The sequence below is a fragment of the Anolis carolinensis genome, unplaced genomic scaffold, assembly GCF_035594765.1.
Source record: "Anolis carolinensis isolate JA03-04 unplaced genomic scaffold, rAnoCar3.1.pri scaffold_11, whole genome shotgun sequence".
NCBI lineage: Eukaryota > Metazoa > Chordata > Lepidosauria > Squamata > Dactyloidae > Anolis > Anolis carolinensis.
In genome coordinates this window covers 20,426,484-20,498,572 of record NW_026943822.1, presented here as the reverse complement: position 1 = coordinate 20,498,572, position 72,089 = coordinate 20,426,484, and the positions used below count along the sequence as shown (strand labels likewise).

General features: G+C 41.5%; 1 protein-coding gene across 2 annotated transcripts; it reads right to left on the bottom strand.

The window, feature by feature from the left end:
- Positions 1–29,504: 29,504 nt before the first annotated feature.
- On the bottom strand, positions 29,505–54,193 carry tbc1d21 (TBC1 domain family member 21). 2 transcript variants are annotated; one of them, XM_016997453.2, is made up of 11 exons: positions 53,911–54,193; positions 49,554–49,661; positions 42,223–42,326; positions 41,938–42,032; positions 37,914–38,024; positions 37,009–37,109; positions 36,491–36,587; positions 33,137–33,234; positions 30,758–30,874; positions 29,843–29,932; positions 29,505–29,581 (listed from the first exon to the last, which is right to left on the bottom strand). In XM_016997453.2, the coding sequence occupies exons 1-11, from the start codon at positions 54,001–54,003 to the stop codon at positions 29,537–29,539; spliced, it is 1,059 nt and encodes a 352-aa protein (XP_016852942.2). In that variant the 5' UTR covers positions 54,004–54,193; the 3' UTR covers positions 29,505–29,536. The 2 variants fall into 2 exon arrangements, with proteins under 2 accessions (XP_016852942.2, XP_062819378.1); XM_062963308.1 differs by lacking the exon at positions 49,554–49,661.
- Positions 54,194–72,089: the final 17,896 nt, after the last annotated feature.

The following is a 72,089-nucleotide window of genomic DNA, read 5'->3' as shown; positions in this document are numbered from 1 at the left end:
GCCCGAAAGACATACAACAACCCTGCGATCCCGGCCATGAAAGCCTTCGACAACACATCACGCAATTTTTCGGTGTGCAACATACAAAGAGTGTTTCTTTTCCGCAATGTGCGAAGTGGTCAAGATGCGCTCCTCTCCCAATTTGGAGCAACTCCGAAGTGCAGAGAAAGAAGCCTCTTTGAGGAACAACCGCCAAGATTTTGAGGTTGCCCAGAGCTGCGCACGGCACGGCGGACACGCAGCCAATTATCCTAATGCTGCCGCCTCGCTCTTGTAACAGAGAGTCATCGCTCACCCCAGAAGCTATTGAATTAGATAAGAGCAGAACAAACAAAACTATTCATTTTGCTCACTCTGTATTTAGATACCTCCCGCCCCTGTATAAACACCGAGCGCATCCTGGACATTATATATTCTGCAAGGGGGATCAAGACAAAAGCAACATTTATCAAGGCTGCAGGCACTGTAACTCTTCAGAGCGGCTTTTCAGCTTGCCTTTCCCATATCTCACCATCCGTACTGCATTGCCACAATTCCTCCTCAGCTTTCAGTGCATTCTTCCCATTGCTGATTTATTTCTGCACCCATAGGCATGCGGATTATACAGTGGGCTCTGAGGTATGGTTAAGGCCCTATGTATGCCAAAATCTCTACTCCCATTATTTACAACAAGCTGTTCCTACATAAAATAGCAAAATGTGCTTTTGGGAATTTTGGAAAAACCATGGATAGTGGAATCCATGGATCCAGAGGTCTGATGGCCATCTGTCGGGGGTGCTTTGAATGCGATTTCCTGCTTCTTAGCGGGGGGTTGGACTAGATGGCCCATGAGGTCTCTTCCAACTCTACTATTCTATGATTCTATGATTCTGTATTTTCCACTCTCTTTTTAGTAGAGTTATCTTTGTAGGCTGTGGTTCCACCTTGGCCAGTTCTGGGAGTAGGTTTTCCAAACTTGGCTTCTTAGTGCAAAATAAGAATTAAATATTCACCTGTATGGTGATCTGTTTCGGTGAGACTCACCAACTCCATCTTTACTTGACGTCGACCGATAGTTTGTATTGTTTGCTAAGCTAAAAATGCAATGCAGCCAGAATGTAGCCAAGACCAACAAAGAGAAGATACAGTAGAGTCTCACTTATCCAACATAAACGGGCCAGCAGAACGTTGGATAAGCAAATATGTTGGATAATAAGGAGGGATTAAGGAAAAGCCTATTAAACATCAAATTAGGTTATGATTTTACAAATTAAGCACCAAAACATCATGTTGTACAACAAATTTGACAGAAAAGGTAGTTCAATACGCAGTAATGCTATTACTGTATTTACAAAGTTAGGACCAAAATATCACAATGTATTAAAAACATTGACTACAAAAACATTAACTATTAAAAGGCAGACTGTGTTGGATAATCCAGAATGTTGGATAAGCGAATGTTGGATAAGTGAGACTCTACTGTATTTGTGCCAAGCTCCGAGAACATCTTCTCAAACAACAAACAAGCTCTGAATACATTTTGGTACTTTTCTGATTTCATTCTTCACTGCATGCAGTCATTTTTATCCGTTTTTATGTTTTTATTCAATCCATGTTTTATTGACCTATGTTGTTGATATGTTTTATTGATTTGTTTTATTTGATGTGTTGGGCTTGGCCCCATGTAAGCCGCCCTGAGTCCCTTCAGAGAGATGGTGGCGGGGTATAAAAATAAAGTTATTATTATTATATTATTCTGTGCTGGTCCCATAGACCTCACATAAGGTTTGTCACATATGTATTAAATAGATATTGCTCATATGCACTTTGATATCTACATAGTAATGATTTCCCCTTGACATTAAGTCTAGCCAAATCTGACTCTGGGGGTAGGTGCTTGTGACGGTGTGAGTGGCACCATCTATATGTGGAACTGTAAGTTGCAAGATTTGAATTGTATCATGCCTGATTTTGCCTTTACCCTGTAAATGTAGTTGGATTGATTGGTTATTCATAGCTGTCAATCAATGTTGTTTGCACTAGTTATATTGCTCACTCAGCTCAATTGTTTGACTCCACCCTTTCCTGGAGTGGATCAGTGTTTCCTTTTTCATTCCACCATCAAGCTTTTTACCAGATGGACATGAGAGAGAGACTTGGCTCTAAAAGCCCTTGTTTAAGTTACCTCTCAGCACCAATTCTGAGGTTCTTACCCTTGAGACTTATGCTTCATGTTCAGGGCCAACCTGGATGACGTTGAGGAGTCTCAAGCGCCTTCAAATCAGTTCTTTGGCACCAGAGGAAGACTCTGTGTCTTCAAACATAGGCCATTTGGACTGAGGCTGAGGATTGCTCCAGCATTCACAGCCATTGAGAAAGAGGGACCTGGAAAAGCTTCTCAGCTGCAGAGCTCCTTCGACTTAAGACAACCAGAGACTGTCATGTATATTTTCCTTTATTATTTATTTATTTATTTACAGCATTTATATTCCACCCTTCTCACCCCGAAGGGGACTCAGGGCGGATCACATTACACATATAGGCAAACATTCAATGCCTTTTAACATAGAACAAAGACAAGACAAACATAGGCTCCGAGCGGGCCTCGAACTCATGACCTCCTGGTCAGAGTGATTCATTGCAGTGATTCATTGCAGCTGCTCTCCAGCCTGCCCTTTGAAACTTCCAGCTTATTGCCTTAAAGAGATAACCTTTTGAAACAACACCAGTTTTGAGTTATCTATAGTGTTTTGATCCTTGGGAGTTCCAGCTTCCATAAAGGAAGGCAAGAAGCAATTCCCAGGGGAAAGATGTCACGTCCATGCCTCTTTTGCTAAGAGTTATAGCCCCAGACGCGACGACACAGTGCTCATCTCCAATTCTAAGCTGAAGAGCCAGTGTTGTCCGTAGACACTTCCTAGGTCATGTGGCCAGCATGACTGCATGGAGTGCTGTTACCTTCCCGCTCAGCGGATACCTATTGATCTACTCATACTTGCATGTTTTCGAACTGTTAGATTGGAAGAAGCTGGGGCTAACAGCAGCAGCTCACCCCATCCTGTGGATTTGAACTGCCAACATTCTGGTCAGCAAGTTCAACAGCTCAGCGGTTTAACCCATTATCCCATCAGGTGGCTACAGAAAGGATTGAAAGTTCATTCCTATCAAAGATCGTTTCTGTGCTTCAAAGATGTTGGCCAAGGTCAACTCTACCTTTGCATGTAGAGGTATTAATTAATGACACTAAGCCATGCTCAGGTTGAAAGGTAACCTTACAAAGAAGTTGTTTAGGGGAAGTAAGGCTTCTCTGGATTTGGAAATATTTTGATAGGGATCCTATTTCCCACTGCCACTGCGATGTTTGCCTTGTCAGACAACCTGTGTTGCCGTTGCGCCATACTCTCAAGAAACAACATCCGGCTTTTCTTCTTTGCTCGGTTGAGCCTGATTGACTGAGAAAAGCTCATTAAAAACACTGATCAAATAGAAGCGGCTGGTCAGCTCTGTACCAGGCTGTCAAAACTGAGCCTGATTTACCATTTGTTTATTAGCCAAGAAACTGGAGGTGGAAGATGGGGGCGGAGGAAGTCAAAAGTCGTTTGTGTTGGGTAGCTGCCAATCAAAGGGCATTATGCCATTATTTGGACCCTCTTGAAATCTCACTGGCCTTTCCTGAGACCTTGCTATGTGGGTGGGAATCAAGTGAGTCTCCAGATATGGTTGGGTTGTAACTCCTAGCATTCCTTTCCATCGGCTATACAGACTGAAGCTAATGGAAGTCATAGTCCAACATGCAGAGTGTTGCACAGTTGCTCTTCTCTACTGTGCAGGTTTAGCTCCGATGCATCAAAATCAAAATGTAAATCAAACTGAGATAATAACAATGAAAGATTATGAGGATGTGGCATGCACATATATGAGCAAATATTGGAAAAAGTGACATTTTGGGTGACATTTCCCAGTGACCACACTAAAGGAGTATCTTTTCCAGACTCTATGAATATGAGACCTATCATCCAATTGTCATGAAATAAATAATCAATGTCAAAGGCTTTCATGGCTGGAATCAATGGTTTGCTGTGAGTTTTCCAGGCTGTCTGGCCATGTTCCAGAAGCATTCTGTCCTGACGTTTTGCCCACATCTATGGCAGGCATCTTCAGAGGTCTGCTGGAAACTAGGCAAGTGGAGTAAACTTTATATATCTGTGGAATGATGTGCAGGGTGGGAGAAATAATTCTTGTCTGTTTGAGGCAAGTGGGAATGTTGCAATTGGTCTGTTTGATTAGCATTGAATAGGACAGTAAATAGTAAATAAAGAACAATACTCAGAAGACAGACAAGAAATAATCAGGGCCAACTAACACCTCCCAACAAAGGATTCCCCCCAGGCGGGAAGCAACCCGGCTTTAAAGTTGTAAGGCTATTCAGTGCTAATCTAGCTGGCCAGTGGCAACATTCACACTTGCTTCAAACAGACAAGAGTTCTTTCTCCCACCCTGGACATTATTTCACAGGTATATAAACCCCACTTGCCTAGTTTCCATTAAATTTTATTTTGACGGTTCAGGAAGGATATCAGAAACACTTTCCTCCCCCATTCGTACCTCTTGCCCTTGAGAAAAGTCAAGCAAAGAGGAGATGAGACGAAAGTGTGATCTCCAAAGAGCTGCTTCAGACATACAAAGCATCATTAAAACTTGTGGTCAAGGAGTTGCAAACCTCTGTTTGCAGACTTATTTTCAGAGGGGTCCTGAAAGCCATGAAAGTTCAGGGTTTGTGACTTGGCCAAATCTCTGGAGGAAAGCAAAGGCATTTGGCAGAAGACATTCGAGAACATACGGCCTGCTTCGATGTAACCTTGTTGCCTTTAGAGGGTAAAAAGTGAATTGCGCAGTAGGAAGGAAGGTTGTGATAAATAAATAAATTCCATTCCAAGCAAAACAGTGCATTTGGAGGTCACCAGGTTTCTTAAAAATTAAAAGCAAGCTTCCAGCTGAGATGGCGGAGAGGAATACTTCTAGTGAATGTGTTGTCCAAGGCTTTCATAGCCGGGATCACAGGGTTGTTGTATGTTTTCCGGGCTGTCTGGCCATGTTCTAGAAGTATTCTCTCCTGACGTTTCGCCCACATCTATGGCAGGCATCCTCAGAGGTTGGGAGCTGCTGAACTTGCAGACTGAAAGGTCCCAGGTTCAAATCCGGGGAGTGGAGTGAGTGCCTGCTGTTAGCTCCAGCTTCTGTCAACCTAGCAGTTCGAAAACATGCAAATGTGAGTAGATCAATAGGTACAGCTCCGGCGGCCACATGACCTCGGAGGTGTCTACGGACAACGCCAGCTCTTTTGCTTAGAAATGGAGATGAGCACCACCCCCAGAGCCAGACTCGACTAGACTTAATGTCAAGGGGAAACCTTTATATTAAGCTGCTCTGAGTCTCCTTGGGGAGATGGAGGCGGGATGCAAAAATAAAGTTATTATTATTATTATTATTATTATTATTGACACAACAATATTGTATGACACAGCAAACAAGATAGATATGTTGGATTTCGTATCACACAATCACAAGTCAAATACTTCACAAGTGTTTATTATTATTATTATTATTATTATTATTATTATTATTATTATTATTAACCTTTACCTAGATACCAAAACATAAAGTTTTAGAACATTCCAGTTGGGTTTTCCAAAACAAATGAACAAAGGAGAGACCAGGGTTCAAATCCCTGCTCATCCATGGAAACCTTGGGTAAGTCACACTCTCTCAACCTCAGAGGAAGGCAAAAACAATCTCCTCTTGAACAAATCTTGCCAAGACAATGCTGTGATAGGATCTTCTTAAAATCAGGGTTGGAAATGACTTGAAGGCACTCAACAAGTCTCTTCCTTTCTCTTTCTCTCTTAAACTTAGGAAGTTGTGGGGAATAATTTCCAACTTGAAAAGGAACCCGACTCGACTTCTCTCACATTTTCCCTCAAAACCTTGAAACATCCTTGGCGCAGCAGCGAGAACATTGGTGGCACTGAAGAGACAGGTACATTGGTGTGATAAACCACACTTTGTCAGAAAATCCATTTGCCAGGAGCGGGTTAAGGGTTAACCGCCGCATGACGGGAGAAACGAACAAGCAGCGTTGATGGATTTTGGAATAAACCCTTCGCCCCTTTCCTGTCGCGCAGCAGGAAGGGAACATTTCCAAGTAAGTGACTGATCAAAAGGAATTATGCGGCCGTTGAGTAATCTATATTAATACCACTTATTTTTATGGTTCAAAATGACAGAGGAAACCAAGAGAAAGAGAGAAGAAAAATGGCCTCAGCCTACTTCAAATCTTTTTAATTCCAAATGCTCAGGGCGAAACTCTGGTATTATCAGCATATGCTCTCCCTGCGAGCGTCCATCCTTTGTTTGTCATCGCAAATATGGGAAGGATAGAGAACCAGTGAACCAGATGAGACATAGCCAGATGGTTTGAGGATAATGAGAACAGAAGGAAAGCTGTGTTGGTTCAGAAGGATGGGTCATCTCTTTGAATATTCAGTGGCCAACAAGATGATTTTGGGAAGCCCAAGACCAGGGGTTGAGGGCCATGGCTTTCTCCAGCTTTGATGTGTCAACAAATGATATACAGAAGTCATCTCTCAATCTTCTCATTGGCTGAACAGAAAAGATTACTCTTGAGTTATGGTTGTCAGAATGAAAATTGGCGACGTTCTTAGGATTGTGTGTTGTACAAGATGGAATTTCAGTAGGCATTTGTTGTTGTCATGTGCCTTCAAGTCATTTCTGATCCATGGTGAAACTTCCTACAGGACCTTTTTTGGCCCGATTTGTTCAGAAGAGGATTGCTATTGCCTTCCTCTGAGGCTGAGAGAGCATGACTTGCCCAAATCACCCACAGACTATCGCCAATTATTATTATTATTTTATTATGACACAGCAAACAAGATAGATATGCTGGACTTCGTATCACAAAATCACAAGTCAAACACTTCCCAAGTGTCTAGGACTGTGTGATGTATTTTCGGATGATGCGCGCAGATCCCAGCAGGGTGGCCTTTTGCAGCTGGCAGATCGTAATTTTGTCAATGTCTATTGTTTCCAAATGCCGGCTGAGATCTTTTGGCACGGCACCCAATGTGCCCATCACCACTGGGACCACCTGCACTGGTTTCTGCCAGAGTCTTTGAAGTTCAATCTTGAGGTCCTGATAGCGGCTGAGTTTTTCCTGTTGTTTTTCATCAATGCGACTGTCACCTGGGATGGCGACATCAATGATGATGATGATGATGATGATTATTATTATTATTATTATTTTATTATGACACAGCAAACAAGATAGATATGCTGGATTTCATATCACAAAATCACAAGTTGAACACTTCCCAAGTGTCTAGGACTGTGTGATGTATTTTCGTATGATGCATGCAGATCCCAGTCGGGTGGCCTTTTGCAGTTGGTAGTTCGTAATTTTGTCAATGTCTATTGTTTCCAAATGCCGGCTGAGATCTTTTGGCACGGTACCCAGTGTGCCAATCACCACCAGGACCACCTGCACTGGTTTCTGCCAGAGTCTTTGAAGTTCAATCTTGAGGTCCTGATAATGGCTGAGTCATTATTATTATTATTATTATTATTATTATTATTATTATTATTATTATGTTTTCAATTTTCCAAGAAATTCTATGGCATGCTCCCGGTGGAAACTACCCTAGAATCTCACTGGAGAACATAGAAAATTCACAGAGGAGATATATTTCTAGGAAATTTTGAGGTCTTCCAATGAGTCTCTCTATAGTACCTTCTGGCAGAAGTCATTCATTTCCATAGGCTTCACTATTATCCATGGCTTCCTATTTCCACTGTAAGTTCAGGAACATATCCTTTTTAAGTTATAATGTACATAGCGGTTCTTGGTGATCTAATTTTGAGTCATTATATTGGGGGGCTCACCCTATCTGGATCAACTCCAAGCTCGCTGCTCCCTTGTTTGTTTGTCTATGCAAAACACAGATTGGAAAAAAAAAAACTTCAAGGGACATCTTCCTGCGAGTGGAGAAAATAGATTCTGCCGAAGACCTTCATTAATACTGGCATCATCTCCGAGGGCCTCTCTAATGATACGCAAGACACGGTGTCAGTAGTTATATGGCTGAGACATTTTACAAATGAAAGGAGTTTTGAAACAAAATGCTTCGGCTTCCTACTGTACAGCTGCCCCGTGGCCAAGTCATTAAAATGAGCTCCGGTGGCATAACAGTGACCTTTCATTAAAGACACAGCGCTGGATGACTCACCACCTGCATTTGCAAGATTAATGGGAGACAAAACTCTTCCCCTCTCTTATACCTGGTGATCTGCTGTTTTCTAATTAGGGAAGAGATAAAAATCATCATTGCTATTACTAATAAACTCCTTCCCGCTGGCAATGTTTGGTGGCGGAAGATTTTCCTTGCATCAGGAATGAGCAACATCTCCAACTTGGAGGGTTGTAACTACTGGTAGTTTGGAAGGATGAGTATGTATTTTGAGATGGGAAAAGGGATGTCTACGGGCCACATATAGCCCAGGGATTGTTTACACTACACTGTTATAAAGCTATATTGAACTGCTATAGAGTTGGCATAAGTTGGAAATGACATGAAGGCATCCAACAGCAACTGCTGCAAGTGACGTGGATCTGTTCTCATATCAATCAGGAAGCAGGAGATTGGTTTTCCCATTTTGAATTTTCTCTGATATGAAAAAGGGCTGAAACAGGGATTCTAGTTGTGGAAATTACACATGGAACGGGAAAGGAGATGTCAGTGTTCTTATCAACAGAAGAACAGAGTCCTATTGCTCACAACGGCTGCTGCCTCCAGATTAAGACTTAATGGCTAAGCATGGGGTTGAGCAATGGCACCCCTTCCCCAAACTAATCTGGACCTTCAGAGAGACTCCAAGCAAGATAGTTAAAGTAGTTGCAACTTTTACTGGGGATTTAGAGTTTCCCAGACACTGGGTTGCTGTGAGTCTTTCGGGCTGTATGACCATGTTCCGGAAGCTTTCTCTCCTGATGTTTCGCCCACATCTGTGGCAGGCATTCTCAGAGGTTGTGAGGCCTGTTGGAAACTAAAAAGTGGGGTTTACAGTGTTCCCTCACTACTTCGCGGTTCACTTTTCGTGGATTCGCTGTTTCGTGGTTTTTCAATAAACTCTAAAAGACTATTATAAATCATAAAAAATTACAGCCTAAGGAAGGAAGGAAGGTGAAGCCAAAGGGAGAGAAAAGGAGCCCAAGAGGCAACAAGAGGAGAAGGAGGTGATTTATCAACACACAATTGGTTGATAAAGACTTAAAATAGTGTATAACTACTAATATATATATAGTGTATAAATACTAAAATGTATAAATATTAAAATAAATAAATAAATAAAAATTAAAATAAATGTAATGTCCCTACTTCACGGATTTTCACTTATTGCAGATGGTTCTGGAACCTAACCCCAGCGATAAGTGAGGGAACACTGTATATATCTATGGAATATGGAATGTTCAGGGTGGGAGAACACCTCCCAACAAAGGATTCCCCCAGGCAGGAAGCAGCCAGGCTTTGAAGCTGCAAGGCTATTCAATTCCAATCAAGCTGGCCAACTGCAACATTCACATTTGCCTCAAACAGACAAGAGTTCTTTCTCCCAACGTGGACCTTCCATAGACATCTAAACCTGTGATGACTCATGGGCCTTGTAGTCCTGCTCATGACATTGTAATGCCTGATGAAGAAGAAAACTTGGGTTTTTTACCTTCCCAGTCAGAACTGGAATCTTCTCAGCCAGATCTTTCCCAGGCAGATCTGGGAACCTTGCACCTGCAAGAAAGTTGTGTCCCAGAAGTATGTCAAACAAACCCTGAGCCTACATCTCCCGTGTTCTCTCGCCATGAGTTTTGTAAACAACAGAGGGGTTTGGAAGCAGCTTCGCGCAGGAGTGCGAGGATAGCAGCTAAGAATGTACCCAATTAAGTCTGCTTTTCGTGAGAATCTTTAAGGAGTCAGACATCTGGTCTCAGAGTTTAGCTTTCGTTTCTGGTTCCCAGAGAACTGCTTCGGCGGGAAAGTTAGACTCTATATAGGTGTTTTACCCGCGTAGTAACTTCGCGGAGTCAATTCGTCAGCCTCCGGAGCGAGTTGTGTCTGGACAGCGCGCTCCGATTCAAGCCTCGTTCCTGCTCAAGCCTTGCCTTGTTTCCAGCCTCCGCTCCTGTTTCCCAGCCTTTGTTTACCTACGGATCTTGCCTTGTTTCCCAGGACTAACCCTTGCCTTGTTTCACGGATTTTACCAAGTTATTCCACGGACCTTGTTCTTGTTCCTCGTTACCTTGTTCCACGTTTCAAGCCTTGTTTCAAGTATCAAGTTATTTCCTAGCCTTGCTCAAGTTCATGGACTAAAGGACCTTGTCATCTCCCCTCACTTTGCCTGGCAAAGTGAGTGTTTCGGTTATTGGATTACAACTTTGGACCTTAATATTTCATATTGGACATTGTTTCTTTGGACTAATTTTGACCTTTCCTGAAAGGTCTGCTTCTGGACTAACTTTTACATTTGCTTTTACTAACTTTATATATTTCCTTAATAAAGATATTAGATAGAATCTGGCCTCTGCGTATGGTTATTGGTGCTCTGTAGCCTGGGTCGTGACAAAACCCCTCTTGCCTAGTTTCCAACAGACCTCACAACCTCTGAGGATGCCTGCCATAGATGTGGGCGAAACATCAGGAGAGAATGCTTCTGTAGCATGGTCACACAGCCCGAATGTCTAGGAAACTCTAAATCCCCAGTAGAAGTTGCAACTCCTTTAACTGGAGAAATCATATATCTTACTTGGAGTCTCTCTAAAGGTCCAGATTAGTTTGGGGAGGGGGTGCAATTGCTCAACACCATGCTTAGCTATTCAGTCTTAATCTTCAGGCAGCAGCCGTTGTGAGCAATAGGACTCTGTTCTTCAGAAACCCAGTGATTCTGGCCATGAAAGCCTTCAACAATATGTTTCCTAGACAATTTTTTCCCAATTTTGAAGGGGGTCCTGCGATTCTACCTTCCATTAATATGGGGTATGTCTTTCCATTTGTCTTTCGGACAGGAGTACCTTAGAAATGCCAGCAACTGAATCTGGAGATGACTAAAACCCATGGGCCATATTCTTCCTTCTCGCTGTGGTGCTTATCATTTCCCATCGAGCCATTTAAATATGAAATCATTTGACACATCCCCTTCTGCGCAACCTATGCTCTGCTTAACAAGGAAAAGGATCGAACCCAGCAGGGGATTTATTCTTCCACTGCCAACTGAGCCTTTCCTTGCCAGATGCCTCCTCGCCTGCCAAGTCTTCCCTTCTAAATGCTCCCCAATCTCTTGCGTTCACCATGGTGACTCTCCTCCTGAACAAGAACTCCGTCTCACACTTTCCGTGGTTGTCAGAGCTTCTTTTTTTGACATTCCCTGTCTCTTTGGGTCTGGGCAGGTAAAGGAAGCTTTGAAGGTCCTCAGCTGTTTCAGGGAATTGCGGAGGAGGAGGAGAACAGCTTGATCCCTCCTGTGTCCAGATGAAACTTGCAAAAGCTTGTCAATCTTCTGCCTGTTTTCCCGTCCCGGCGACATTCTTCCCAGCTGTTCCCTCACCGCCTTCATTCTCAATTCTGATTTCAATCCAATGAATATTTTAATCTCAAACTGTTTTTGCACAAGGGAAGAGGCCAAATCCTCTTCTTTATGGCTCCTTTGGATTGTGTGCACCTCTTCGGGGTAGTCATTGTGCGAGTTACTGTTTTCAAAATGAGTTGGGGATGTGGATGGAAGAAAGAAGTGAAACTGGGAATTGGTTGATCACCACCTGCCAGTCGGAGCCTCTTAGATGGAGTTTCCTCCTAGCAGCCATTTCAGATGGCAAAGAATGGAAGTGTGACATTTTCCGCAAGGCTTCGAAGCAACGCTACATTGGAAATGGAGCACCAACCCCAGAGTCGGATACGACTGGACTTATAGTCAGGGGAAAACATTTACCTTTACATTTACCCTCCATGGATACTAAAACTTGGCTTACTTTTAACACTTCCATCTGGCATATTTATTTATTTATTTATTTATTTATTTATTTATTTATTTACAGTATTTATATTCCGCCCTTCTCACCCCGAAGGGGACTCAGGGCGGATCACATTATACACATATAGGGCAAACATTCAATGCCCATATACACATAGAACTGAGACAGAGACAGACACAGAGGCAATTTAACTTTCTCCTGAGGGGATGTTCGATTCTGGCCACAGGGGGGAGCAGCTGCTTCATCATCCACTCTGACGGCACTTCCTCATTCCAGGTCGTAAATTAGTTAAACTGGCCTCCCCACTTTTATAAGTGGTACCTTATTTCCTACTTGATAGATGCCACTATCTTTCGGGTTGCTAGGTCAGCAACGAGCAGGGGCTATTTTTTATTTTTAATTGACGGGTGCTCACCCCGCCACGGGCTGGCCTCGAACTCATGACCTCATGGTCAGAGTGATTTATTGCAGCTGCTCAACAGCCTGCGCCACAGCCCGGCCCTATAGGGAGGCTAGACCATGAGGGCTGGTGGTGATGGATCTATTCCACGTTTTGGTCCAGATTTTAAAAGAGTTATCTCTGATACTGATTCTTGGTTACCGAAATAATTTCAGCACCTTGAATAGCTCCTATAGCATGATATGAGTTGAGGCTAAAGCTAATGACAAATCAAGCCCTAAGAAATGCACAACTCCAGGCGCCTCAATTTTTCTCTATGTTGGAACCCAAACAACAATTGGAAGCAATGTTGTGGTACTTCTGCCACATGTTTGGTCTATATATTGCTGAAAACAGATATTTTTCTATACCCTCGGGCAGGTGCAGCCTGCAGAAAGAACATATTCAATTGTAGGTTGTTCTTATTCATGGATCCGAGGTGGGCCAGTGTGGCATTATTATGTGTTCAATGTGTTGCCTCATGCAAACTCACAGGCACATTACTCTGTGTGGTATCAATGCTTTGACTAGAGAACCCCCTGTAAGATAGCTGCCTGCCAGGGCTTTACACTACGGCATGTTGTTTAGTCAAGTCATTTATAACACTTGTAAAGGATTTATGAAGTCTCCAGCAGGAAGAGAATACCATAGAATAATTTCTCCGCAGGAACCAAGTGCGGTGGAAAGGAGGGAGACAGGGAAAAAGAAGATAGCTGCAACATAGGATAGAAACAGGTTTTGTTGATTCATTACTTCCTCACTTCCAGACTCTTTGGAGAGCTCCTTTAATTTTATAGTAGAACTGAGAGCACATTCATTGCTTTACTCACATGGAAGCCACCATAATAATAATAATAATAATAATAATAATAATAATAATAATAATAATAATAATATAATAGTTTATTCTTGTACCCCGCCCCATCTCCCCGAAGGGACTCGGGGCGGCTCACATGGGGCCTTGCCCAACATCACAATATAAAATCAAAACAAAAACACAAATTTACAACAATAAATCAGCAATATCGGTAAAACAATCGAAAAGGACAATCTTAGATGATAAAATGTTAAAACAGGTATATCAACACAAGTCTGGGCCGAAAGGTGAATGTGTCAAATCGGGAGGAGATAGTTACATAATTGACATAGTCAATGAAGTACTATAAATGACAATAGTGACAATAAAAGGGCATTAGTATGGTCAGGCTGTGGCGCAGCTGGCTAGTAACCAGCTGCAATAAATCACTACTGACCGAGAGGTTATGAGTTCAAAGCCCGGGTCGGGTTAAGCCCCCGACCATTAAATAGCCCGCCTTGCTGTTGACCTATGCAGCCCCGAAAGATAGTTGCATCTGCCAAGTAGGGAAATTTAGGTACGCTTTATGCGGGAGGCTAATTTAACTAATTTACAACACCATAAAACTGCCAGCAAAACACGAGGAAAGGAATGAGGAAGCACAGCCACTAGTGGACGGTGAAGCAACAGCTCCCCCTGTGGCTGGAATCATGAAGCTGGAAAAAATGTTAAATGCCTCTGTGTCTGTCTATACTGTATGTTGTTTGTCTGCTGGCATTGAATGTTTGCCATATATGTGTTCATTGTAATCCGCCCTGAGTCTCCTTCGGGGTGAGAAGGGCGGAATATAAATACTGTAAATAAATAAATAAATAGTAAAGCAAAAAAACTGTTCTTATTTCTAGTCCAAAATTAAAGAAGCTACAGGAGGAAACAGAGCACTTTTGAATGTGGTAATAACAAACTTTGTCACTAGGGGGCAATCTAACTGATTTAATTCCTTTTGGTGTTGTTATGTGTTTTCGAGTCAACTCCAACGAATAGGAATTGTATCATAGGATCTTCTTGGCAATATTTATTTAGGGAAAAAACTATACCATTGTCTTCCTCTGAGACTGAAAGAGTGTGATGCACCCAAGATCACCCAACAGGTTTCCATGACTGAATCAGACCTAGTATCCAACACTGTAATAATAATAATAATAATAATAATAATAATAATAATAATAATAATCCAGCATATCTATCTTGTTTGCTGTGTCATACAATGTTGTTGTGTCAATAATAATAATAATAATAATAATAATAATAATAATAATAATTGGAACTTATGCCTCAAGTACCACCTTCCAGCAGCAAAGAAGTGGTGGGATCACAAACCTGCAAAAGTATTCGAAAATGAACATGCAAAGATACTGTGGGACTTCCGAATCCAGGCTGACAAAGTTCTGGAACACAACACACCAGACATCAAAGTTGTGGAAAAGAAAAAGGGTTGGATCATTGATGTCGCCATCCCAGGTGACAGCCGCATTGACGAAAAACAACAGGAAAAACTCAGCCGCTATCAGGACCTCAAGATTGAACTGCAAAGACTCTGGCAGAAACCAGTGCAGGTGGTCCCGGTGGTGATCGGCACACTGGGTGCCGTGCCAAAAGATCTCAGCCGGCATTTGGAAACAATAGACATTGACAAAATCACGATCTGCCAACTGCAAAAGGCCACCCGACTGGGATCTGCGCGCATCATCCAAAAATACATCACACAGTCCTAGACACTTGGGAAGTGTTCGACTTGTGATTTTGTGATATGAAATCCATCATATCTATCTTGTTTGCTATGTCATACAATGAAATAATAATAATAATAATAATAATAATAATAATAATAATCCATCATATCTATCTTGTTTGCTGTGTCATACAATGTCATTGTGTCAATAATAATAATAATAATAATAATAACTCATTGTCCCCTCTGCTTTTCATTATTGCCATGATCCCTCTGTCAACAACCTTACAAAAAACAAATCTCGACTATCAAACATCTAAGATTTCTCACAAAATTTCTCATCTGATGTACATGGATGACCTGAAGCTGTATGGGAAAACGGAAACTGAAATCCAGTCTCTGACTAACACTGTCCGAAATCCAGCATGACTATCTTGTTTGCTGTGTCGTACAATAATAATAATAATAATTTTATTTTTATACCCCGCCCCATCTACCTGAAGAGACTCGGGGCGGCTTACATGGGGCCAAGCCCAGGCAATAGATAATATAAAAACACAACAATAAAACAAGTCAATCAACAATAGAACAAATCATAAAATAAATGAGGTCACATACGATAAATATACTATGTAACCCAAGCATGGACCAACTGAGGCCCTCCAGGTGTTTTGGACTTCAACTTCCACAATTCCTAACAGCCGGTAGGCTGTTAGGAATTGTGGGAGTTGAAGTCCAAAACACCTGGAGGGCCGAAGTTGGTCCATGCCTTCTGTAACCACTACACATCTCTGTCTTTCATCATTCCCCAGACTCTTTTCCCTACATTCATTAACATCTCATAATCTAATTCATAACACACATAATGAATTAAACGTCCATCATGCCCGTATTAATAACAATGAATTAACTTTGCCCTGTCAATCAATGTTTATGGATTAATTTCGAAGCGCAACGTCTCATGCTCTGACTAAGCGCAGCGGGCAGTGCGATTCAATAGCCCTCAATGTCCCAAGAGACCATCTTTCCCCATTTGAAGAAAAAGTTCTAGCGATGGAGTCCTGAGCCGTTCTTTCGGAACCCAAAGCTTGATGTTTCTCATTGTGATCTTCCTTGCAGGACGCCTTTGATTGTTCCTCGGTCTTTGAAGGCACCGTCGAAACCGGCCTTGATTGGAACGCAACCGGAGAGCGGGTGGGACCTCAAGTCCAATTCGTTTGATCCAGAAGAAGGAGAAATGTGCGGAGGAGGCCTTCGGCTCTGATCTGATCATGAGACGCTGACAATAACAGAGAGGCGAAATCCTCTTCTTCTAAACTTCTCATTTAATGCTTTGATTTGGTGGGATTTGAAGAGGTCTTTTTGAATCACATATATATATATATATCCTGCTTCAGGTCCTTTGTATATCCTCTCAATCCAATATCCTAGGGCCCTTCTCCAAGCTGTTGATTCCAATGAGGCTGTTCCTGATTCAAGTCTTAAAACAGCAGATGGAACACAATTGGGGACAGCAAACAGTTTTCTAAGGAACCCTGACTGAACTTATTTATTTATTTATATATTTACAGTATTTATATCCCGCCCTCACCCCGAAGGGGACTCAGGGCGGATTACAATGAACACATATATGGCAAACATTCAATGCCAACAGACAAACAACATTCAGTTTTAGACAGACACAGAGGCATTTTTAACATCTTTCCAGCTTCACGATTCTGGCCACAGGGGGAGCTGTTGCTTCACCGTCCATTGGTGGCTGTTCTTCCTCTTCTTTTCCTCGTGAGCAGTTTTATGGTGTTGTAGATTAGTTAAATTAGCCTCCCGCATAAAGCGTACCTTAAATTTTCCCTACTTGACAGATGCAACTGTCTTTCGGGGCTGCTAGGTCAACAGCAAGCCGGGGCTATTTTTTTTTTAATGGTCGGAGGCTTAACCCGACCCGGGCTTCGAACTCATGACCTCTCGGTCAGTAGTGATTTATAGCAGCTGGTTACTAGCCAGCTGCGCCAAAGCCCGGCCCCTGTGTAATCAGTTTTTGTTTCAGATTATAAAGATAGCCAAATAACCAATAGAGATTGGAGATACTTGTTATTAAGTATAAGCCAAATGCAATGTCATAAATTACTCAAATGTTGTATCCCATCATTGCACTGTAACTTGATCCTAGCCAATGGTTTGTTGTCCGAAATAAAGGCTATTGACTGACTGACTGACTGAAAGACTGAAAATCCTCTTCTTGCCTTGATCCCTCCGCCTTTCGGAAGATTTGACGAAATACCTGGCAGCCATTTCTTCTCCAAGTTACGATGGGAAGCAAAGGAAAACCATGCCTTCCTGTTAAAATATGACTCTCCCTGGCCTTGCTTGAAAGCATAACTGCAGCTCAGCTGATAGAGGCCTCCTTTCACGTGAAAAGCTTTGTGACAAGCAATAAAAAATACATTTAATGGCTACAGTTCTTCTTAGCACTGTGGTGCAAATACTGATCCAGATGATGACTCCTGGATGTGCAACCTGTTCCCATGCCTAATTTCAAATGCCACTTGCAGGCATTGGTTAATTTATTATTAATTATCTATCTATGTATGATGAATTATTCAGTAGTTATCACTTAACTACTGGGCCGGGCTGTGGCGCAGCTGGCTAGTAACCAGCTGCTATAAATCACTACTGACCAAGAGGTCATGAGTTCGAAGCCCGGGTCGGGTTAAGCCTCCGACCATTAAAAAAAAAATAGCCCCGGCTTGCTGTTGACCTATGCAGCCCCGAAAGACAGTTGTATCTGTCAAGTAGGGAAAATTTAGGTACGCTTTATGCGGGAGGCTAATTTAACTAATCTACAACACCATAAAACTGCCAGCAAAAACACGAGGAAAAGAATGAGGAAGAACAGCCACCAATGGACGGTGAAGCAACAGCTCCCCCTGTGGCCGGAATCATGAAGCTGGAAAGATGTTAAAATGCCTCTGTGTCTGTCTAAAACTGAATGTTGTTGTCTGTTGGCATTGAATGTTTGCCATATATGTGTTCATTGTAATCCACCCTGAGTCCCCTTTGGGGTGAGAAGGGCGGAATATAAATACTGTAAATAAATAAAATAAATAAACTAACAATTCATTAATTCCTTGCAGACGGCTTTCCATATTTGCACGTTTAATTAACTGTATATACTCGAGTATAAGCCAATAATAATAATAATAATAATAATAATAATAATAATAATAATAATAATAATACTTTATTTATATACTGCCCTATCTCCCGGATGGGACTCAGGGCGGTTTCCAATCATCAAAACAACACAAACATTACATAGCAAACATAACAACACGTTATTAAGCAAAGTAAAAATACAATTATAGAAAGAAATAACACTTACATGACCTGATCAAGATCTAGTCTAGTCTGATCAAGCCTAGTTTTTCAGCCCTTTTTTTAAGACTGAAAAAGCCCCCCTCGGCTTATACTCGGGTGAGGGACCTGGTTGGCTTATATTTGGGTCAGCTTATACTCAAGGATATATGGTACATTTATTATTTTTCTCTATTATTATTGACATTATTACATTTATTATTTTTCTCTTTTATTGTTGCTACTATTACATTTATTTTACTCTATTTGTATTATTATTATTAATACATTTATTATTTCACTCTGATTTTATTATTATTATTTTATTGTATGACACAGCAAACAAGATAGATATGCTGGATTTCGTATCACAAAATCACAAGTCGAACACTTCCCAAGTGTCTAGGACTGTGTGATGTATTTTCGGATGATGCGTGCAGATCCCAGTAGGGTGGCCTTTTGCATTTGGCAGATCGTAATTTTGTCAATGTCTATTGTTTCCAAATATTAATAATATTGTTTCCAAGTATTATTATTAATAATAATAATAACAATAACAACAACAATAATAATAACAATAATAATTTATTTATTTATTTATTACAATATTTATATCCTGCCCTTCTCACCCAACTCAGGGACTCAGGGCGGCTTACAATAAAACGCATATATAAAAATTATACATTGCAATATAAATCAGTTAAAAAATTATTATTAACTTACATCAATATTCATAAAACACATAAAATACAGGTAGGCGTGTTCATTGCATTTATTATTTTCCTGTATTTATTATTACATGTATTATTTTCCTGTATTTATTATTATTATTATTACATGTATTATTTTACTCTGTTATTATTAAAAGGATACATAAGCACATTTACATTGAAGAAGATGAGAATAATGATTGGATCAGAGTTGGAGAGTCTTATCTTAAATTAGAGCTTTATGTAAATATTCAAAAACATTTAACCTACCGATGCCTCAATTAATGTAATTTTATTGGTATCTGTTTTTATTTCTGAAATTTACCACTCTCGGCTTATACTGGAGTCAATGTTTTCCTAGTTTGTTTGTGGTAAAATTAGGTGCCTCGGCTTATATTCAGGTCAGCTTATACTTGAATATAAGCTCAGATGGGGTACCAGATCATGATATCACTCCTGAGAAGCAAAGGTTTCTCGCCCTCCTGAATCTTGGCTCCACCGCAATGCCACACAAGTGCTGTGTTTAAAAGTTTGGAAAAGAAACCTTCAGGTTGCAAACTGGCCAAAGCTATAGCCTGCTTAGTTTCAGCATGTTCTTCAGTGATGCCATTTCAGATTTCAAGGCATGGGGAGGTGAGGCAAGGCTTGAAGCGCAAGGAGTCGGTGATCAAAGCAGAAGATTTGGCAGCCCAGCTTAGCATCTTGTTTGCAGCATTGCCTCCTTCGTGGGCCCAGCTGCTCTCTGCAGTGCTGAGTTCTTTCGCATGCTGTTGGCGAACATGTTCTCGGCACAAGTCAATGTTGAAATATCCGCCCGGGTTTTTTTTCTTGGCAACAGTTAATCACGGGTCAAACCATTGCAAAGGTGAGCATTGGCAGGTACATATGCCCTGAGAACTTTCATCAGCAAGGGATTTAATGAACTGCATCAACTCTTAGAATTAATTTTTCCTCTCTCCTCCCCACCTGAATGCACGGTCTCTTATTCCTGCACCTCATTTCTACAGGTTGATGTTATACTCCCGGCATTTTTCCTCCCCCATGTTAACACTGAATGCATTACTACCTCTGCCTCCCTGTTCTTTAATGGTCTCAAATTGACTTGATTTACTCTGAAGGCATCCCAACAAAAAGGCTGTGATGGAACACACTTCATTAATAACGTATATACTCGAAGATAAGCCAAGTTTTTCAGCCCTTTTTATGAGATGAAAAAGCCTCCCCCGGATTATAATCGGGTCAAGGTCAAGGCCGGCAAGGGAGCCTGGAGGCTATTGCTTGCAATATGTGATCTATTTCTCTCTTCTCCTCCCTTATCAGTGTGTTTTCTTTTGCAAAGCCTCCCTCGCTCTTAATCAAGGGAATGTTTTGAAAAGAGAAAGACACCCTTGCAAGTCAGGAAGAAGAAAAATATATATTCATTAATCTTATGAAAGCATTTTCCCCTGAAATATTTGTTAAACTCTCCTACAGATATATAGGCATTAACCCCTTGCAAGCTTTTGCAACCTCTATGTACCTTTATATTTGTATCTATCTATATACATTAATGTTACATATGAATTTCTCCTCATGTTTACAGGTCTTTGCAAATCCTTTATACATATAGATCCATGTACCTGTGTATCTGTAGCCATACATATACATTATTTTTATATATGAATTTACCCTCATATGTTTGCAAGTCTCTGCAAATATCTATATAAAGAGAGATGTCTGGATAGATATGAATATATTCTTACCTACCGATATATAGGGCTTGCAAATATTACAAGGGGGAAATGAACACACAAATATATGTATAGACATGTGTGTGTGTGTGTGTGTATTTATATATATATATATATATATATATATATATATATATATTTATATATGGATATATATATATATATATATATATATATATATATATATATATAGGGCTTGCAAATATTGTAGGGGAAATGCACACACATACACAGAGGGGATTTGCAAACGTTTTGGGGGAAATGCATATGTGAAATTAGTATATATAATTATAGATTTATATCTAGCTCTGCATTGTTTATATAAGCATTGAATGTTTGCCTGTTACTATGTTGGATGCACATAGGATGCACATAGGATTGGATGCACATAGGATGCACATAGGATGCACGTTCTCACAAAGTAAAGAATCGGTGGGGCTCTATCAAGTGATGTATCTCTCCCCTCTTGTTTTGTGAAGCGGCGCAGCTCCGATGGAATAATCTTGTTAAAAAATCTCAGCGGGAATGGAATGTAATTAAATATGAACGCATTCATTTTGGAACAATCTCTCATTCACCTGCGAAGTAAAAAAACAAACAAAAAAAAACAACCACCAGCAGCTGTCACATTGTTCATTTCTCAATCACAAAGAGCGTGATTCCACCAAACGACGACGCCACTCCAATAGCAAAAGAGTCAGCGCCATATTTCTCAGGTGCCAACTGAGCCGGAAACAAAAGTGCAATTAACATACGAACACTGCAAGTATAATCAATCTTCTCTGATCCTAATAAGTCGTTACGATGCATATTGCAGTGATTGGGAAGACATAATGCAAACCAGCAAAAGGGATTTCTCTCTCTCTCTTTCAATCTCTCTCTTTCTCTCTGTCCACCTGAACTACCGTATATAATGTATAAGTCTCAACGTTTTATTCAAAAAGTCAGCTTGCCAAAACTGTGACACTGGTGCTTTCCCCTCTCCATTGAGTAACCTTCAATGTATCAATAGTCATATCAAAATCCATAATTTTGGCCCCCAAACCTGCCCTCGACTTATACACGAGGTTGACTTTTACATGAGTATATACACACAGTGTTCAATCGTTGTCCCAAAACAGTCATTCAGGACATTTAATCTAAACCCAACTGAAAGAGGCTCATTCTATCAGTTTCCACTAGACCAGCCATTGGAGAAATCTGCCATCACCATTCAGAAAAGTCTCCCCTCTTCCCTCCCACAGTTCCCAGAATCCTCCCAAAGCAGCATGACTATGATGTTGGGAATTAATGCAATCCTGGGAGTTGTAACTCAACTGAGTCTATGGGAAATGTTGTGCTTTATTAACTGTACATGTTATTATGTCTATGCATCCACACTGTATCTCTGTGAATCCATATCCACCACCACCACCAGTAGTTAGTTGTTGGTAGCTTCTATGTCAGTGAAATAGTGAATGTGCTCTGGGATTTAGACCAAACCTCTAAGAGTCCTGGATTCTCTTCCTAAAATATATTCAGCGCCTTGGATGCATCATTCAACATTCAAATCAAAACCAGGAACGGAATCATTGCCCTACTGACTTGGAAATCAGTTGCTACGTTATCAAGTTCAAATCAAAACCTGGAATGGAATTATTGCCCTACTGACTTAGAAACCAGTTGCTAAGTTATCAAGTTCAAATCAAAACCAGGAATGGAATTATTGCCCTACTGACTTGGAAACCAGTTGCTAAGTTATCAAGTTCAAATCAAAACCTGGATTGGAATCATTGCCCAACTGACTTGGAAACCAGTTGCTAAGTTATCAAGTTCAAATCAAAACCTGGAATGGAATTATTGCCCTACTGACTTGGAAACCAGTTGCTAAGTTATCAAGTTCAAATCAAAACCAGGAATGGAATCATTGCCCTACTGACTTGGAAACCAGTTGCTAAGTTATCAAGTTCAAATCAAAACCTGGAATGGAATTATTGCCCAACTGACTTGGAAACCAGTTGCTAAGTTATCAAGTTCAAATCAAAACCTGGAATGGAATTATTGCCCTACTGACTTAGAAACCAGTTGCTAAGTTATCAAGTTCAAATCAAAACCAGGAATGGAATTATTGCCCTACTGACTTGGAAACCAGTTGCTAAGTTATCAAGTTCAAATCAAAACCTGGATTGGAATCATTGCCCTACTGACTTGGAAACCAGTTGCTAAGTTATCAAGTTCAAATCAAAACCAGGAATGGAATCATTGCCCTACTGACTTGGAAACCAGTTGCTAAGTTATCAAGTTCAAATCAAAACCTGGATTGGAATCATTGCCCTACTGACTTGGAAACCAGTTGCTAAGTTATCAAGTTCAAATCAAAACCTGGAATGGAATTATTGCCCTACTGACTTGGAAACCAGTTGCTAAGTTATCAAGTTCAAATCAAAACCAGGAATGGAATCATTGCCCTACTGACTTGGAAACCAGTTGCTAAGTTATCAAGTTCAAATCAAAACCTGGATTGGAATCATTGCCCAACTGACTTGGAAACCAGTTGCTAAGTTATCAAGTTCAAATCAAAACCTGGAATGGAATTATTGCCCAACTGACTTGGAAACCAGTTGCTAAGTTATCAAGTTCAAATCAAAACCTGGAATGGAATTATTGCCCTACTGACTTAGAAACCAGTTGCTAAGTTATCAAGTTCAAATCAAAACCAGGAATGGAATTATTGCCCTACTGACTTGGAAACCAGTTGCTAAGTTATCAAGTTCAAATCAAAACCTGGATTGGAATCATTGCCCTACTGACTTGGAAACCAGTTGCTAAGTTATCAAGTTCAAATCAAAACCAGGAATGGAATCATTGCCCTACTGACTTGGAAACCAGTTGCTAAGTTATCAAGTTCAAATCAAAACCTGGAATGGAATTATTGCCCCACTGACTTGGAAACCAGTTGCTAAGTTATCAAGTTCAAATCAAAACCAGGAATGGAATCATTGCCCTACTGACTTGGAAACCAGTTGCTAAGTTATCAAGTTCAAATCAAAACCAGGAATGGAATTATTGCCCAACTGACTTGGAAACCAGTTGCTAAGTTATAAAGTTCAAATCAAAACCTGGAATGGAATTATTGCCCCACTGACTTGGAAACCAGTTGCTATGGTTATCAAGGAGCTCCAAGTGGTTTTCATGAAGATGATGATGAAGATGGTGATGTGAATAACAATGTCCTTTGGATACAGTATGGCCTTTCTACCCATAAGGTATATGTCGCCAAATGAAAATCTATAAATTCTGGAGAACAGACAGCAACCCTTGTTTTTTAGCCCAAAGAGAGGTTAAAAAAATCCAAAGAATAATGTAACAAATCAATCATATGTACAGTAGAACCATGCTGTCTTATATAAATCAATTTTTATCATCCTGCAATATATTATAAGATGTACTTATAATCAAGATGTCTTGTATATATAATTGATCTGTCACCTGCTGATTGATTACTTTTCTGCATTTGGAAACATATGCAGATCATGCAGCAAAATGCACCAAAATCCACAAAAAAGGAAAAGGCATTATTGACCAACTGAAATGCAGAAAAAAAATTTTTTTGAGTCTCCACTGGTTTCTTCATCAGGCAAAAGAGGTCAATAAAAAAATCCATTTTGTTCTTGCATAATCCTCAAAAGCCGACCAGTCTGTTTCTCTTGTTGGTTTTCCTTGGTGTTTCCTTATTAAAAAAAAAGTCAACCTGTCCATATTCTTAATTTCCCATAACATCGATATCCATTGGTCTGTTGTTGGTATCTGTTTCTGCCTCCAGAACTTGGCGAAGACGATTCTAGCTCTTATGACTAAGTAGTTTAGGATCTTTTCCTCATTTGACTCTAATTTATGGTTTGTTATACCTAGTAGATATAGTTCTGGACTTTTTTTGGAATTTCTTTTTCAATACCTTCTGCCATTCTTCATGGATTTCTTTCCAGAACGTCTTCGTTTTGGTGCACGTCCACCACATATGGTAAAAATTTCCCTCATGTTTTTGGCATTTCCAACATTTTATTTAATGTCAATCTAATAAAATGGTTACCAAATTGTTTTTCAATTTTAGTTTTGCTGTACCAGAGGCATCCTTTTCTTATACTTCTCCCATATCTTGAATTTTCTTGCTCCCTACATGGCCAAGATGGGAGCGACCTTTGTCTGCGTTGAGACCCATAAACGATAATATCTGATACAAAATATAACCTTACTAGCTGTGCCCGGCCACGCGTTGCTGTGGCATTGTCTAGTGGTGTCTGTATTTTATAGGCAGTGTGGAAGAGGCCTAAGTGAGGCCTAACTTTGCCTGTCCCCTGGGCTGAGTGGGTTGCTAGGAGACCAAGTGGGCAGAGCTTAGCCTTCTAACTGGCAGCAATTGGATAAAAACAATTATTCCTCTCCCTGTAATTAGGACTTTATTTTTCTTTTCTTTTTGTTGTATCAACCTAGAGGCGTGGATGACGGGTTGTGCTGTCAATTTTCAAGGTTGTGGGGTGTTTAGTTTTGTTGTTTTGTCGGTCGCCAGGATTCCATCACTCTTTTATATATATAGATGAGCCTGCCATTTACACTTCTCTTGTGTCAAGAAGCCATTGTTTTCGTCCATACCTCTCCATTTGAATCAAAATGTATGGATATCAAGCCATTTCGCTTTCTAGTCTTCCTTTGCTACTTCCTTGCTCAAGGACCACAACCTGCGGACCCCCTTCATTCCTCTTCGTTTCCCTTTTTGATGCATGTTATACATCTTCTATTTTCAAAAAACGAAAAAATAAAGTGTGAGTGTGTCTGATGGAGAGGAGGACACAAAGCGAGGAAACTGCCTCCCACTGAGTTCTTAAAGAGTTACACTCATTAAAATCTTTCTCCTGTGGATGGGAAACAGCTGGAGAAGCAGGTTTTAATTACCAATACAAAAGTGGAGGAGAGGCATTGGAATTTCAAATGAGACAGGGTTCAGGAGTGAGTCGTCTGCCTGGAACGCTTTTAACGAGAGGAAGTAAATGGCGTCGGAAAATGCCAAACCACCACTGCAAAATTTAGACACTCTGTATATATTGTTTGTACAAAGTCAGCCCGACACAAAAACTTGAACAGATTTGATTACTGATGGATTTGATTGATATCCTTTCTCTAGGAATCGCTAGATCTTGCAGTGAAACTCAATGGTTAAGTTCAGCTGGAAGTTGACTGTAGAGTCACACTAGAAAAAAAAATGCTATGTTCAGCAAAGGATTGGTGGCACAGTGCATTAAAGCGCTGAGCTGCTGAACTTGCAGACCAAAAAGTGCCAGGTTCAAATCCCGGGAGCAGAATGAGCGCCCACTGTTAGCCCCAGCTCCTGCCAACCTATCAGTTCGAAAACATGCAAATGTGAGTAGATGAATAGGTACCGCTCCGGCGGGAAGATAATGGCGCTCCATGCAGTCATGCCAGTGGCCACATGACCTAGGAAGTGTCTACGGACAACGCCGGCTCTTCGGCTTAGAAATGGAGATGAGCACCAACCCCCAGAGTGTGAGTAGATCAATAGGTACCGCTCCGGTGGGAAGATAATGGCGCTCCATGCAGTCATGCCAGTGGCCACATGACCTAGGAAGTGTCTACGGACAACGCCGGCTCTTCGGCTTAGAAATGGAGATGAGCACCAACCCCCAGAGTGTGAGTAGATCAATAGGTACCGCTCCGGTGGGAAGATAATGGCGCTCCATGCAGTCATGCCAGTGGCCACATGACCTAGGAAGTGTCTACGGACAACGCCGGCTCTTCGGCTTAGAAATGGAGATGAGCACCAACCCCCAGAGTGTGAGTAGATCAATAGGTACCGCTCCGGTGGGAAGATAATGGCGCTCCATGCAGTCATGCCAGTGGCCACATGACCTAGGAAGTGTCTACGGACAACGCCGGCTCTTTGGCTTAGAAATGGAGATGAGCACCAACCCCCAGAGTGTGAGTAGATCAATAGGTACCGCTCCGGTGGGAAGATAATGGCGCTCCATGCAGTCATGCCAGTGGCCACATGACCTAGGAAGTGTCTACGGACAACGCCGGCTCTTCGGCTTAGAAATGGAGATGAGCACCAACCCCCAGAGTCAGACATGACTGGACTTAACGTCAGGGGAAACCTTTACCTTTACATTTAATGTATATAAAGAGGATGCCTCTATACCAGGTATGGGCAAACTTTGGTGCTCCAGGTGTTTTGTACTCCGACTCTCATCATTCCTAACAGCCTCAGGGAAAGTGAAGGGAGGAAGAGAGGGAGGAAGGAAGGAAGGAAGGAAGAAAGGAAGGAAGGAAGGAAGGAAGGAAGGAAAGAAGGGGGAAGGAAAGAAGGGGAAATGGAGGAGGGAGGGAAGAAGGAAAGAAGGAAGGAAGGGACGAAGGAACAAAGGAAGGAAGGGGAAGTTGAGGAAGGGAGGAAGGAAGGGGAAAGTAAAGGGAGGGAGGAAAAGGAAGCGAAAGGAAGGAAGGAAGGAAGGAAGGAAGGAAGGAAGGAAGGAAGGAAGGAAGGAAGGAAGGAAGAAGTGAAGAGAGGGAGGAAAAGGGAGCGAAAGGAAGGAAGGAAGGAAGGAGAAAGTGATGAGAGGGAGGAAAAGGAAGGAAGAAAGGGGAAGGAAAGAAGGGTAAATGGAGGAGGAAGGAAAGAAGGAAGGAAAGGAAAAGTAAAGGGAGGGAATAAGGCAGGCAGGAAGGAAGGAAGGAAGAAGAAAGTGAAGAGAGGGAGGGAAGGGGAGAGGAAGGAAGGAAGGAAGGAAGGAAAGAAGGAAGGAAGGAAGGAAGGAAGGACAGGGAAGCAAAGAAGGGAAAATGGAGGAGGGAGGGATGAAGGAAGGAAGGGGAAAGTAAAGGGAGATAAAGAAGGAAGGAAGGAAGGAAGGAAGGAAGGAAGGAAGGAAGGAAGGAAGGAAGGAAGGAAGGAAGGAAGGAAGGAAGGAGAAAGTGAAGAGAGGGAGGGAAGGGGAGAGGAAGGAAGGAAGGAAGGGTGGAAGGGTTAAGAGTCTTAGAAGGACAGATGCCATGCAATGGATGCCATCATCATTTTCTGCCCGAAGCCAGTGCCACATGGTGCCTTGAGGCAAGGCCAGCTCCTGGCTGTATTCCAACATATTAAATGTGATAGGGGGGAAAGCCCAATGTTTTTCTAAAAAATAGAACAAGCACATCAGTTTTTGAAAATAAAAAAACCCATCAATTACATTTCCGTGCCAGAGAGTGGGTTCCACGTGGAATTCCGTGCTTGTGGAATCGCACAAGATGAACAACTTTGCTAATAAGCCATGGCATCGCTGCCAGCTGTTTGTTTGCCGAGGCGGTCTTTCATGTGAGGGACCGGACTGGTGCGTGTGCGCTTCCCCACATGCCTTGAAAATCATGATAATTACGGAGGGCCATCAGTTCTGCTTTGCTGGTTCCCCGCCGCCCACTCCCGAGGACGGTCTCTCGTTGGCACCGCTCTGAACACACAGAGATAAATCTGCCAAGCAAACAAGCCTTCATGAACTGTCCGCAAAGGAATTTGATCCTTGATTTTTTAAAAAATATATTTCTTATATTCCACTTTAACTGCCATGGTCCCATTAAATTCTGGGAGTTGTAGTGTTCCAAAACCTGTAGCTTTTTCTGCCGAAGAGTCTTGGAGCCTCTGTGTGTACAAGTTTCTTTTTTGATGCCCGGCTTCAATCACATCATCGAACGTTTGGGATTCTCATCTCCTTATGAAAATTATGCTTTTATAAAGAGATATTGTGTAATCATTTTCCGGACAGGCTAAATTTGAAAATCAATGCTTGCGACGCTTGGCTGGCTGTGCTGTTCTTCTTTTCTTTTTCTTTTTGCATTTGTTTATCCCTTTTCTTTGATAGTAGTATCGATTCTTTATTGTTTATTGTCATGAATAAATAAATAAATAAATAAATAAATAAAAAGTATGTGTCTAGATGTGGCTGCAATTGGTATTCACACTGTAGAGTTAATGGACTTCGATACCTGTTTTACTGCCATGGCTCAAGGCTCTAAGGAATCTCGAGAGTTGTAGTTTACAAGGTCTCATGCCTTCGTAGCCAAAGAGTGTTGATGTGCCATCAAATTACAACTCCCAGAAGTCAACAGCATTGAGCCCTGGCAATTCAAGAGGTGTTCTTAGGGTGCATCTACACTGTAGAGTTAACACAGTTTGACAGCTCTTCAAATACCACCATGTCAGATGACAGAGAAGCCACTGAAAGTACAGTAGAGTCTCACTTATCCAAGCCTCGCTTATCCAAGCCTCTGGATAATCCAAGCCATTTTTGTAGTCAATGTTTTCAATATATCGTGATATTTTGGTGCTAAATTCGTAAATACAGTAATTACAACATAACATTACTGCATATTGAACTACTTTTTCGGTCAAATTTGTTGTATGACATGAAGTTTTGGTGCTTAATTTGTAAAATCATAACCTAATTTGATGTTTAATGGGCTTTTCCTTAATCCTTATTATCCAAGATATTCGCTTATCCAAGCTTCTGCCGGCCCGTTTAGCTTGGATAAGTGAGACTCTACTGTATGTGGACAATTTCAGCAGAAAGGCGGAAGCCATGAAAATGAACAAAATCTGGCCCCTAGTATTAAAAAAACCCTCTAAAATTAGGATATGATAACACTCTGGACCACTCAAATATATTTATTCTGTAGCATCTTTATTCTTTCGTTTCACCAAAGAATTCCTGGATCTCCTTTGGAACCTGAGGACAAATAAGAGGAAAATTGGCATGTATTGGTTCATCTTTGGTCCCTTTTAAATTGCACAACTATAGTGTTAGGATTCGACTTTAAATGCCAGAGAAATAGCCTATGGAAGTCCAGTCCTCCACACCCACAGATTCTGTATCCACGGAGTCAACCATCCATGGCTTGAAAATATTCTTAAGTTAGTCCAGAAGTTTTGCCCACGGTCACTCAATGTTTTCTCTCTGGCTCTCCTGGAAAAGTACTGAGTTATTTACCTTATCATTGTTTTTCAAGAAATATTCATAGATGGTACAGGCTTTGGCAATCAAGTCGTCCGCATCCAGGTCTACGATGTTATTGCACAACTGCCCAGAGAAGAAAATAGGCAATATAACTGTCCACAATTCAGTGCTTCCTATTCAGTTCATTAAAAAAACCACTACCTAAACATAGTATTTGGAAACTGATGTCCTCTAGTGTATCTCCATACTAAAGAATCACATTGGAGAATCCAGAGACAACATGTCTAAGTCCTCCAACATGGTTCAACGCTCAACTGGTGGGAGCATAATAAAGAACCCTAATCTTCATTCAAAGACGAGTGCTTTTCTGTTGATCTCCAGATACATTCTATTGGGTTTCTTCCAATTCTGTGTTAGGGATTCCTCTTCTGAAGAAGAGGAAGGGGAGCAGGAAACGGTTCATGAATCTGAGGGTGAGTTGGAATCTGAGGAGATTTTGCAAGTTCCCACATTTCAGGAGAGGCAAAAAGAAACAGAGCAGAGATGTCATTCAGCTAGAATAGCTGCCAGAAATGCAGCTGAGTAATTAGGAACTGCCCTAGCAGCTGTGAGGAGACTCAGGGCTATAAAGTAGAAGTAGGTGCAGCCAGCTCTTGCTGGTAACAAACTGACTCTTCACTCCCCTGGTGCCTTCTTCAAGTCTGCATCTGGAAACTGCTCCTAAGGATTTGTTGCTGTTTCTTTGTCTGAAGTAAGACATCTATTTGATTTGGGAATTTAACAGAGACTAAGAACTGTGTTTACCCTAAGACTTCCTTGCTTCCTTTTGCATTATTCCATTGGCTGGAGATGCTGAGAGTTAATGTTCAACACCTTCTAGGAAGCAACACAATTCCCACCTCTACATTTGACCAATTGTAGACACTGCTAGTTGAGCGCACTGCTCACCATCAAGATTTCATCTCCACTCAGGTCTTCTGTCACGACCTGATCTCTCACTATCAGCAGTATGGTATAGGCAACTATCACCTGGAAGTTCTTGCAGGGAAGTCCAGTAAGAAAGACCTTGGAGAAGACCAAGAGAAGCTGGGATCAGAGGACGTTATCGCAAGGTTTCATCCCATGTCAGATCTACTTACTGTATATACTCGAGTATAAGCCTAGTTTTCCAGCCCTTTTTTAAGACTGAAAAAGCCCCCCTCAGCTTATACTCGGGTGAGGGTCCTGGTTGGCTTATATTTGGATCAGCTTACACTCGAAAATATATGGTACATTTATTATTATTGGCATTATTACATTTATTATTTTTCTCTGTTCCTAAAACAGGGCTGAAAAACTAGGCTTATATTCGAGTATATACAGTAAATACTGTAAATAAATAAATAATAAATACAACATTGCGATGTGGATATAACAATCTTGAACTGTATATGACAATTCCACCTCCTCTCCATTCCATATTTTGGTGCCTGATGATGTGGATGAATGGGATATTTCTTTGAAGGCTCTTCTCAAGGGAAAGGCTTATCAACCCCGACTGAGTTTGGTTCTCCAAACAAAACTGGAAAGAATCTCCTCGGCAGGAAGAGCAAATATGGAGACACTCAATCTCTGCAAATATCAACTGAAATCGGAAAAGCGGCCAGGGGAAGAGGTTGGAGAACAAGGCCGCTAAACAAACGGCTGTGGTTGGGTGGGTCAGGCCTCTCGCTTTTTCCAGCAATCCTGGACTCTGTTCAGGACTCGGCTCAAAAGGCAAAAGGCTGGAGAGGAAATGGAAGGGAGCGGCTAATGCGGAGCAGCTGCGGAGTTGGCACAGGGCACGGGTGCCCCAAGGAGGCATTGGCACAGCCATGCGCCGAGGCTGCCTTTCCTCTGCCCAGGCTGCCAGGACCTCCTCAACTTTGCCCAAAGAGTTAGCAAAACTGCCAGCTGAACCGAAACAGATTTCAGTTGTTAAAATCCATTTCCAAATCTGTCACATGAATGAGGTTGTAATTTGCTCCCTCGCATGCTTCCAAATCTGGATTGCAAGGACAATTTAAAGGAAAATCCACACCTTTGCATCCATTTGTCCCTCTTTGCACTTCTCTTTCTCTCTCTTTCGCAGAAAAGAAACTCAGATTTGTGTACTGGGTGTACCATTTACGTGGAACGGAAGTTCTGCTTTGTGGATCAGGACATTTTTGCATAGAGTAAAGGCTCTGGTTTGCCATTTAGGAAGGGTTTTCGGTGAACATGAATCCTGATTTCATAGAACCATAGAGTTGGAAGAGACCTCATGGGATATCCAGTCCAACCACCTGCCAAGAAGTAGGAACATCGCATTCAAAGCACCCCCGACAGATGTCTATCCAGCCTCTATTTAAAAGCCTCAATCACACTACGAGGCAGAGAGTTCCACTGCTGAACAGCTCTGACATTTAGGAAGTTCTTCCTAATGTTCAAGTGGAATCTCCTTCCCTGTAGTTTGAAGCCATTGTTCTAGGCTCATCCCCATGAAAGCCACCCCAAGTCCCTTTGGGGATATGGAGGCGGGGTATAAAAATATAATAATAATAATAATAATAATAATAATAATAATAATTATTATTATTATTATTATTATTATTATTATGGAGCCCCCTGGTGTCACAGTGTGTTAAAGCACTGAGCTGCTGAACTTGCAGACCAAAAAGTCCCAGGTTCAAATCCCGGGAGTGGAATGAGTGCCCGCTATTAGCCCCAGCTCCTACCAACCTAGCAGTTCGAAAACATGCAAATGTGAGTAGATCAATAGGTACCACTCTGGCGGGAAGGTAACAGCGTTCCATGCAGTCATGCCAGCCACATGACCTTGGGGGTGTCTACGGACAATGCCGGCTCTTCGGCTTAGAAATGGAGATGAGCACCAACCCGGTCATGACTGGACTTAACGTCAGGGGAAAAGCTTTACTTATTATTATTATTATTATTATTATTATTATTATTATTATTATTTTATTTTATTTTTATTTTCCGTCCTAGTACCCAGTTCTTTAAGCCACTCCTCATGGGGCTTGTTCTCAACACCCTTCGTCATTTGAGTCGCCCTCCTCTGGACACATTCCAGATTGTCAACATCTCCCTTCAATTGCATTGCCCAGAGCTAGACACAGTATTTGCAGATGGAAAATGTTTTATACGTTACCACATGGAAGGAAATTGGAAATATATGCCTAGTTCGACCCATTTGGCTGGAATGTAAACCTCAAGATGCTTCTTGATTTTTAGCCCAAAAGTGTTCCCACGTTTGCACAGATATTATCGTAGTTGGAAAGAGCTGAAACACACATAGGAAACACTCACCTCCCACAGCCTCCAGACATCATCAAAAGACCTGAAGACTCTTTGAAAGAACAGGCAAAACCATGGGAATAAGGCTGGTATGACTTGGCCTTTTGCTTCTAGGAGACATAAGGAAAGCCCAGTTTAGGTTGCATGAATCTTGGCTGTCTCTCGGCACAGAAGGCATCTGATCTCCAGAAAGGCCTTCTTCCTACTCTTTCAATTCAGTGGAACAGTAGGAGAGTTTTTCTTCTGCTGCTTTCCAAGTTGAAGAATACGAGGTGCATTTCTACAATGCAAGTCTAGAGATGCCAAGGGAAGTTGAGATTTGAACCTCCTGATAAGAACAAGGCTCAATCCAAACATCTTATTTATATATTTACAGTATTTATATTCATTTACAGTATTTATATTCCGCCCTTCTTTCTCACCCCGAAGGGGACTCAGGGCGGATCACATTGTACACATATAAGGCAAACATTCAGTGCCATGTAACATAGAACAGAGACAGAGACAGACGCAGAGGCAATTTAAACCTTCTCCAGCTTCCAGCTTCCTGAGGAAATGCTTGATTCCGGCCACAGCGAGAGCAGCTGCTTCATCATCCACTGCAACTGCAACTTCCTCATTCCAACGGCAGCTGGATTATTTTTATGGTGTCGTAAATTAGCCTCCCCACATATAAGTGGTACCTAAATTTCCTACTTGATAGATGCAACTATCTTTCGGGTTGCTTAGGTCAGCAACGAGCAGGGGTTATATTTTATTTTTAAATTGTTGGGTGCTCACCCCGACACGGGCTGGCCTCGAACTTATGACCTCTTGGTCAGAGTGATTTATTGCAGCTGGCTGCTAACCAGCCTGCCCATGTTTTGGTCTGATCAAAACATATTGGGACCTTATTCTCAAGAATCAATAGTTTCAATGTTTTTCTTTAAACCCATCAATTTACTCATGGTTTTTAGAAGAGTTTTTGAACATATCTCATGAGTATTTACACACTTGTCTGGTTTTCATTAAACATCGGATTGTGCATAGACACCTTGGGAGCCCCAGTGGCGCAGCGTGTTGAAGCGTTGACCTGCTGGACTTGCGGACCAAAAGCTTGCAGGTTCAGATCCAGGGAGTGGAGTGAGCACCTGCTGTTAGCCCCAGCTTCCGCCAACCTAGCAGTTCGAAAACATGCAAATGTGAGTAGATCAATAGGTACTGCTCCAGTGGGAAGGTAAAGGCACTCCATGCAGTCATGACCTTGGAGGTGTCTATGGACAACGCCAGCTCTTCGGCTTAGAAATGGAGATGAGCACCAACCCACAGAGTCGGACACGTCAGGACTTAATGTCAGGGAAAACGATTTACCTAACCTGTAGGCTTTTAAAAAATGTGAAATCCAACAGTTTAAACATAGTAATGATGCATTTAAAAAAAGAAACTGCATCATGTGCAAAAGTTAATTTTCCCTACAAACAATTTTTCTATTTGCAAAGGACTCCTGACATGTGAAAAGCAGCGGAATTGTTGGAAACTGTCTCACAGCCAGAAGAAAAATTGGCAAAATTGCTCATGGCTTCCTTTGAGAAATTCAGCCATGACTCCCAGCCCGAAAGAGATTCTCATCAGTCCGGAATTGTCCTCGTTGGGCTTTCGCAATGCTTCAGAAATGTGTGTTGAGCATTATTTTGGGAAATATTTACAATTGCGCTTTCCGTTCATAATCTATAATTGGAATCTGCTCTTTGTGAAGTCTTTAAAAAGATGTCAGGGCAATCTGGAAACGGGACAGAATGGCTTCGTGCCCAAACACATCCAAAACTGCGAATAATCACTTCCAACTATAGGTTGAGCATCCCTTATATGGAATTCCAAAATACAGTACTTCAAAATCATCCACATGGAGAGAGTGATACATTTGCTTTCTGATGGTTCAATGTACAACATTTTTTGTTTTATGCACAGAAGTATTTAAAATATGGTTGCAAAATGACCTTCAAGGTATGTCTAAAAGGTATATAAAGGTAAGTTTATATTAATATTTGGGTTCTCTCTTCAAGATGACTCATGATGTATGTATGTATATATGAATATATATGTATATACAGTAGAGTCTCACTTATCCAACACTCACTTATCCAACATTCTGGATTATCCATTGCTTTTTTGTAGTCAATATTTTCAAAACATCATGATATTTTGGTGCTAAATTCGTAAATACAGTAATTACAACATAACATTACTGCATATTGAACTGCTTTTCTGTCAAATTTGTTGTAAAACATGATGTTTTGGTGCTTAATTTGTAAAATCATAACCTAATTTGATGTTTAATAGGCTTTTCCTTAATCTCTCCTTATTATCCAAGATATTCAGTTATCCAAGCTTCTGCCGGCCCGTTTAGCTTGGATAAGTGAGACTCTACTGTATGTATATATAGGGCTGTGGTGCGGTTGGTTAGTAGCCAGCTGCAATAAATCACTACTGACCAAGAGGACATGAGTTTGAAGCCAGCCTGGGTCGGATTGAGCTCCCAACCATTAATGGCCTAGCTCGTTGTTGACCTAAGCAACTCAAATAATATTACAATATATTGATACAGTACAATATAGTAATTTATTACCAGTATTGTACTATGCTAATAATATAATATTGTATGTAAATTTAATTTGTAAGCCGATCTGAGTCCCCTTTGGGGTGAGAAGGGCAGCATATAAATGTAGCAAATAAATAAATAAATGAATAAATAATGAAAGACAGTTGCATCTGTTAAGTAGAAAATTTAGGTTCCGCTTTATGCGGGGAGGCTAATTTAACTAATTTACAACACCGTAAGAAAACATCCACCAGCGTGGGGAAGAATGAGGAAGTCCTCCATCAAGGACTCGGTGTCACAAGTGGACGATGAGGCGGCAGCTCCCCCTGTGGCCGGAATAGAGCAAACCCTCATGAAGCCGGAAGCTGGAAAATGTTAAATTGCCTCTGTTTCTGTCTATATGTCATATGTCTAATGGCACTGAATGCTTTCCATGTATATGTTCATTGTGATCCACCCTGGATCCCCTTTGGTGTGAGATGGGTGGAATATAAATACTGTAAATAAATAAATATGAATACAAATATTTCAAAATTCGAAATCCCAAACCCTTTTGGTCTTAAGCATTTTAGACAAGAGATACCCAACTGTATGATCTAGCCCTGCCTACTAGTCTTTGCACCCCAGTCTTGCACAACTTCTAACCCATAAAACAGGATGTCTCCCATTAGTTCAATGTTGTGGGTTGTGGAGAGCAATGTTGTGGAGAGCATCCCCTGCGATTGTGTATTGTCAGGCCACACTGTGAAGGCCTTCGCTTGACCCTGGCCAAGCAAAGTGAAGCTCACCCAAATGCTCTGCAAACACCGGATCCAGAAATGCAATCAGAGCCCTGAGCATGAGCAGGTTCTTTTCCACCCCAATGTTCATAATGCAGCTGTTCTCCTGGAAAACAAAAAAAACCCGGAATGCGAAAGCGTTCGAAGGGGCATGAAGAGGCCAGATGGCTCAGCCTCCCGATCGCCGGCTTTTGCACAATGGAAATGAATCCTACCCAAGGCACCCAGGGCGTCAACAGAGGGGGAAAACACAGACATACAGTTTTGTTCCATGGACAGATTTCTCATCTGCCAAGGCTTGAGTCCTTCTCATGAATAGTTGGCACAATGCAGATGAAGGATCTTCTGTTCCCTAGCACAGAAGGCAACATAGGTGCCAGAAGAAAGCTAATGCTGGGAAAACAGACCTTTTTCAAGCTGGGCCCTAGCCTCCGAAATAACTTCAGGACCATGGACAGCTTCTTTCAAATTCAGACTGGATCCAGTGATGTTGAAGCCACTGCATCAGGAGACATGGGCAAACTTACGGTTTTTTGGAGAAAGAATTGGAACAGCCAATAGATCTCATGCTCCTTTTCAGCAAGCAACCGGAAGAGGAGAAGCATCTCGTGGAAACCTTGCTGATATTCTGAAAGGAAGGAAGGAAAGGGGAAGGAGACGAAACTAATAATAATAATAATAATAATAATAATAATAATAATAATAATAATAATAATAATAATAATACAATAATTATAATCTGCCAACTGCAAAAAGCCACCTTACTGGGATCTGCATGCATCATCCAAAAATACATCACACAGTCCTAGACACTTGGGAAGTGTTCGACTTGTGATTTTGTGAAACGAAATCCAGCATGTCTATCTTGTTTGCTGTGTCATACAACATCGTTGTGACAATAATACAATAATAATAATAATAATAATAATAATAATAATCAAGTAAAACAAGCAGTCAAAGAAAAAGAACATGCCCTGGCAGAATATGTAAAGCAAAGTGAAGAACCTGCTTTGATTGAAGTCAAAAATCAGAAACTCCTCAAAGCACAGCAGAGAGAAAAAACCAGTACAAGAAAACCGCACTACAAACTAGAGCTGACAGCTGGCACAACAAAACATTGCATGGAAAGTTTCTTGACAAAATTGAAGGAAAAGCTGACAAGGAGAAGACCTGGCTCTGGCTCACGAATGGGACCCTGAAGAAGGAGACAGAAGGCCTGATCCTTGCAGCCCAGGAGCAAGACATCAGGACAAAGACAATTCAGGCCAAGATCGAAAAATCAGCTGATGACCCAAAATGCAGACTGTGCAAGGAAACCGACGAAACCATTGATCATATCCTCAGCTGCTGTAAGAAAATCGCAAAGACAGAATACAAACGGAGGCACGACTATGTGGCCCAAATGATTCATTGGAACTTATGCCCTCCTCACCAGCTTCCGTGTTGCACATATAGTTCAAGAGAAGGATCTTTTCCAGCTGGTTCTTATCCACAAGCGCATTGCCCTGTGCATCTTTGACGTAAAGCCTTTGAACATCAGATTCTGTGGGAGAAGAAAGGGATACACATACAGTCCTGTTCTTACAAAGTAAACAAAAGCAAAGTACAAGTTGGGGGCTTCTGTGCTAATATGGTAGTGAACCTGCTCTAGGTTTTAGTGCAAACTGGAAAGGTGCCGAACCTACGAGGGCTATCTAGAAAGTAAATTACATTTTGGAATTAAAAATGAACAAAGTATAGGAGAAAACATTTACCATATGCAGTAGAAAGCCAGACCCAAATACCACTTCTCAACATAGTCCCCATTGAAATCTAGGCACTTTTCATAGCGATAAAAGAGTTTGGAAAGTCCTTCCCCACCACACTTTGCCGCTTGGCTTGTGTCCTCAACCAGGCAGGTGTCCCTTCCCACAGCTCGTCCTGGATCGCTCTTCTGTTTTGCAAATGCTTGCAAGGAAGGTTATGGCCACCGTTTTTTGGAACAGGAAAGGTGTGCTTCTTGCAAAACCTTAGAAGGGAAGTGACACCCGCCTGGTTGAGGACACCATCCAAGCGGCAAAGTTTGGTGGGGAAAGAGTTGCCAAGCTCATTCATCGCTATGATAAGTGCCTAGATTTGAATGGTGACTACGTTGAGTATTTGGGTCTGGCTTTAAACTGCATATGGTAAATATTTTCTCCTATACTTTGTTCATTTTTAATTCCAAAACGTAATCTACTTTCTGGACAGCCCTCGTATTTTGGGATAAGGTTCTGCAGATAGTTTCTTAAAAGTTTAGGCTAAAGCCTGAAGTGATCTGGAAGCCACCAGCTTCCAGATAGTATAAAGAAATGTCCTATAACCACTCCTAATGTATCTATTTAATGTACATATTTGGTTTGAAAATTGTATACACACGAACATTGTACACATAGGTGGAAATGACCCTAAAGAGTCAAAACTGCAGATATTGAGGGATGACTGCCCTTCAAAATTTGCATAGGAAGATGAGACATTTCAAACCCCAGTGCCCTTGAAAAGCGATAAAAGACGCTATCTTTTTCTATAAAAGTGGGAAATGGCCTCAGTTTCTACTGATCCTTGCGAGAAAGAAGGGCCATAAAAGGGAACATTTCCCTCCGTGTGTGACCTGTTTAAGGGACTCTTTATCAAAAATTGAATATCTATTACTTCCGAAGAGCCAGGCGAGGTCCCACCTAAGCCATTAATCTTTATTTTCCCTGGCCTTACAGGGGTTGATTGATGCTCGTTACATTGATTTGTAACATTAATTTGGCTGCACCGCTTAATATCCTTTCTGTTCTACAACGGGGAGGAAAGCTCGCATGCAAATCTCAATATAATCAAAATAACTGCTTACGAGCTTTGGTGAGAAAAGAGACTCATCAGTGTTTTCCAGGTTGGCTCTTTCAAAATTACATCCCCCAACCATCGCTCTCTTTCCACACACCCAGATTTTTTTTTCTGATTCGCTCTGTAGGCTATTTTTCATCTTTTAATGCTTTCTCTGGGAACACCTGACCTTGTGCTAGAATAAGGTTGGTTCCAGGCAAGGTGTAGGAACTTGTCAGCTCTTGGCATTAAATGTGGTATATGGGAGATGGTGGGAACCTACAATGTCACCCAGTAAGGTAACTCATAATGGGACCCCCAGGATAAGCCTGGTGTCACCTCCAGGACAGGGTTGGTGTCACCCAGTATGGTAACTCATGATGTCATCCCCATGATAGTGTTGGTGTCACTCAGTGTGGTAACTTGTGATGTCACCCAATGACAGTGTTGGCATCACCTAATGTGGTAACTCATGGTGTCACCCCATGACAGTGTTGGCCTGAATATATTGCACAAGATTTCCCTAGCCTAAAATGATACATTTTAATATATTGGTTTTATGGTTCCCGTCCCCCCCCCCTTTTTTTTCATGTCAGGAGCAACCGGAGTTGCTTCTGGAGTGAGAGAATTGGCCGTCTGCAAGGACGTTGCCCAGGGGACGCCCGGATGTTTTTTGATGTTTTTACCATCCTTCTGGGAGGCTTCTCTCATGTCCCCGCATGGAGCTGGAGCTGATAGAGGGAGCTCATCCACACTCTCCCCAGGTGGGATTCGAACCTGGCAGCTTTCAGGTCAGCAACCCAACCTTCAAGTCACTTAGTCCACTACGCCATCTGGGGGCTCCTTCCCGTCCCCTTGATCTGGTCATATAAGTGTGATTTATTGTTATAATTGTATTATTTTATTTTGGTTAATAATTTTATTTATTTATTTATTGACAGTATTTATATTCCGCTCTTCTCACCCCGAAGGGGACTCAGGGCGGATTACAATGAACACATATATGGCAAACATTCAATGCCAACAGACAAACAACATACATTAGACAGACTCAGAGGCATTTTTTTTAACATTTTTCCAGCTTCACAATTCCGGCCACAGGGGGAGCTGTTGCTTCACCATCCAGTAGTGGCTGTACTTCCTCATTCCTTTCCTCGTGTTTTGCTGGCAGTTTTATGGTGTTGTAAATTAGCCTCCCGCATAAAGTGTCCCTAAATTTCCCTAATTGACAGGTGCAACTGTCTTTCGGGGCTGCATAGGTCAACAGCAAGCCGGGGCTATTAATGGTCGGAGGCTTAACCCGACCCGGGCTTCGAACTCATGACCTCTCGGTCAGTAGTGATTTATAGCAGCTGGTTATTAGCCAGCTGCGCCACAGCTTGGCCCCGTAATAATAATGTGTATTATGTTGTTGTGTAATGTTTGTGTTTGCTTTTATGACTGTAAACCGCCCTGAGTCCCATCCGGGAGATAAGGCGGTATATAAATAAAGTTTTATTATTATTATATTATTGGCGTCACTCAATGCAGTAACTTGTGATATCACCTCCATGACAATGTTGGTGTCACACAATGTGATTACTCATGCTGTCACCCTCATGACAGTGTTGATGTCACTGAATATGGTAACTCGTCACTCCCATGACAGTGTTGGTGTCACCCAATGTGAGAACTCATGGTGTCAACCCAATGACAGTGTTGGCGTCACCCAATGTGGTACTCATGGTGTCAACCCAATGACAGTGTTGGTGTCACCCAATGTGGTAACTCAAGGTGTCACCCTCATGGCAGTGTTGGCATCACCCAATGTGGTAACTCATGGTGTCACCATCATGATGGTGTTGGTGTCACCCAATATAGTAACTCATCGTGTTACCCCCATGGCAGTGTTGGTGTCACCGAATATGGTATTTCATGGTGTTACTTCCATAACAGTGTTGATGTCACCCCATGACAGGTTGATGTCACCTAATGTGGGAACTTATGATGCCACCTGTGCTGTAATGCTGGCTGTCACCTCCAGCACATAGTGTCACCCAGTGCAGTTACTCATGGTATCACCCCATGAACCTCCTCCCATCCCAGACAATACTGTAGCTAAATACCACAAAATTTGACAAAATCAGACCAACAGCAACCAAAACAACTTGCGGTTGTAGTGCATGAAGACAAAATCATGTGCTTCAAAGCAACATTGTAATTGGGCGATAATGACATGTCTGATCAGTGCGCGTGCACATTAGAAGATTCTAAAAGGAAGCCAGTACAGAGTTTTAACATGAAGGTTAATGGATGTTCTTTGTGACTATCAGCCAATGAGGTTAATATTAATACTAATAGTATTACATCTGTGTATAATGTGGTATAAAATCAATGAATAAAAGTACACTTACAATCCAATAAAAGGCAATTTAATAAAAGAAGGCAATTCAGAGTCTATGTTAATTTTTGAATCATAATTCAACCCTCAGCAAAATGCTGGAAGTTGTGCTAGATCTTGGGAAAGTCTCAGAGAAAGGCAAAGGCGACTTTGCTCTGAACAAATGTTGTCAAGAAAACCTTGTGGGTCAATGTATGTTGGAGAAAACTTGAAGGCAGACAACAACCACCTCCTAGATACATACTGATGAGAGTTTGGACCTCCGCGAAGCCTTGGTGTTGTGTCTCTAGCAAAGGCTGGATCTTCTCACACATGATGCACAAAGACTCATAGCTGTGCCTACAAAGAGGGAGAGAAATAGCACGGGTTTAATAGAATTAAACCCAAATAGCCAACACAGGCAACGTAGTTCCTTGGGGGAACTTAAAGAGCTCTAAAACCCAGCATAAATCAACTGCCCTACTTTGATGACACCTTTTCCCAAAATGTAGCACAAATCAACAGACAGCTCTGGATTCCACCCACACACCGTTTTCTGCTGTTTGCCATGAGTCTTTCGTCGCAAGAACTGCACCAGGAGTAGTAGCCTGTGAGAAACTTCCACGCTTCTGGTCTCACAGCGGGATCTAAACCCTGGAAAAAGATATGAAATACGGAGAAGATGGAGCCCCCGAAGGGAATGCCAGGTTGCTTAATCATTCTGACAACTAAATTCAGTTTGTCATCTTAATTAGAACAGAACCAGTGAATCTATTGCTCTGAATCATAAGTCAACATTTATGTAAATCTCCCCCGGTTGGCACAAGCAACTGGCTGGAAGCCGATATTCTCCATCACCAACTTTGTGCATAACAGAGGAAATCGGAGTAATAAAACTAGATTGAATTGATTCAGATGTCAATCATTTCATTGGCATCTGCAATGTCTTGCAATTTTCTCCCCAGCGAGCAGGTTTTGGACAGTTTACATTTTGTTCTCCAGGGTTTTGGAAATAGGTTCAGCACCATGGATAGCTCCTTTAAAGCTTGGTCAAATGTAGAATCAAAGAGTTGGAATGGCAATCCAGTCCAACTCCATTTTACCATGTAGGAATCAAAACACTCCCAACAGATGGCCATCTAGTCTTTGCTTAAAAACCTCCTGAGAATATATCTTCATCACAACACTCGGAGGCAGCGTATTCCACTGTCAAATAACTTTCAAAACTAGGCAAGTGGGGTTTATGTATCTGTTGAATGTCCAGGATGGGAGACAGAATTCTTGTTTGTTTGAGGCAAGTGTGAATGGTGCAATTGGCCACCTTGATTAGCATTCAATGGCCTTGCAGCTTCAAGGTCTGGCTGCTTCGTGCCTGGGGGAATCCTTTGTTGGGAGGACTTTGAAGCTGCAAGGCCATTTAATAATAATAATAATAATAATAATAATAATAATAATAATAATAATAATAATAATAATACACTTGGGAAGTGTCCGGCGTGTGATCCAGAACAACAGCCAGCAGAGTGTCCGCTGTGGACTCATCTTGTTGTGTTTCAAATAATAATAATTTTTTTTCATGTCAGGAGCAACTTGAGAAACTACAAGTCGCTTCTGGTGTGAGAGAATTGGCTGTCTGCAAGGACTTTGCCCAGGAGATGCCCGGATGTTTAGTTGTTTTTACCATCCTTGTGGGAGGCTTCTCTCATGTCCCTGCATGGAGCTGGAGCTGAAAGAGGAAGCTCATCCGTACTCTCCCCGAGTGGGATTCGAACTTGGCAGCCTTCAGGTCAGCAACCCAACCTTCAAGTCACAAGGTTTTAACCCACTACGCCACCGGGGGCTCCTAACAACAACAACAACAACAACAACAACAACAACAACAACAACAAAGACTATGGCAGAAACCAGTGCAGGTGGTCCCAGTGGTGATTGGCGCATTGGGTGCCGTGCCAAAAGATCTCAGCTGGCATTTGGAAACAATAGACATTGACAAAATCACAATCTGCCAACTGCAAAAGGCCACCCTACTGGGATCTGCACACATCATCCGAAAATACATCACACAGTCCTAGACACTAGGGAAGTGTTCGACTTGTGATTTTGTGATACGAAATTCAGTATATCTATCTTGTTTGCTGTGTCATAATAAAACAACAACAACAACAACAATAATAAATTTATTTATAACCCACTTCCATCTCCCTGAGGGGACTCGGAACGGTTCACATGGAGCCCAAGAATCAACAGATAAAAACAGAACACAGTAACAGCATATATAATTAAAACAATAAAATAAACATTCATAAAATACATCAGCGGGTGTCAGGACAAAAGGTGGAATTATTAAAAATTGCAAGACAAGATATAATAACCACTAATCAAGGCGATTAATTGCAACATTCACATTTGCCTCCAACAGAAAAGAGTTCTTTCTCCCACTCTGGACATTATTCCACAGATATATAAACCCCACTTGCCTACTTTCCAACAGACCTCACAACCTCTGAGGATGCCTGCCATAGATGTGGGCAAAACGTCAGGAGAGAATGCTTCTGGAACATAGCCAGACAGCCCGGAAACTCACAGCAACCCATGTTGTTAATATTTGCATGGATGGATATCCCCAACTGGCGAACGGTGCTTTGAAACGTAGTTGCGTGCTTTTACCCCAAGCTAGAATTAAAAGCACTAGAGAATAATTAAATGAGAGAAAGCAATCACAGGCAATCAAAGTGTTTTTCGAGAAAGAACAGTAACAAGTCCAGAGGTTGGGAAATAAATGCTCTGCAAGTCCCAGGCACAGATGTTGTGCGGCTTAGGAAGCAGAAGTAACCGATGCAGATGTGGAGGGACCTGATTATTTTCTGGGAAGCAAAACCCACACCAGAGAGAAGCGGGATCTTCCGAGGTCATGACGTTGGCTAAATTTATCAAGGTAAAGACTAACATTTATAACAATCTGTGGAGGAAAGGAGAGGAATATTTTTCACAGTTCTCTCTAAAAGTGCCAAGTTTCTCCAGGTTCATCTGGGCCTTGGTGGTTGTTTTTCTCTCCATGGCGAAAGTAGGGAGGTGGCTTCTTACTGATGGAAGAAAATACGAGGGTTGAATGAAAAGTAATGCCTCCACCTTTGTAACTCCTCAACAGATGGCAGTCCTGGTCTGCGGCAGGTATTGGCTTGTTCAGTAGACTCTCCTCTTCAGTTCCATTTGGAGGGGAGCCTTAGCATTGAACGGTTGTGTTGTTAAAGTGCGAAGTATGGAACCCTGCTCAGATGGGTTTGCAGCAACCACCGAGTTTCACAAACAAAAGGTGGACAGATTGATTCAGGACGATCGTCGTATCACTCAGAGAGAAATTTCAAGCATAATCGGCATTTCATAATTTATTTATTTATTTATTAGCTACATTTATATGCCACCCTTCTCACCCCGAAGGGGACTCAGAGCGGCTTACAAATTAAATTTACATACAATATTATATTAGCATAGTACAATACTGGTAATAAATCACTATATTGTACTGTATCAATATATTGTAATATTATTAGTAATATTACATGTAAAATATAATATATAATTAAGAATGTGTGGGTCATATTATTGCTTTGCTTGGCTATCGGAAGATTTGCGCACGATGGATACTGTGAGACGCTGGTTGCGGAAACAGAGTGTCGACGTCTTCCGTGATGACTTCAGAAAACTTGTTCATTGTTATCCAAAATTATCCAATTGTCTGGTGATTATGTGGAAAAGTGAATAGTGGTAGTTAAAGAGCACATTCTAAGGATTATTTCTGCGTTTGATTCATTAAAATATTCCCGTCCAAACCCAAGAAGGTGGAGGCATTACTTTTCATTCAATCCTCGTAAATCAAGAAAAAAAGGTTGGACCAGAAATTCACTGACCATACCTCTTGAAGTATTTGGTTTTGATCAATAGTTAGGTGATTTCCCCAAAAGTGTTAGGGCAGATGAAAATAAATATCTGTTTATCCCGACCTAGTTTGGTGTTAAAAGTGTATTTGGAACAGTGCATTTGGAACCGTTATGGAAAGGTCTTTGGTGAGCAAAATGACTTCCGCCGCACTGAAAAGAACACCCCAGGGAGTCATATTTTTCAAAAGTTGCCTGGGCTTTAGATCACCATGGAAACCTCACCTTGGCACTGGAGATGTGATAAATGAGCTTGGGGAAGGGAAGTCACATGAATCTTTCACATGCCGTTGATGGTCGTGGACAGGGCCAGCCCAAGGTAATTTTCAAGTGTAGGCGAACAGAATTTTGGCACCCCCCCAACTTTCGGGGTGAGAAGGGCGGGACATAAGTATGGGAAATAAATAAATAAATAAATAACATCAGGACAGTAAAAAAAGAACACTCGAAAACAGGGGAAATCCAGACATGAAACAATCAGGTGTAAAAAGGAAAGTATGGTATGTAATGTGCCACTAAACAAGTTGCCACTAAAAGTTGTTCATATAGAAGATAATATTACATTACTAACGTAGTACTCACACATTAAATACCATACTTTCCTCTTTACATTTCACTGTAGATTATAGACATCTGCGTTTTGAGTTATGAAACAATCAGGGCCAGCTAACACCTCCCAACAAAGGATCCCCCCAGGCAGGAAGCAGCCAGGCTTTAAAGCTGCAAGGCTATTCAAAGCTAATCAAGGTGGCCAACTGCAACATCCACACTTGCCTCAGACAGACAAAAGTTCTTTGAGTTCTTTCTCCCAACCTTGACATTCCATAGATATACAAACCCCACTTGCCTAGTTTCCAACAGAACTCACAACTTTTGAAGATGCCTGCCATAGATGTGGCCCTCCTCTGGACACAGCTCAGCATCCTTTGGCAGAGAAGGATAAAGAATTTGGGCCCTTCCACGCAGCTCTATAACCCAGGATATCAAGGCAGGATAACCCACAATACCTGAGTCCACACTGCCGTATATTCCAGTTCAAAGCAGGTAATGTGTGATTTTAGTCAGATGCATGGAAAGGGCCTTTGCGAAACAACTCCAAGGATTTTTTGTTGAAGGTTTTCATGGCGGAATCACTGGGTTTTTGTGCATCTTCTGCGCTATATGGCTATGTTCCAGAAGCATGCGGGGGGACCTCAACTGCGCCCCCAGGATTATGGCGCCACAGGCAAGTGCCTAAATTGCCTTGCGGTTGAACCGCCCCTGGTTGTGGACACCTTAGTCCCTGCTCAGCCATCAGGACGACACTGGTTCACCTTTGTCCTCATTGGTGTCAGTGAAGGAGATTTTTCTTTTTAGCCACATAACAAAAATGCCAAAGTGAGCACTCCTTTTTAACAGCAATTCTCCCAGGTAATAACTTACTCTCTTATCTCTCTTCCATTAGTTTGGTTTCTCTCCCTTCCAGGATTTATTTTGTCTCTTTCAGAAAAAAATACTTTAGCAGGACCATAGCAAAGGAAATGTGGGTGAATGGAGATGCTATTACGAGGGCTGAATGAAAAGTAATGCCTCCACCTTCGTAATTCCTCAACAGATGGCAGTCCTGGTATGTGGCAGGTCTCTCCTGACTCTCCTCTACAGTTCCATTTGGCAGGAAGCCTTAGCATTGAACGGTTGTGTTGTTAAAGTGTGAAGTATGGAACCCTGCGCAGAAGGTCGGTCAATGCGACTTAAGCAACGTGTAGTCATTGAATTCTTTTTGCTTGTGAAACTCAGTGGTTGCTGTTACAGGATGTCCAACTCTTTGTTTGTCATGCAAGTCAGATATTCCCACCTCAACATCTTTAAACTTACTCGCCCAATGACGCACAGGACTCACATCAACACAATCAAAATAAACAGCTTGCATTCTCTGATGAATCTCCTTTGGGGTGACACCTTCTGCTGTCAAGAATTCAGTGACTGCACATTGCTTAAGTTGCATTGACCGACTGTCTGCGTAGGGTTCCATACTTTGCACTTTAACAACACAACCATTCGATGATAAGGCTTCCCCGTCTGTGCATCGTTCCATACTTCTCACTTTAACAACACAACTGTTCAATGCTAAGGCTTCCCCTTCTGTGCAAGATTCCATACTTTGGACTTTAACAACACAACTGTTCAATGCTAAGGCTTCTCCGTCTGCGCAGGATTCCATATTTCAGACTCTAACAACACAACCGTTCAATGCTAAGGCTTCCCCCTCTGCACAGGATTCCATACTTCACGCTTTAACAACACAACCGTTCAATGCTAAGGCTTCCCCATCTGTGCAAGATTCCATACTTCACGCTTTAACAACACAACCGTTCAATGCTAAGGCTTCCCCCTCTGCACAGGATCCCATACTTCACGCTTTAACAACACAACCGTTCAATGCTAAGGCTTCCCCTTCTGTGCAAGATTCCATACTTTGGACTTTAACAACACAACTGTTCAATGCTAAGGCTTCCCCCTCTGCACAGGATCCCATACTTCACGCTTTAACAACACAACCGTTCAATGCTAAGGCTTCCCCTTCTGTGCAAGATTCCATACTTTGGACTTTAACAACACAACTGTTCAATGCTAAGGCTTCTCCGTCTGCGCAGGATTCCATATTTCAGACTCTAACAACACAACCGTTCAATGCTAAGGCTTCCCCCTCTGCACAGGATTCCATACTTCACGCTTTAACAACACAACCGTTCAATGCTAAGGCTTCCCCCTCTGCACAGGATTCCATACTTCACGCTTTAACAACACAACCGTTCAATGCTAAGGCTTCCCCATCTGTGCAGGGTTCCATACTTCACACTTTAACAACACAACCGTTCAATGCTAAGGCTTCCTCGTTTGCACAGGGTTCCATACTTCGCACTTTAACAACACAACCGTTCAATGCTAAGGCTTCCTGCCAAATGGAACTGTAGAGAAGAGTCTACTGAACAAGCCAGTACCTGCTGCATACCAATCCTGCCTTCTGTTGAGGAGTTAAGAAGGTGGAGGCATTACTTTTCATTCAATTATTTATTTATTTATTTATTTACAGCATTTATATTCCGCCCTTCTCACCCCGAAGGGGACTCAGGGTGGATCACATTACACATATAGGCAAACATTCAATGCCTTTTAACATAGAACAAAGACAAGACAAATATAGGCTCCGAGCGGGCCTCGAACTCATGACCTCCTGGTCAGAGCGATTCATTGCAGTGATTCATTGCAGCTGCTCTCCAGCCTGCGCCACAGCCCGAGCTGGAAACATATTCTTCAGAAATATCGCTAGAGATTGTGCAAGTCGTAATTCAGCCTACATTCACAGGACCATTTGGAAAGTGGAAAAAACCATGAATGAAAAAAGTGCTTTAAAAAAGCACTTCACCAATCTCTAGATCATATAGTGACCATAAGAGTTGTGCTAGAGCAGTGGTTCTCAATCTATGTGTCCCCAGGTAGTTTGGCCTACAACTCCCAGAAATCCCACCCAGTTTACTAGCTGTTAGGATTATTTATTTATTTACAGCATTTATATTCCACCCTTCTCACCCCGAAGGGGACTCGGGGCGGATCACATTACACATATAGGCAAACATTCAATGCCTTTTAACATAGAACAAAGACAAACAAACATAGGCTCCGAGCGGGCCTCGAACTCATGACCTCCTGGTCAGAGTGATTCATTGCAGTGATTCATTGCAGCTGCTCTCCTGCCTGCTCCACAGCCCGAGCCCATTTGTAGATTCTTATTAGAAAAAAAATGGAACTATGCTGTGCCATTTACTCTACCTGGATCTCCTGCTCTTTGTTCCCACAGCTTGGAAGTGTTTGGACTCCAGCTCCCAGAAGTAGCTGAGGACTATTGGGAGCTGTAGTCCACAAAGGAATGGCTCCAAGGTTGACTTTCTCCATGATGCTCACTCACCCTGTCCAGTATCTGGGCGGTAATGTAGTCTCGGGATTTGGACAAGTTGCCGCTCTCATCAAAGTAACTTTCCCATTCGGTGTTATCAATTGGCAGCTTCTTTATCCCCTGGAGACAAAGTCGAAAGATTGTAGCAGTCAACTGGAAGGCAACCCACCGAGAGAGGGATTGGAGGCAGAGCCGAATCAATATTGTCTGAAGTTTGGATTTCTCTACAGGCCAATTCGGATTTCAATCTGGGAACGCTTGGACATTGTAAAATATTGGTTTGGGCGTTGGATGAGGTTTTTAATAGTAGGGATGGGAATATTTGGCACGGAGGGTGTTTCAGAGTACAAGACCTCCCACTGACCATATTGGCAAGAGCTTTCTGGCACTTTAATCCAAAGCTGCTGCTGAGCCAAAGACTCTTTTCTCCTCTTTTGTAACAACATTTCTCCTGAAAGAGTCACAAAACTAAAAGAACAACCCAACAATGCCTCGTCCGGTTTCTACCGTCATGATTAGGAATCTATATCATTGGATTTCTTTCTACTCACAGCCAAGAATAAACAATTAAAAGAGTAACTTAGAATGCATTATAGCATAGTGAAAAAACACCAGAACTATAGATAGGTAAAAAGGTAAAGGTTTTCCCCTGACGTTAAGTCCAGTCGTGACCGACTCTCGGGGGTTGGTGCTCATCTCCATTTCTAAGCCAAAGAGCTTAGACACCTCCAAAGTCATGTGGCCATTGGCATGACTTCATGGAGCACCGTTATCTTCTCACCGGTTTTCGAACTGCTAGGTTGGCAGGAGAAAACTATAGATACCAAGTTCAAAGACTCTTTTGCCTCAGTAAGTGAAGAGCCAAAGGACAAACAGAAACAAAGCGGGTTGTTGTGAGTCTTCCAGGCTGTATGGCTATGTTCTAGAAGCATTCTCTCCTGACGTTTCACCCACATCGATGGTAAATTGTTATACAGTAGAGTCTCACTTATCCGAGACTCGCTTATCCAAGGTTCTGGATTATCCAAGGCATTTTTGTAGTCAATGTTTTATTTATTTGTTTATTTCTCACCCGAAGGGACTCAGGGCGGCATACAATTGGCAACAATTCAGTGCCGACACATCATTAAAACAAACAGCATATAAAATCTATTACAAATAGTTAAATACAGTATAAAATATAAAACATATGGTTAAAATCCCTTCATCCATGTTTTAAATATATTATGATATTTAGGTGCTAAATTAGTAAATACAGTAATTACAACATAACATTACTGCGTATTGAACTACTTTTTCGGTCAAATTTGTTGTATAACATGATGTTTTGGTGCTTAATTTGTAAAATCATAACCAAATTTGATATGTAATAGGCTTTTCCTTAATCCCTCCTTATTATCCAAGATATTCGCTTATCGAAGGTTCTGCTGGCCCGTTTAGCTTGGGTAAGTGAGACTCTACTGTATTATTTTCCTGAATTTATTATTATTATTATTACGTGTATTATTTTACTCTATTATTATTCAAAGGATACATAAGCACATTTACATGGAAGAAGATGAGAATAATGATTTGATCAGAGTTGGACAGTCAGTGATCGACATCAATGATCAAAACCTTTTTCTTTTCCACAACTGTGATGTCTGGTGTGTTGTGTTCCAGAACTTTGTCAATCTGGATTCGGAAGTCCCACAGTATTTTTGCATGCTCATTTTCCAATTATTATTTATTATTATTATTATTATTATTATTATTATTATTGCATTTATTATTTTCCTATATTTATTATTACATGTATTATTTTCCTGTATTTATTATTATTATTATTATATTTATTATTTTACTCTATTACTACATGAATTATTTTACTCTATTTATGATGATGATTATTATTATTACAGGTAATATTTTACTCTATTATTATTAAAAGGATACATAAGCATATTTACATTGAAGAAGATGAGGAAAAAAAAAATAGCCCCGGCTTGCTGTTGACCTAGCAGCCCCGAAAGACAGTTGCATCTGTCAAGTAGGGAAAATTTAGGTACGCTTTATGCGGGAGGCTAATTTAACTAATCTACAACACCATAAAACTGCTCACGAGGAAAAGAATGAGGAAGAACAGCCAATAATGGACGGTGAAGCAACAGCTCCCCCTGTGGCCGGAATCGTGAAGCTGGAAAGATGTTAAAAATGCCTCTGTGTCTGTCTAAAACTGAATGTTGTTTTTCTGTTGGCATTGAATGTTTGCCATGTATGTGTTCATTGTAATCCGCCCTGAGTCCCCTTCGGGGTGAGAAGGGCGGAATATAAATACTGTAAATAAATAAATAAATAAAATTTGGACAGTCTTATCTTAAATTTGAGCTTGATGTCAATATTCAAAAACAGTTAACCTACTGATGCCTCAATTAATGTAATTTTATTGGTATCTATTTTTATTTCTGAAATTTACCATCCTCGGCTTATACTGGAGTCAATGTTTTCCCAGGTTTTTTTGTGGTAAAATTAGGTGCCTCGGCTTATATTCGGGTCAGCTTATACTCGAGTATATACGGTATATTGCATTAAGCCATGGAAGTTCAAGTGGTGTCAAACTGCATTCATTCTACATCAGGCCTGGGCAAACTTGGGCCCTCCAGGTGTTTTGGACTTCAACTCCCACAATTCCTAACAGCCTACCGGCTGTTAGGAATTGTGGGAGTTGAAGTCCAAAACACCTGGAGGGCCCAAGTTTGCCTATGGCTGTTCTACAGTGTAGATAAAACATTAGATTTTCCTATTGGGACACTTGAACGGCGAGATATTTGTACGCACCTTCGATTGAGTTACAAAGGCTTGGCGAGAAGGAATGCACAATTAGTTACAAACAACCAAAGGAATGGGACGCGGGGAAATGAAATCGATGCGATCCGGTGCAAGGGCCATTTAAGCAAATCTCATTAGACTCGCGGAAGGTCTCGTGGAATTGAAAAAGAAATAATGGGATTCAATTTCAAGGCGCAGGAGTTTATTTGGCTTGTGGGGAACGGGCAAGAAGCATGTCAGAATGAAATAAAGGGAACGGACTAAAGCTGTCATTCCCAAACTTTAGTCCTCCAGATCTTTTGGATTTCCACTTCCAGAGGTCTCTGCTTCCTAGGCCAATTTTTGGGGATTTTGGGAAGTGAAGTCCAAACTCTGGAAGAACAATTTCTATCTGTCGATCCCATTCCTGCCATCTGGACCCACTCCAAATTTAGTGTGAAACCAGTTCAGCTATTTACAAATGGTTATCTTGTCTCCTGTTAATTTTCTCCTCTTGACATGAAATACACTAATAATAATAATAATAATAATAATAATAATAATAATAATAATAATAATAATAATACTGTGGGACTTCCGAATCCAGACTGACAAAGTTCTGGAACACAACACACCAGACATCACAGTTGTGGAAAAGAACAAGGTTTGGATCATCGATGTTGCCATCCCAGGTGACAGTCGCATTGACGAAAAACAACAGGAAAAACTCAGCCGCTACCAGGACCTCAAGATTGAACTTCAAAGACTCTGGCAGAAACCAGTGCAGGTGGTCCCGGTGGTGATGGGCACACTGGGTGCCATGCCAAAAGATCTCAGTAGGCATTTGGAAACAATAGACATTGACAAAATTACGATCTGCCAACTGCAAAAGGCCACCCTACTGGGATCTGCGCGCATCATCCAAAAATACATCACACAGTCCTAGACACTTGGGAAGTGTTCGACTTGTGATTTTGTGAATCAAAATCCAGCATAACTATCTTGTTTGCTGTGTCATACAACGTCGTTGTGTCAATAATAATAATAATAATAATAATAATAATAATTTTATTTTTGTACCCCGCCACCATCTCCCCAGAGGGACTCGGGGCGGCTCACAGATATAAAACCAGCATACAGTCATATCAAATATAAATATCAAATACAAAAACACACAAATAAATTTAAAAGGCATTAAAAAATCACTAGAGTCTCACTTATCCAAGACTCACTTATCCAAGGTTCTGGATTATCCAAGGCATTTTTGTAGTCAATGTTTTGAATATATCGTGATATTTTGGTGCTAAATTCGTAAATACAGTAATTACAACATAACATTCCTGCGTATTGAACTACTTTTTCTGTCAAATTTGTTGTCTAACATGATGTTTTGGTGCTTAATTTGTAAAATCATAACCTAATTTGATGTTTAATAGGCTTTTCCTTAATCCCTCCTTATTATCCAAGATATTCGCTCACCCAAGGTTCTGCCGGCCCGTTTAGCTTGGATAAGTGAGACTCTACTGTATAGCCATCTCTTTTCAAGCATCCTTTGGATTGTTTCCAACCTAGGAACACTTACCAATATAGTGGAGACGGATGCTCTGAGTTTGCTAAATTGCTCTTCGGAAGACTCAGGGGTTTGGAATCGTTCTCGCACCATCCCTTTCTTCATTGTGCATCGACGATAACAACAACAACAAAACGTATTTTGGAACCAATCCAGACGGAATAAGATCCTTTTACGTTCTCAGGGTAGTGGAAGTCTTTCTTGAACTCCTGTTTCCTCCTACTTTCTCCATCAAATGAGCAGACCCCATAGAGACGGAAAAGAATTGGAGTCTTGTTTCTTCCAGAACCAAAATTGGTTACCGTAGTATCGTGAGGTCACAGAGGCGTGAGGTCACAAGACGATTAAAGGATGTGTAGAAGAAAGGATATTTGGAGATAATGGGTGAGAATATAACCCAGATATCTAAAGAATTACCCTCTTAATGGGTATTATTATTATTATAATAATTATTATTATTAAAGGCAAAGGGTAAAGGTTTTCCCCTGACATTAAATCCAGTTGTGTCCGACTCTGGTAGTTAGTGCCCATCTCCATTTCTAAGCTGAAGAGCCGGCGTTGTCCGTAGACACCTCCAAGGTCATGTGTCCGGCATGACTGAATGGAGCGCCATTACCTTCCCGCCGGAGCAGTACCTATTGATCTACTCACACTCTGTGTGTTGGTGCTCATCTCCATTTCTAAGTTGAAGAGCCGGCGTTGTCTGTAGACACCTCGAAGGTCATGTGGCCAGCATGACTGCATGGAACGTCGTTACTTTCTTGCTGGAGTAGTACCTATTGATCTACTCACATTTGCATGTTTTCGAACTGCTAGGTTGGCAGAAGCTGGGGCTAACAGTGGGCACTCAATTCGCTCCTCAAATTTGAACCTGCGACCGTTCAGTCTGCAAGTTCAGCAGCTCAGCGCTTTAATATGTGGAGGCTATTATTATTATTATTATTATTATTATTATTTTATTATGACACAGCAAACAAGATAGATATGCTGGATTTCGTTTCACAAAATCACAAGTCGAACACTTCCCAAGTGTCTAGGACTGTGTGATGTATTATTATTATTATTATTATTATTATTATTATTATTATTATTATTATTATTATTATTATTATGTCACAGCAAACAAGATAGACATGCTGGATTTCATGTCACAAAATCACGAATCGAATACTTCTCAAGTGTCTAGGACTGTGTGATGTATTTTCGGATGATGCTCGCAGATCCCAGCAGGGTTGCCTTTTGCAGTTGGCAATTATTATTATTATTATTAATAATAATAATAATAATAATATTAATATTAATATTAATATTTTATTTGTATTATTATTATAGATAAAGTGGGGAAATAATAATAATAATAATAATAATAATAATAATAATAATAATAATAATACAGTAGAGTCACACTTATCCAACATTAATGGGCTGGCAGAACGTTGGATAAGCGAATATGTTGGATAATAAGGAGAGATTAAAGAAAAGCCTATTAAACACCAAATTAGGTTATGATTTTACAAATTAAGCACCAAAACATCAAGTTATACAACAAATTTGACAGAAAAAGTAGTTCAATATGCAGTAATGCTACGTAGTAATTATTGTATTTACGAATTTAGCACCAAAATATCACGATGTATTGAAAATATTGACTACAAAAATGTGTTGGATAATCCAGAATGTTGGATAAGCAAATGTTAGATAAGTGAGACTCTACTGTAATAATTTATTTATACCCCGCTTTATCTCCCCCAACCCTAAAAAGGCAAAATGATTTTAGGGCTGTTGTATGTTTTCCGGGCTGTATGGTCATGTTCCAGAAGTATTATCTCCTGACGTTTCACCCACATCTATGGCAGGCATCCTCAGAGGTTATGAGATATGCCTGCCATAGATGTGGGTGAAACGTCAGGAGAGAATACTTCTGGAACATGGCCATACAGCCTGGAAAACATACAACAACCCTGTGATCCCGGCCATGAAAGCCTTCGACAACACAAAATGATCTTGCTCACTTGATCCCCAAAATACCTTTTGTGATTGTTATTTTTGTCATACAATGTTTACAGGGATGGTGCAAGAGCGATTTCAAAGCCTGAGCATTTTCTGAGACCCTGTGAGTGTGCATGTTTGCGAGAAGCAAAGCGGCAGAAGGTGCAATATCCGAAAACCCATCCAGGCTCTGGGGACGGTTAATGGAGGAGGCGACACTGGTTAATTACCTGCTATGAAAATGCATTTTTAATGGGAAAGTAATGCACTTTCCTAGCATGTCAAGAAAGCAAAACAGGAGAGGCTGACAGACGTGTGCACTGCTGAAGTATTGTGCCCACTGGGTTATGCAAACGATAACAAAAAGCACATGGTTTAGTTGCTTGCTGATTTAGTTATGGGAGCGCCCGCCAATACAATGCCATCCGTGGAGAGAAATTGATTTTTCTTTCCTTTTTTTATCTCTGGGTTCTTTCAGGTGTGTCAGATTACAACTTTTTTCCAGCCTTGCTTAGGATATACTTCTAGAAGGTCCTGGGCGGTAATGCCTGTATTAGCATATATGAAATTGCTTGAAATGAGCAGCAATGGGGTGAAGAATAGAGTGACGAGAGAAAAAAAGGGAGAAAAACTTTGGGTTGGGGGTGAAAATAACTGTATTCTATATAAGTGAATCTGTCTATATATATAAAAATGTAATGAAATTTCGGCCTAGGACAAAACAACAAAACTACACATCCCAGAAACACTAAACTTGGCAGCACAACCCCTCATCCATGCCTCTACGTTCATACAACAAAAAGAAAAGAAAAAGTTCTAATTAGAGGGAGAGGAATAATTGTTTTTAGCCAATTGCTGCCAGTTAGAAGGCTAAGCTCCACCCACTTGGTCTCCTAGCAACCCACTCAGCCCAGGGGCAGGCAGTGTTAGGCCTCACTTAGGCCTCTTCCACACTGCCTATAAAATACAGATTATCTGATTTTAACTAGATTATATGGCAGTGCAGACTCAAGGCCCTTCCACACAGCTATATAATCTTACAATCTTATATTATCTTCTTTGAACTGGATTATCTTGACTCCACACTGCTATATAATACATTTCAGTGTGCATTTTATACAGCTGTGTAGAAGGGGCCTCATATAATCCAGTTCTAAGCAGATAATATAAGATACTTTATTTCCCATACCACCATACTTTGCCACAGCAACGCGTGGCCGGGCACAGCTAGTATTTTATATAAAGACTTTAACAGAGCTCTCCGAGGTACTGAAGCTAGTTAAGGTTAGGATTCAGAACCTTGGATAGATCCTTTGAAGTCTGATGCAAAATTATTCAAGTGGAACAAAAACTGTATTTTCATGCAGTTAGCATATTTCAGAACACCTGTGTTTCTTAAATATATGCAAATGCATAGCAATGATGGCAATATAGCTCATATACGCATTACTTAAATGATCCTGGTCCAACCCTCACCATTTCCAGTATTGTCTGAGAAGATCCATATAAAGTTTTATCTTTGTTAGCAAACTCAATAAAAGGATACCACACAAAAACGAACCCATCTGCATCTTCCATTCTTCTGATGTTGCAAGTTCATTTCTCTGCCAACATATTTTTCCAACCCCTCTTCAGCTCATGATGGATGTTCATTCGTATCATCTGATGCTTCCCAGCATTTGACCATTTCAACATAGCCAGCAATCCAATGCAATGATGGTGACTTCTTAGAGTTACTTTGTTGCATCCCTGACAAATTGACAAGATCCATATTTCTTTGTGAGCCGGAGTAATAGGAAATCAAAGATCAGATAGCAATCTTTTCTGTCTGCAGACATAACTCTCTTGATAATGAGATTGAGTCTTCTATCACACCTGAAGCTGTCTGTAGATATAGGAAAAAGCACAGCATGTTATATGAGAAGCACAGTTCTCACTAGGAGTTTTAAGAAAGAGCCACATTGTGGGTAAGTGGTCACCAATGGGAGCTGTTGTTGTTAGCAATTAACTACTTCTTCCTATTGGCCAGTCCTGGTTTTCAGGAGTGTCTGGTATCGGAGATGGTTGTTGTCTTCTGCATCAGGGATGCTGCGAATTCCTGGATTAAAGAAGGAATTGTCGCATCTCAGGTTAGCTTCACCTTGCTGTATACACCAAACCGCACACAGGTTGAAGTCTTTTTAGTTTATTAGAAAAATAGAAGATAAAAGGTTCTTTAAAAGCAAAAGTAAAGTTCCAAAAGATAGTTACGAAATAAAGCCTTGGAGAATAATTCAAGAAATCACAAAGAATAAACAAAGTCCCATTAGAGCATGACAAAGTCCCAAGAACATGAACAGCTGCAAGATCAATGTGTTGTCGAAGGCTTTCATGGCCAGGATCACAGGGTTGTTGTGTGTCTTTCGGGCTGTGTGGCCATGTTCCAGAAGCATTCTCTCCTGACGTTTCGCCCACATCTATGGCAGGCATCCTCAGAGGTTGTGAGGTTGTGAGCTGCAAGATCATCCAGGAAAACGAGAGCTTCCTTCTTGGTTGCACGAAAAGTTGCTTTGACAAAGGTTTGTCTCCAAACACATTGCTTTAATACCCTTTGCAAAGCATGAAAGCATTTCTCTGGCCCCTAACCTCCCTCTTGTTTGTGATTCTTACACTCCTCCGAACCCTGAATTCCAAACGGTCAGATCGATCTAGGGAGCCCGTTTCATCAAGGTCAGCCTGCTCATTAGTTTGGTGAGCCTCATTATCAGACTGAGAACTGTCCTCCTTTTCCAAGTCCATTTGCACCTGGCTAGTTTCAGTATCAACAACATCATGCCTTGCTGTGGGAAAACGAACTTGCACTCCCTGTTCCTCATCTTCTACAACAGGGACATTTTGAACCTGATTTTGAACCTGAATCCCATCATCCTCATCAGAGTCAATCTGAGGTTCCGGCAGAGTCACAACAGGAATAGATTTAAGACCTTTGATAATTCCGTTAGGTCAGGTTTTGTGGTAGGGTACAGTACTCCTATCTTAAAACACATAGAGCTCTCCAAGGTGCTGAAGCTAGCTTGGAATAGCGGTTTCAGCACTTTGGAAAGCAAACGTGAAAGTCTGGTGTCAAACCCGGAGCAAATTGACTGTACTCCTGAGTTAGAAGGAGCCAGCTGTCTGTTGGTCAGAGACAAGATAGAATTTGATTCCTGTCATATGGGAAAGGGGGGTGGCGATGATGGCTGACTCCTTATTGCAAGCATACCAGTTCCTGCATCGCGCATCTTCATAATAACTCTTTTAGCTTCCTTGACAGCCTCGTCCATCTTTTCCAGATGAAGGTTTGTGAGTGTTCCTTGCCTCCCCCCATTTTTTCACATTGTATTTTTTTTTAAAAAACTACCCCATCAAAGAGATGTATGAAAGACTCACTTCTTTGCTGTCAAGCCATCTATTTAAAGTTTGCATACCCTGCAACACTCTGGAAGATGCATTAATGGGAAATGGCTGAAGAAGCCGGTGCCCACCACCTTTCTGCAGAAGGAGCTGACCCATCTCACTTTAATCCTCCCAGCTAAGGAAATTTAATCTCCTCTCCTAATTATTTTCCTCCCACTTGCTTACTTATTTAGAGCTAGAACTTGGAGAAATTGCTTTCTTAGGACGCAAGGTCATTGGGCAAGGTCTTGCTGTGGGTGGGTTGGATGTGGCACTTCATGTCCCTTTCCCTGGAAGATAGTTAATTCTACATCCCTGTCCCTTGAAGATGGCTATCAAATGCTGGGTGAGGGCAAGTGATGTGCAGGAAACAACTACTAGAAGTTCTGAATATTGGGAGAAATTAACTAAGAGCCTGACCCCACCAGCCACTAAATGGGGCCGCTGGTTAGTACTAATAGATAAACACAGATGTCTATTCTAAACAATGTGACAAGATATATAAAGCACAATAAAGGTTCAATACATATAATGTACACAATATGTATATTAGAGCATCATGTACATATTACATTCACTAAATCAGTGCCCAGTTCCATGGTATCATCTAGGATAAACAATGCAAAAGTATCCAACTAAATATTATAAATCAAACATAAAGCTATACGTCTTTGTAGTCATAGAAGGATTTCCTATGGACTCAATTGGCTTAAACACGGATTAGAGTCAAACCGATTCAGTATCTCTGTAGTCCTGGAAGGTTTAGAATAAAATAGTCTAGGTAAACCAATGAACAAGGTAAAAATCTATAGGTGTTTTAACTCCTGTGTTGATGGTGTCAATGATGTGAGGTATCTCCAAAATTACCCTATAACAGGGATCGAAGCCCGGGTCGGATTGAGCTCCCAACTGCTAATAGCCTAGCTCATTGCCCACCTAAGCAGCTCAAAAAACAGTTGCATCTGCCGAGTAGAAAATTCTAGGTACCGCTTTATGCAGGGAGGCTAATTTAACTAATTTACGACACCATAAAAACTGCCAGCAGCGTGCAGAAAGGAATGAGGAAGGACTACCATCAAGGACTCGGTGTCACAAGTAGACAGTGAAGTGGCAGCTCACCGTAGCCGGAATCGAGCATACCCTCATGAAGTTGGAAGCTGGAAAATGTTAAATTGCTTCTATGTCTGTCTATATGTTGTATGTCTAATTGCATTGAATGTTTGCCATGTATATGTGCATTTTGATCTGCCCTGAGTCCTCTTCGGGGTGAGAAAGAAGGGCGGAATATAAATGCTGTAAATAAATAAATTAATTAAATAAAGAACGATGGTGTATGATAGCTACCGTCATTATGTGCGAGGATGGAAACTGTGCAAGAAAGCAGTGAATGTGTTGTCGAAGGCTTTCATGACCGGAATCACAGGGTTGTTGTGTGTTTTCCGGGCTGTATGGCCATGTTCTGGAAGTATTCTCTCCTGACGTTTCGCCCACATCTATGGCAGGCATCTCAGAGGTTCTGAGGTATTGAATGCCTCTTTCTGCAGGACATAATATTGCATTATAGGTTATGGACCTAAGTTCTCCCAGCTGGTATTGCAGCTGGGCTTCTGGAAGATATAACGCCCAGAAAGTAACTTTTCTAAACTCTGGCTAGACTCTAGTGGGAAATTATGGCCTATATGTGTCCTCAGGTGAATTATTGTGCCACTCCATCCTCTATGGAAGTTTTACAAGGAATTTAATTTTTTAAAGAGGACCTCACCAAATCCCAGGACATCATAGCATTGAGTCATAGCATCAAATTGCATTAATTATCCTGCCATAGATGAGCCATGAGCCAGGTGGATCCCATGGGCTGTTTTGAGGCATGGACAACCACTTTTCTTCGTGTAGAATCCCAGGGAGAGTTTGTAATGGATGGAAAAGCTGCTTAGTTGGAAACAGTGACAGTAAGCAAATGAGTGGATTTCCTAGATGAATTCCTGGAGGAATCGGAGAACAAAGAGACGCTTCCGACACCTTGTTTTGTCCTCCCTTTTGCAATAAAGTTGTCACCGTTACAAAGGCTGGCGGTATGACTCGGGTACAGTCTCTCTGGACTTTCCACAAGAAATAATCCTATGTGGGTTCTGCCTCGTGTACCCCGCTCGTTCCCTGCAAAATCCCAACTAATTGGCTCTTTCATTTGCTGTCCGCAAAACAAGAATCCAATGGGAAGCCCTTCAATCGCCAGGCAGACGTTGCATGCCGTCGAGGGACGGCTCGCGCTCTTTAAGAAGAGATGTTCCCATGTTTTACATCTCACTTAGGAGGGAAATGACAGGAAAAAGACCAGAGACAGAGAGAAATCGGGGAAATTGAGAGAGAAGGTGCTGCAAAGATAAGACTCTAGAAGAAACACCAGCTGCGACAGCAACATTGACAAGAGTAATCAAAGGAGATGAGACGGGACAGATGGGAAATTGCAGAAATCCCCATTCTGGGTGTTCGAAGAAGGAGGCGATGCTTTATTATGAAGTTTGCTCGGAGGAGAAGGAAAAAAAAGCATCAAGAACCAAATGTGGAATTGCCTGCCATTGTCTCTAGTGCAAGAAGGGTTGAGGAGACCTGTATCTATGCAGATGTTTTGTAACTATTTATTTATATTCCTTCCTATCTCCCTAAGGGGATACATTCACGGCAAATAGTCAATGCCATTTGGACAGACAGGACAGGACAGAACGGACAGAAAGGAGCTATGTTGTGTCCAAGTCTGAGGTTGTGCTTGGATTCAGCCACAGGGGGGTGCTGTTGCTCCAACCTCTATGACGAAGAGCCATCAGGACTTCCTCCTTCTCTTTTGGTCGCCAGCATTTTCTGGTCTTATTCTTTATTATGGTGTCATGAAATAACTCCCCCGTTTAATTAGCCGTGGTCCCATGTACAGAGCACCAGGAGGCTGGGTGGATCTCTGCCGGGAGGGGTTGGGTGGGGTCTCTCCCAAACCCAGCGGCCTATGAATCTATCTCGTTCTCTGGAGGCTGGGAGGACCTCTGTTGGGAGGGATCAGGTGGGGTCTCTCCCAAACCCAGTGGTCTATGAATCTATCTCATTCTCTGGAAGCTGGGTGGACCTCTGTTGGGAGGGATCAGGTGGTGCCATTCCCAAACCTAGTTTTTGAACTCTGGTCCTCACCTTGATAGTCAGCTAAATGGAGAAGCATGCTTGAAATCAAAGGATTTATTTCTTGGGTAGTCAGTTCTTAGGGAGCCCCAGTGGCACAGCGTATTAAAGCACTGAGCTGCTGAACTTGCGGATCAAAAAGTCACAGGTTCGAATTTGTCAGAGTTTTATTATTTAGATCATTTCCTATGTGAAAATGGATAAGTGTTTGTAAGAATCATGTCCTATCCATGTATGACCAGCAGCAATCAAGACACTTGCTAAAGATTGAGTGCTACTAATAGAGACTGAGTAAACCTTGAGTTAATGATTGTGATGGTGACGACGACGATGTTGATGAGGAGGAGAGCTGTTGGAGTGGAGCTGAAGAGAGTTTGAAGACTGAGAGTCTGGAAAGGTTGGAGCTTGAAAGCTTGAAGATAAGAACATTTTGTTTCCCGTTTGAAAGAAGCTGATAAAAGCCAAGGACTGTTGTGTTTGTATATAATCTATATATATAAAAGGGTAATGAAATTTCAGCCTAGGACAAAACAACAAAACTACACATCCCAGAAACACTAAACTTGGCAGCACAACCCCTCATCCATGCCTCTACGTTCATACAACAAAAAGCTCCACCTACTCCAGAAAACGGCCAGGCTTTGAGACTGCAAGTCTATTCACTGCTATTCCACCTGGCCAACAAAGGATTCCCATAAGCCACAGCAACGTATGGCCGGGCAAAGCTAGTTTCATATAAATCTTTCTTTGCTAAAAGACAGTTTCATCCAATGGTTTTCTCCTTGGATGAAGGGTGCAGCTTCCGCAGAAGGGGTTGAATGTTTGGAACCTGAGTTTGATAGCTGCGACAAAATCCAGGGAGCTCCCACTGTTAGCCCCAGCTTCTGCCAACCTAGCAGTTCGAAAACATGCAAGTGTGAGTAGATCAATATGTACCGCTCCGGTGGGAAGGTAATGGCGCTCCATGCCGTCATGACCTTGGAGGTGTCTACGGACAACGCCGGCTCTTCAGCTTAAAAATGGAGATAAACACCAACCCCCAGAGTCGGACACGACTGGACTTAATGTCAGGGGGAAACCTTTACCTTTACTTAGTTCATATGGTTGCTTGAAGATGCATCTACACTACAGAATAAATGCAAGGGTTTTGATATTTAATCCTCCTGCTAGTCCTGTTGGGGAAATTCTGTTTGATTGAGGAGAAGATGCGGAAAGAATCACATTAGGTGAAAAGTAGAATAAAGAGGTTGGATTGTATTGGATTTCTGAGTCACTGAGAAAATATTTGGTTCCGTGCCCCTAGTCTTCTTTCAATTAACTATTTCCCGCAGGTCAGCTATAACTAACACTCTGTCTCGGAATCCTGTTTTATGTGTATACCAATGCTGGACAGAATCCCTGTAGGAAGCCTTGAAATTAATTTCCGTGTTCAAACTCTTTCAAACCATTTCCAGGCTTCTTTATTGTCTCGCTTGGCAACGGCTATTGTACTCTTTTAATTGGGTTGATGTGCGTTTTCCGGGCTGTACGGCCATGTTCAAGAAGCATTCTCTCCTACCGTTTCACCCACCTCTATGTCAGGCATCCTCAGAGGTTGTGAGGTCTGTTGGAAACTAGGCAAGTGGGGTGTGCCTGCCATAGATGTGGGTGAAATATCAGGATGCCTGCTATAAATGTTGGTAAAACTTCAGGAGAGAATGCTACAGCCAGGAAAACACACAACAACTCTGTGATTCCGGCCAACACTTATTATTATTATTATTATTATTATTATTATTATTATTATTATTATTATTGGGTTGTTGTGTGTTTTCCGGGCTGTCTGGCTATGTTCCAGAAGCATTCTCTCCTGACATTTCGCCCACCTCTATGGCAGGCATCCTCAGAGGTTGTGAGGTCTGTTGGAAACTAGGCAAGTGGGGTTTATATATCTCCAGGGTGGGAGAAAGAACTCTTGTCTGTTTGAGTCAAGTGTGAATGTTCTAATAGGCCGGCTTGATTAGCATTGTATAGCCTTGCAGCCTCAAAGCCTGGCTGCTTCCTGCCTGGGGGGAATCCTTTGTTGGGAGGTGTTAGCTGGCTCTTTTCATTGTTCTTTTTCTTCCTTTTTCTCATGGTCTTCAGGAAGAACGTAAAGACATGGCATTTAATGAGTAAGCAAATATTGACACGGTCCGAATTAAGGTCTATGTACAAGGTTCTTGGAAGAATGGAATTAAGTAATTTATAGGTTTTAAAGTTTGTATCATGTATTTTTTTTTTACTTATTACTGTTAATGGTTTTAAATGTGTTGTTAATTTTATTGATCGTTTCGCATTGAATCTTGCCGGGTGTTGCATGCTGCCTTGAGTCGCCTCGGGTGAGAAAGGCGGGGTAAAAATGTTGCAAATAAATAAATAAACAAATAAATAAATGGTTATGTGATCCAGCCAAACAGGGATCACATATAAGAGGGGTGGTTAAAGTATAAGGTGGAGTCCCTGATGGCGCAGCGGATTAAACCACTGAACTTGCTGACCAAGGGGAGTGGAGTGAGCTCCCACTGTTAGCTCCAGCTTCTGCCAACCTAACAGTTCGAAAATTTGCAAATGTGAGTAGATCAATAGGAACTGCTTTGGTGGGAAGGTAACAACACTCCATGCAGTCATGCCGGCCACAAGACCTTGGGGGTGTCTATGGACAACGCTGGCTCTACGACTTAGAAATTGAGATGAGCATCAACCTCGAGAGTCAGAAAAAACTAGACTTAATGTCAGGGGAATACCTTTACCTTTACCTAAAGTATAAGGTGGGTTAAGTGTGATATTGAGGCTGCAAGTGACTCCTAAACCTGTTTTTGGAAGCTTTGAGACCTTCGAACTCCTGGACCATCTTTATTCTGGCCTTGCACTGTTCAAATCCCATTTTTCACATGTAGAATTAAAGCAATTTGATATCAATTTAACCGCCATGGATGCATGCTATGGGATCCTGGAAGATGTAGTTTCCAAATGGAGAGGTCCCATGATTCCAAAACCCCTTGTTTGTAAAACTAGAAAAGGGAGAAGCCTTATCCATACAAGGAGTTCCATCCGCCCCGGAGCTTCCGTTGTGCCCTTGGCTTTGGATTTTGTTGGCTGGCTCCATTTGATCTATCTCCGCTCCTTTCATCGTATTCATTTTTACGGCCCCATAAATTGTTTTAAAAGCCTTTTTATTTAGTGATTTCTCAATCAGCACCTCAGTTGGTTTGATTCTGTCTATAAAAGAAGCGGAGGTAAAACTCGACTTTCTTTTTTAAAATATCCGGGCTGTAAAAGTCAAATTGATGTTAATTCTTGAAAGTGTATTTTTTTCCCGGCTGGAAATACAAGAAATCTTTCCGGTATGAAAGAAACATCATAAAAAACAATGCAATTACTCTAGAGGAAAATTTCCAGCTAACGGTTACTAAAACTAGCAACACGATAAATGTTTGACCTTGTTTGGTCTAAAGTAGAAAGATTAATAGATTGTAAGGAACTAAGGGATGGACCGGGTCTAAATTTAGGACATTTTGGACTGTAGCTCCCAGAATTCCTTAGCTGGCAGGGCTCTTCCATCTATGTCACTTTTGCTAACCTTCAGTCTCTACTAATTAATTGCACAGTCGTTCACCTTGATGACCAGAAAGTTGGCAATTCGTATCCGCAGGATGGGGTGAGCTCCCATTGGTAGCCCCAGCTTCTGCCAACCTAGCAGTCCAAAAACATGCATATGTGAGTAGATCAATAGGTACTGCTCTGGAGGGAAGGTAACAGTGCTCCATGAAGTCATGCCAGCTACATGACCTAGGAGGTGTCTATGGACAACGCCGGCTCTTCGGCTTAGAAATAGAGATGAGCACCAACCCTCCAGAGTTGGACACGACTGGACTTAATGTCAAAGGGAAACTTTTACCTTAACCTACTACCCACATTTACGGGTTTGATTACTGTATAACAAAATTTGAAGAAAAAAAATGTGTTTTTGGTTTGAAAGTGTTTCCCAATGTTATCCTGAAAAGTTAATCTGCCAAAAAGCAAGAAGACACAACACAAAAGAGATCGATTATTTTGATTGTGAAGAAGGCAGCAGTGTTAGGGCGGGAAGTATTAGATAAGGCTTCCTGTTTGCTATTTCTTAACTTTCCTATCTTACTGTGTTTTTATATATTCTATCCTCGCTTTTCTATTTTTTTTTAAAGTCTAGATAAGAAATGTTTTTCCCCCCCCTTTTTTATTAGACCTGTGTTTACATAACCGGGCAAATGGAAATGGCCTTGAAACGGGGAGAGTTGTGGCTCCGTAAAATCCTTTGGACTTGGGGTGGAATTTTTCATACGTTTTCCTGAGCGGTCGCCCTGTAGAGGTTAAAGTTGATTATATTTTGCCCATTTTAGCTGAGGGGTAGGTCAGCAAGGGCCACTACCTCGGCTTAAAACACACACCAGGTTCATGCCCCTTTAGCTGGGCTGTGGTGCAGCTGGTTAGTAATAAATCACTACTGACCGAGATGTCATGAGTGTGAACCAGCCTGGGTCGGATTGAGTGCCTGACCAATAAAAAAAATAGCCTAGCTCGTTGTTGACCTAAGCAACCCGAAAGGTAGTTGCATCTAACAAGTAGGAAATGTAGGTACCGCTTATGTGGGGAGGCTAATTTAACTAATTTACGACATCATAAAAATCATCCAGCAGCATGCAGAAGAATGAGGAAGTATTCCATCAAAGCCTTGGTATCACAGTGGAGGATGAAGCAGCAGCTCCCCCTGTGGCCGGAATCGAGCATAGCCTCATGAAGCCGGAGGCTGGAAAATGTTAAATTGCCTCTGTGTCTTTGTCTCTGTATACATGTCGTATGTCTAACGGCATTGAATTATTTGCCATGAATATGTACATTGTGATCTGTCCTGAGTCCCCTTCGAGGTGAAAAGGGCAGAATATAAATACTGCAAATAGATAAATAAATATGTTCCAAATCACCAAAAGTTCATTCAGGTAACGTTTTAAATAAAAATTGCCCATATTTCAATCCGCACTGTTGTCTGGTCTCTAATTTCGGTGGCAGGATGGCAATATGAGATGTTTAAAAAGTTCCTACTATATATCGATTCCTGTACCCTCCCTATTTCCTATATTTTATCAATAAAAATTATGTTGGAAAACAAGAAGAAAACGTGGTTCTCATTAGATGGCATGGCATCGAGCCTGGGCAAATTAAAAGTATGACACCTGTGATTGGATCGCTCAGGTCTTATCCTTTGCTAAACTAGTAAGTTTTGATATAGATCAGGATGACAGGCTTTGACTCCAAAGGGAGGAATGAAATTTAGATTCTGTCTTGGTTAAGTTCACACAAACCCTATAAACAGAAGCGAAGCTCAACTTCTCCCACCTCCGATCAAAACTGCACAGAGAAGCAGGTTGCTCAAAGGCTTTAATGTGCCAAATCAGCAAAGGAGAAGGTGGAAAAGTTAAAATTCTGGAACGGGATAATTTCCAGTCTCTGGAGACAAAGCTCCATTAATCTTTCACACTCTCTTCCCAAGCTTGTCGCCAACCTGTTCCAGAGATTGTGGAGAAATGTCTTGAAATGAAAGGTGGGACGGGACAAAATATCGGAAAGCTTACTTCTTTCCAATACTTCTTTGTCATTGCCTTAGAATGATAGAATCCTAGAGTTGCTGTTGAAGGCTTTCATGGCCGGAATCATAGGCCAGAAAAATCCCATTGTTTCCCAATTTGAATACCACTGAATAGCCTTGCAGCTTCAAAGCCTGGCTGCTTCATACCCAGGGGACCCCATTGTTGGCCAACTTGAATACCATTGAATAGCCTTGCAGCTTCAAAGCCTGGCTGATTCATACCCAGGGGACTCCATTGTTGGCCAACTTGATTACCATTGAATAGCCTTGCAGCTTCAAAGCCTGGCTGCTTCATACCTAGGGGTCTCCATTGTTGGCCAACTTGAATACCATTGAATAGCCTTGCAGCTCCAAGTCCATTTTATTTTAATTTATTTTAACTGATTTTATTTTTAACTGATTTATATGTTAACTGAGTTTTTATGATTTATTGTATTGTTTTGATTAAGGTAACTTTTTTGTATAACTGCTGATTTTACTGTCTTTGTATTGCATTGCGTTTTATTGATTTATTGTTTTGTATTTCAGGCTTCTGACCCGAGTCCCTGCTGGGAGATGGTGGCGGGGTAGAAAAATAGGGGACTCCATTGTTGGCCAACTTGAATACCATTGAACAGCCTTGCAGCTTCAAAGCCTGGCTGCTTCATACCTAGGGGACTCCATTGTTGGCTAACTTGAATACCATTGCATAGCCTTACAGCTTCAAAGCCTGGCTGCTTTATACCTAGGGTACTCCATTGTTGGCCAACTTGAATACCATTGCATAACCTTGCAGCTTCAAAGACTGGCTGCTTCGTACCTAGGGGACTCCATTGTTGGCCAACTTGAATACCATTGAACAGCCTTGCAGCTTCAAAGCCTGGCTGCTTCATACCTAGGGGACTCCATTGTTGGCTAACTTGAATACCATTGAATAGCCTTGCAGCTTCAAAGCCTGACTGCTTCATACCCAGGGGAATTCTTTCTAGGCCACCTTGAATGTCTTTCTAGGTCACCTTGAATAGGCTTGACCTATTGGCTAGGCAGACTATCACTCAAGCTGTGACTATGCCATAGCAACGTGTGGCCGGGCACAACTAGTCTAATGCTAAAACTACTGCATCATACAGGATTCTGTCACCATATTTACCTATCTAAAAATGTCCCAAAGGAGAATTGACCTCAGTCTATCTTTGATGGATTTCTCTCTTCTTTTTTCCTCTTATGACCGAACACTTAAGAAAGCACCAGGATAGAAAAGGCACACCAGAAGAGGAAATGATTTGCCTGCTTAAAAGGGGCCTTTGATTCAAAAGCACGGAACTTCTCAACTTTGCTGTGTCAGCATCAGCTGTGTGTCGGAAGATGTGAAGGGCCCGAGGAAGGGCCGGAGTGAGCTTTGAGAGGAAGCTTTAAAAGAGAACCTTTGCTACTTTGTGACATCGGCAACCTACTTTTCAACAGGATGGACGCAGTGATGCCTTCCCCTTTGTCCCCTTAGGCTGCACCAAGAATAAGTCTCATTATGGTGCTATATTAGGATTGCAAACTTTTCATGACTTTAGAGGTAGATCAGGGTTGGGGAAGCTGCGCAGTGCGCACTGCAGGCCTCATATGACCCCTGAAAACTTATATTTGGAACTTCAGATACACCTCATCAGTCTGATAAAGGTGTGATAAAGTAACATCACAAACTATACAAAATGTGCAAAACAACTTCATCCTCATGTTGGCTCACGCTGTGATTAATATATGATGTATGGATTGAATGAAATTGTATGAAAGGAGTATGGTTGGGGTCTACGAGGGCTATCCAGAAAGTAGATTACATTTTGGAATTAAAAATGGACAAAGCAAAAGGCGAAAGATTTATACGATCTGAAGAGAAAACAGATTGGAAACCTATGATTGAATACTTGCAAAAAGAGAGAAATTAACTTTTGTATAAAGTTTGAGTAAGGAAATTCCAGGGGATAACAGGACGCAGGGAAGGATTACAAGATACGATTCTAGGAACGGAACAAGGCTCAGCGGAAGCGTGCTGGGCCCATAACCAACTGTCAGAGTGCTTGGCTAGGCACACACGCAGCAGAAGTCACTGACGAGAAAACACTAGATAAATAATGACGTTGGAGTCTTCAGTTCTCTATCAAAAGTTTTACTCACGAACGGAATACACAGTTCTCACGCAGGCATAGATGGGAAGGAAAAACAAAGAAGGAAAAAAGATAGGAAGCAGAGGGCACTTTATCCCAGACTCTGCTGTCTGATGCAATCCAAGTTTGCAGGCACTTTACATACTGGCATAGTAAACAGTACACAGTGCATGATGCAATCTCCAGCACACATTGCACCACCATGACTCAATTACATTTAAACAACTCTATATACAATCATTCCTACTTTAACAAAAATAAAGGTAGTTAAATATGTGTAACTACAAAACTAAAAGACAGGAAAAATAAAACAAAAAGACCATATCCAGAGCTCTGGAAGTAACAAGGACATTAAAGCAACTGTATACATGTATATCCCAAGCTGTTGTTGTGGGTCTTTTTGTTTCTGTTTTTGTTTTTGTTTTTTTCTGTTGTTTCAATATTGTCATTCACCTTTTATGTCAATGTTTCCCTTTATGTTGAAGTTACCTACCCTTTCTCTCCCCCCCCCCCAATACCCTGACTTCATGTATGTTTTTATTATATGGTGAAAAAGAGAATTACTATTGTAACAAGAAATGTGCGAGTTGCTTATAAACTTCGTAATAAAAAATATATACAACAAAAATTGGACAAAGTATAGGAGAAAACATTTACCATATGCAGTTGAAAGCCAGACTTCTCAACAAAGTCCCCACTGAAATCTAGGCACTTCTCATAGCGATAAAAGAGTTTGGAAAGTCCTTCCCCACCAAACTTTCTTCATCCATTTCTCCAGTTCTTTGATTCATAAGCCCAGGAGCCTGTTTCCCCTCCAAAAAAAAGCAGGGTGCCAAGTCTTTCATCCAAGATTAATGAGACAGTAAATAATACTAAATCATTTGCATTTTGACAGCGGCTTTCATCAGCTGGAATATCTCAAAAGAAGTTTCATACTTACCTTCTAAAGAGAAATGAAAGCACCGAAGGAGGGCTGGATTTGTAAAAGGCTCCAAGCTGTGTGTTGTTGAGGCAGGTGATGGATGGACCAAAGGCCTGAAGCCCAGGACCAGGGAAAATGATGGCTCTAGATTTGGGACAAAAAAAGTCAACTTTCAGCATATATCTAAACATGTCCAATGCAGGACATCTACATGCAGTTCATCATTGCAAAAGCACCGTTTTACATATGGCACCGTTATGCATGGCATGCATACGCATGAAGATGCAGCAGGGGTACATCATGCTCTTGCAGCTACAAGATGAACTGCATGTAGATGTCCTTCACTGGACATTTTTAGATATAGACTCTCCAAATGATGGGGAACGCAGGACCTGCCTGATATTGTCAGGGGTGTTAATTAGCTCCGAACCACCCTGATTTATTGGTGAGTCAGGTCTCTCACCAATCCATCTTCTGTCAGACCGCTCAAACAACTAGCTACAAGCAGCACCGACAGACACCACAGTCGTAATTCAGCTGATCACAGCGGTTCCAAGGCTTTATTATATACAAACTACAGTAAGGTAAAGTAAAGGTTTTCCCCTGACATTAAGTCCAGTCATGTCTGACTCTGGGGGTTGGTGCTCATCTCCATTTCTAAGCCGAAGAGCCAGCATTGTCCGTAAACACCTTCAAGGTCATGTGGCTGGCATGACTGCATGGAGCGCCGTTACCTTCCCGCCGGAGCGGTACCTATTGATCTACTCACATTGGCATGTTTTCGAACTGCTAGGTTGGCAGGAGCTGGAGCTAACAGCGACCACTCACGCCACTCCCGGGGATTGAACCTGGGACCTTTCGGTCTCCAGCTCAGTGCTTTAACGCACTTTGCCACTGGGGCTCCATACAAACTATATACAACTAC

Excerpts from the sequence above, each read along its gene's own strand:
- tbc1d21 (XM_016997453.2), bottom strand. The coding sequence starts at position 54,003 with ATGAAGAAAGGGATGGTGCGAGAACGATTCCAAACCCCTGAGTCTTCC. Across the intron at positions 42,327-49,553 it reads CCGCCCAGATACTGGACAGG|GGTTTAGATCCCGCTGTGAG; the intron begins GTGAGTGAGCAT and ends ATCTTTTTCCAG. Across the intron at positions 33,235-36,490 it reads GGTGTTTGCAGAGCATTTGG|AAGCAAAAGGCCAAGTCATA; the intron begins GTGAGCTTCACT and ends TATGTCTCCTAG.